The 60948-nt window shown below is 38.5% G+C and overlaps 2 protein-coding genes across 2 annotated transcripts; both read left to right on the top strand.

The window, feature by feature from the left end:
• Positions 1 to 20749: 20749 nt before the first annotated feature.
• Positions 20750 to 40422, top strand: LOC139716365 (indoleamine 2,3-dioxygenase 2-like). The gene is made up of 13 exons (XM_071627913.1): positions 20750 to 20840; positions 28341 to 28432; positions 29939 to 30058; positions 30787 to 30920; positions 33173 to 33293; positions 34320 to 34416; positions 35241 to 35292; positions 35689 to 35764; positions 36361 to 36442; positions 38258 to 38353; positions 39042 to 39138; positions 39744 to 39823; positions 40217 to 40422. The coding sequence occupies exons 1-13, from the start codon at positions 20750 to 20752 to the stop codon at positions 40420 to 40422; spliced, it is 1344 nt and encodes a 447-aa protein (XP_071484014.1).
• Positions 40423 to 47865: 7443 nt separating this feature from the next.
• LOC139716354 (indoleamine 2,3-dioxygenase 2-like) lies at positions 47866 to 58936 on the top strand. Its single transcript, XM_071627903.1, has 13 exons — positions 47866 to 47952; positions 49103 to 49198; positions 50605 to 50724; positions 51577 to 51710; positions 52638 to 52758; positions 53281 to 53377; positions 54399 to 54450; positions 54936 to 55011; positions 55629 to 55710; positions 56585 to 56677; positions 57184 to 57280; positions 57852 to 57931; positions 58731 to 58936. The coding sequence occupies exons 1-13, from the start codon at positions 47866 to 47868 to the stop codon at positions 58934 to 58936; spliced, it is 1341 nt and encodes a 446-aa protein (XP_071484004.1).
• Positions 58937 to 60948: the final 2012 nt, after the last annotated feature.

The raw sequence follows: 60948 nt of genomic DNA, 5'->3' as shown, positions 1-60948 counted from the left end.
AATGATAAATCCTAATTACCTTCAGAAGTGCCTGAAATGAATGAGTTAAATCTTATATGAATGTAAGAATGAAGGACTTGGGTCATTCTTACATTCATATTATAGCGCCCTCTCTTGTCCTCTCATCTCTATAGCAGAATATCACGTATATGATTCAAACAACGACCCAAGTCCATCACACAAAATGGCCTCTCCACAATTAATGTAAATGTTAATTGTCATAATAATGCTCGAATTTGTATATACAATGTTACCTTCTCATCACAGTTAAATAGAATATCATTGGACAAATAAAAAAGATATGAAGTTTTTTTTAAAGTTTACTCGAAATGGTCTTCCATGGACTTGGGTCATTCTTATATTCAGATACTCAATTATGTAGATTACCTCGCAATTAATTGACGCCGATTTTGGAGGCCATGAATTAGCTCTTGCAGCTCCAGAAACACCCTTGTAATATGGGGTGCACGTCACGAGTTCGACACCCAAGACTCAAACAGCTTACGATTGGCTACGAGTCCATGAGTTCCACACTAAGCAAACAAGGCCCACGAGACCGACACGTTGAACCCCGTGTTGTGATGTCGAACTCGTGGGCTGTTTTTATCTAGTGTCGAACTCATGGGCTTATGTTGCCTAATTTCGAACTCTTGAGCTGAGTGACTCATGGAACTTATTTCAGTGTCATATGTTGGAATCAATTACTAATCTATACACTTCTGAACGCGATAAAGCCAAGAAGTTAGATTCACAGTGATTTTGCCACAGATTAAATGAAACAAATAATAATCTACATACAATAAGTATGGAGAGGACTTTCATTACAGAGTTCAACAAAGGTCCGATAGCAATTAGGTCTCTATTCCCTTTTTATCTTTCCTTTTTTTCATTACCACCCATATGCATTTTAGGGATTTATGCAATGAATTTCCTTACATATGGACGCCAAAAACAAAAACAAAAAAAAAAACAAAAAAAAAAAAACCAAACAAACAAACATACGCTCACTCGCTCAAACGCACACACAATCCATTGTGATATACGAATCATCATGACGTCATTCATTGCAGGACCTCATACTTGTATTTCCTTTTTAATTACAGTTAACATAGCATAATTCCTAAAACGGTCACGTGTTTTTATAGTTTTGGTTATTGTAATTGTTGTGTTCGAGAAGAGAGTACAAGGCTTTAATGTAGAAGCAACCATATTTGTAGAGGATATCATCTTCACCTCAAAATATATCCACAAGAAAATTAGCGGAATAGTTCATTCCTTTATACTTCAATATCGACTTTCTTATCAACAACGTGCTCTAAAACTAGGTTTTAGAAGATTCCTTATTGATGTAGAATAGATAAGTACAGAACACCTCCCACCCCCCAAAAAAAGAAATAAAAGAAAAAAAAACCCTCAAATTTTCCCTCATTAGATGTTTAGATCAAAGTTAGATTTTTTTTTCTCTCTCTCTCTTTTCTTTTCTTATAGATTTGGTATACAGGTACACATATCAGATGAATTCGTGACGTAAGAAAAGCAAACAAACAAACAAACAAACACTTCGTCCGCAAAATAACATGCAATCGTAGAATGTGCCTCTATTTGACTTTGCACAATTTTGCTGTTTAGGATGAAATCTGTTTAGTGTAAAATCCATCTTCTTATCAATAATTACAAGAGCCCTGAAAGAACTGAATAAAAATATTATAATATTCTGTGACCTTGATATTTGAGAGGATGTGTCACAGTAACCATAACGTTTTATCGGATCTAATCTCAGTTTTCATATTATTTACACATCTCACCATAGTTTGTCTCTTTCTCAGTTCAAGGGTCGGAAAGAAATATTGATTCTGATGATAACATATACCATACAAGATTATGTCAAATCGTATTGCATTTCATGTGACATATAATACTCGGGGTATACTCTACATCAAATTATGTATACTACATCGATATGGCATCATTTGATCATTTCTGAACTATCTTCTTATAAAATATAATACGGGGGGGGGGGGGGCTTATCACCTTAACTACTATAAGTTACCAAAATAAGTTAGACATGAAAAAAAAAAAAGCTCACCATGCTGCAGAAGCTAGAAATCAGGCTTGTCCACAATTTTCCCGACTGAGTAATGATTTTTTTTTCTGTTGTTTCACGTTAACCCCTTTGAGTCTCAGGAACTCTCAGAATTAAAAGCAATCTTGACTCTGGATCCTGTACGACGCACTCATTACTTCTATCTTCAATAGGTCTCGACGTCAACTCAGCGACAGTGTATCTGAATTGTTTCAGTTTGGGCCAAAGATTAAATAGTATAATTTCTTTGGTCTGGGCGTTGGCTTGCGACTGGAACAATGTGGTGTATCACATGGACAGAATTCGTGCTAAGTGGCGTACCTTTATGCTGATTAGATGGATATGTAGCGACAAATAGTGTACAGGTGGGTGTCCCAATTTTTATGTCTATTCAATCAAAAATGATGAAGCAGATCCTAATCAAACGATTGGTTGAGAGCAAACACGTGACCAGGCTTTTTTCTTCCTTTTTTTTTGCCTAACGCGTGATTTTTTGCCTATAACCGCTCACAAGCATGCACTTTCACGTCGCTATGGTGACTAGACGAGATTTCACCGTTCCATTTTCTCGCGATGCTCAAGGATGATTTATATAAAAAAGACGATGATCTGCTTCATTATTTCATAAAACAGATAATGCACGTCCTTTTGCCAAGGCGATAGTATAGTTACCAACACTCGGTACCTTTGAAGCAATCAAAACACCCTCGATTTTCGCCTCGTGCTTGTTAGACTGTTCCAAAGGTACATGTACTTTGTGTTGGTATAATAATAATAGTCTGATATTACTGTTGCCCCCACTAATGTATTATTTCGTATAATATCTTTTTGCCAAGTTGTATTTGACTTGCCCCCCCCCCCCCGCTTTCGACATAATACACAGAACTCACGGGAAAGTTTGTTGTTTATTTCCTTCTTTTTTTTTGGGGGGGGGGGAGGGGTAGTTCTGACTAAGGCAGTGTCTTATTTTCTCCTTTTTCGAAGTGTGTGTGTGTGTGTGTGTGTGTGTGTGTGTGTGTGTTTTATTTCTTTTTTCTCTCATGAGCATTTGCAGTCCGCAAAATTAAAGGTCACAAAATTCTCAACTTTATCAAAACAATGTTGATATTTTCATTTGAGAAGGTGGTCTAACCCAGACAATTATGATAACATGACACAGATAAACATTAAGAAGATGGATGATTAACGAGCAGGTAGCTGACAGGCTGGCTACCTGTGTAAGTCGGCTGGTTTCATGTGAATGAATAAGTATGCGGTCAAGGTGCGACGAAAGAGTCCGTGCATTCATTGCCTCGTAACAACAATTGTATCGTTGCGTGGGGGTGATGTCGTGATGACTTTATGACCTTTGACTTATGAGCTTGAGTGTCTTCGAGCATCACAAGCTGGAGAGCATCGATGCTGGTGAAATCATGAAGAAATAGATTCGAACCTTCACTTTGTGATTACAAACTGCACAGTGTGCATGAGGAAGGAATGGTGCTGAGGCTAACGTTTTGAACGTCAATTTTGTTTTAATGTTGTTGTTGTTATTGTCTGTTTGTTTTTAAATCAGGGGTGGTAGAAAAAAAAAAGCTACCAGTATCGCATTCTGTATACCGGATCAGATAATAGCACCTGCACTTTATAGCTGATCATGATTGCAATGTATGTCATTGATTAGCTGCCTCAGATGCGGGGTATAAATGTACCATGTTAACTACCTCAAACAAAAATCATTATTGGGTTGGCATGACAACCAAGGTTAATGGAGTATTTTAACATAACGATCAGGCAAACTTTATACACATGTGCACATATTTTTTTATATTCACTCACACACAAACCACTCACATACCCACTTAAATATTAAATGGTAATGCGGAAATTTGAATTAATTTTGCACTGCTTTAAAAGTTAGGATGCTCCAAAGTCACGTTCAAAATCCATTTACATGTACTCCCGTTCAGCCCCTGAATAAGTCATGTTTACTGCTGGAGTTAATTCTATTGGTCCAGCATGCACTTACTGATAACAAAAGTGTTTGGGGCTTAGGGTGGGATTTCACGGAGCACGCGAACGATTTGCGAAGGACGCGAATGACAAAATCCAACATTCGGAAAAGTTTTTCTCCGAATGCGTTCCGACAATGAAGCCGAAAACTATTCTTGCGCAATTTGTGCGAAGTTTCCACGACGTATGTGCGAATGTCGTGTGTATCATTGCTAAAGTACAGGATGTTACCTACACGAAGAACATGCGACGGAAATGCGAACAACGAAAATTGTTCAATAATCATGGGATAAAATGTACCCAAGGAGAGGTGGAAGCTGTCTTGAGTTGATTTTTTTTTTCTTTCCTCTATTTCTCCTTTCTTTTTCTCTCATTTTTCTATCGAGTGCTTGCCTACATTTTTTTTTCCTAGGACCTATCTCCACTAGTAAAGCATTTGATTTTTTTTTTTGCAGTTCCTCCAACACATAATCTCTATAGTTCAAATGAAATTTTGCATACATCGTGTATTTTAGATAAATATTAAGTGTATTCTGCGATTTTTTTTTGTATATCAAACATTTCTTTCTCTTTGCTAGTCTTTAATTTCTTTTGTTACTGTAGTTGTTAATAATTGTTTGATGTTTAGATGTATGGTACGATTTTTATTTGTAGAATACGTATAGATCATACATCACCAATCGTGCGCCAAACGTTCACGAGAATGTCTCAAAAGGTTACGCGAACAGTTTGCGATTACGTCGTAAAATGATCGGAAAAACTTCGCAGATTTCGCGAAACATACGCGAGACATTCTCCAAAGTTTCGGAGTCTGTTTGGGGTTTCACGAACATTTTGCGAACATCGCGCGTGTCTTGCGAAGGTCTTGCGCATATGACGAGGTTTTAAAGACACTTTCAAGAACAATTCACGAGCAAATCACGACCAAATGTGCGGAAAAGGTTCGCAAAAAATTTTAAACTTTTTTGAAATTATCGCCGAAGTAAAAACGAGATTCGCGAACAATTGACGACGCTTCCGAACCCTCACGTTCTTTTGGCGATCTTTTGCAGACTAAAATACGAATGCTGGATTTTGCCATTCGCGTCCTTTGCAAATCGTTCGCGTGCTCCGTGAAATCCCACCCTTAGAATGAGATTCATGCGTAAATTGATTTTTTTTTTTACATTTCTGCTTGAGCAATTGAGACTATATGATTATATGGATACGAAAACTATTTTCAGTCTGCGAGATTAGTAAGTAGAGTTTAATCACAAAACGAGTCATCGCTAGATTCTTGTCAATATGAAATATTTACGATTAGAAGACGTATAGGATACGTTTAGTCATAACTTCAAAAATATTCTTTATATATGCAACAGGTGAGGCATCATCATTCGACAAATTATGTTATGGTGGACATCATGCCTTAAAAATGTTTAAAACATTATTTCATGATCAAACTCTTATCATTATCAAGAGAAGAGAAGAGGTCAGAGAGACAAGGATTAAAGATCTTGATGAACATCTATGGTTTATATATTATATATATATAGTGCATGAGGCTGAATGCACTATAACAATATAAGCACCGACAAATTCTGAATTTGCCCCGAAGGCCAGTTATATTCAATGAGGCCGCAGGCCGAATTGAATATAATTGCCTGAGGGCAAATTCAGAATTTGGAGGTGCTTGGTACTTGCTATAGTGCAATAAGATGTCATGCACTATGTGTTATATAAAATAGCATACATACCCAGGCAAGATAAATGGAAAAAATACGAAAGCCTAGATCATTTAAGACTCTACACGTGTCTAGACAAGCAATAATACCAGTTTCTTTGAACCTGTGTAGACAAAATCCTGACGTGTTAGGGTCTACGTGGTTATATCTAACGATTTCTAGGCCCTACGATAGATTAGGTCTAGGGGCCCTGGCCTAACGTTATACTACTAGATCTACGTCACTTACGAGCGACAGAGCTAACGTTAGTTAACACTTGACCCTACAATAGGTCTACCATGGATCTAACAGTAGCACGTTAGACGCCCTAAGTTAATACTTACTGCACTGTGGGTCCAGGACCAGGACTAGATGATGTTTTGTAGGATTAGGGATCTACTGGATTTAAACACAAGGCTCGTGCCAGGCATCATTGAAGTCACCATTGCTGCACAAGTGGATTCCGAGAGTGTGTTGTAAATGTCGTAGTAAAAGTTCATAGCGTAGCGTGATCAAAGAGCGCTTAGCGTATACCGTACACACGCTACCCATTTCCACGGCGCACCTCCGCGTAGAATGTACGGATAAAGCGGCACAATCTTGGGTTGACTTGCTCAATATCCGTCGGATTGATTCCTTTTCAGAACAGTAGGAGTCCAAAATTCGTAGGGCGTATTTGATGGCATCCTTTGTGTCCTTATTGTCTAAGATACTGTTTATATAGATCAGTCTCTGTAAAAGTAGCGAACCTGTTCATTTCAGCTTCCATGTTTAAATCTACCGCTGATAGTCTAGTCCCACACAGATAAGTTGCTGGCATAGCCAGCGAGAATCGAGAATAACGATAATATCGAGCAAAGCATATCGCGGTTGTGGCGCAATCGCGTCGATGAGGTGCGGGATTCAGTACTCGATGATTAAAATGAGGGAGTAAAAACCTATATTAAATCGATAGTGGATTATCGTCTGCAATCGTTATATTTTACGTGCACTATAACTTTTGTCATGCACTGCCGGCCTATATCATAAGTATGTATGCTATTTTATATATATATATATATAAATGTTAACAAGGAAAAACTGACCAGAAATATATATATATATATCTATATATATATATATGCATATATATATATATATATATATATATACATATATACATATATATATATATATATATATATATATATATATTTATTACGTTTAATATGTAGAGCAAAGCGTATCAACAATACAATGAATAATAAAGACGGATTACAGCTTTAGCGTAGCTTGATTTGCATGCATACCTCGTACATAATTCATATCCGAAATAAAATAGGAGGGAGTGTTGACTTGCGTAGAGATACAGGAAACAAGAAAGGAAAATGGAAAGTAGAGGTCTGTCAGCTTTCACTAAAGGCTTACATAAAGTAAGTTCACCTGGATCACTAATCAGCAAGGTATGTCAAAATATGTCTCACCGAGGTACAGGTGAACAGACAGGTCATGGTTGGTTACATGATCAGGTGATATAGATTAAGTGCGGCGATATTTTCACGAAGGAATTTGATGTGTAGTACGCTTACCTATGACAATGAAATCACTGATATCCAGAGTGCAATATTGTTTTTACAGCTTTCTTAAAAGAGTACATGGACTTTAAGCTTCGAATGTCAGAAGGGAGAGAGTTACACATATCTGGTCCTGTGTGTCTGATAGATTTTTAGAGCCATCACTTTTTTAGGATTATTTAAATGAAATTTGTCAGATTGTCTTGTGGGATAAGTTTATCTGAAACACTATAGAATAGTAAGAGTAATTATGGCTCTCAGGCCCCTTTTCCTATTCATAACTAAAAATCTATTTCCAGGGGCGTCACCAGCTTTTTTTCAAGGGGGGTGCGTTTGACACTAAATGTTTACGAGATTTTTTGGACAGACATTATTGGAATATAGAAAGCTCTAAATCCGTAGACTTTTACTGTTTTTTGAGGGAAACCAAGCGGGGAAAGGGCACCGGCGTAGCTAGGAATTCATCTGGGGGGGGGGGGGGGGAGTATGCGAGGGAGCGAGCAAGGGTGGGGGGAGGGTGTGGAAGTGCCGGAGGGGGTTGTACCCCCTATAAATGGATTATGGAATGACGGTGTGAAACGACAAATTACTAGCAGCGATATCAGGAGAATGGCATAACGATTACATGCGAGCGAGCGGAGCGAGCGAGCTTGAAAATTTTACAGTCCAAAAACTGCCATTTGTAGCCATATTTTTTTTTTTTGCTTTGTGAATTAAGGGGGGGGCACCGGGCGCAACTGCTGGCAATTACTGGCAGCAACATCAGGTGAATGGCATAATGATTAAATGCGAGCGAGATTGGAAATTTTGACATTTTACAGTCCAAAAACTGCCATTTGGAGCCATATTTTTTCGCTTTGGAAATAAAGGAGGGGTGGGGGTGCAACGGGCGCAACTGCTGGCAATTACTGGCAGCAACATCAGGTGAATGGCATAAAATGCAAGCGAGCGAAGAGAGCGAGCTTGAAAATTTTGACATTTTACAGTCCAAAAACTGCCATTTGGAGCCATATTTTTTCGCTTTGGAAATAAAGGAATGGAGGGGGCGCAACGGGCGGAACTGCTGGCAATTACTGGCAGCAACATCAGGTGAATGGCATAACAATTAAATGCAAGCGAGTGAAGAGAGCGAGCTTGAAAATTTTGACATTTTTTACAGTCCAAAAACTGCCATTTGGAGCAATATTTTTTAGCTTTGGAAATAAAGGAATGGTGGGGGCGCAACGGGCGGAACTGCTGGCAATTACTGGCAGCAACATCTGGAGAATTGCATAACAATAAATGCGAGCGAGCGAGCGAGCTTGAAAATTTTGACATTTTACAGTCCAAAAACTGCCGTTTGTAGCCATATTTTTTTGCTTTGTAAATTGGGGGGGGGGGGGGCGCACCGGGCGCAATTGCTGGCAATTACTGGCAGCAACATCAGGTGAATGGCATAAAATGCAAGCGAGCGAAGAGAGCGAGCTTGAAAATTTTGACATTTTACCGTCCAAAAACTACCATTTGGAGCAATATTTTTTCGCTTTGGAAACAAAGGAGGGGTGGGGGTGGAACGGGCGCAACTGCCGGTAATTACTGGCAGCAACATCAGGAGAATTGCATAACAATTAAATGCGAGCGAGCTTGAAAATTTTGACATTTTACAGTCCCAAAACTGCCGTTTGTAGCAATATTTTTTTGCTTTGGAAATTAAGGGGGGCGCACCGGGCGCAACTGCTGGCAATTACTGGCAGCAACATCAGGTGAATGGCATAACAACTTATAAATGCGAGCGAGCGAAGAGAGCGAGCTTGAAAATTTTACATTTTACAGTCCAAAAACTGCCGTTTGTAGCTATATTTTTTCGCTTTGGAAATTAAGGGGGGGGGGGGCGCACCAGGCGCAACTGCCGGCAATTACTGGCAGCAACTTCAGGAGACTGTCATTAGTACGACTAAATGCGAGCGAGAGGAGCGAGAGAGCTTGAAAATTTTGACATTTTACTGTCCAAAGACTGCCGTTTGAAGCTATATTATTTTTTTTTTTTTCGCTTTGGAAATTAAAAGGGGGGGGGGGGGGCGCCCGGTGCGAATTCTAACAAAAAAGCGAAAAAATCTTTTCATCGCGGGAATTGTGATTATGTGGGGTGGGGCAAATGGTGCGCTTGCCTTCCAATATTTTTATGGGGCAACATTTTTGTTTCTTTCAAAAGCAAGCAAATCTTCTCATTTCGGGAATTATTAATCATGGGGGGGGGGGCAAAATTAAGATATGCTTGCTCCTCCAATATTTTTATGAGGGTAACTTTTTGTTTTTATGTCAAAAAAAAAGATAAGAAAATCTTCTCGTCTCTGGAATTATGGGGGGGGGGGATGGGCAAAACGATATGCTTGCCCCTCCATTTTTTTTTTTTTTTTTAATGAGGCTAAGGCTCGCTCTTGGGCTGGCAATGGATTGGTCAGAAGTAACGTAATGTGTACATAGACCCTACATACTTGTACGTATAGCACACGTACATGCAAACGTGTTTTGAAGTGCTCCGTATCGTACGGATGTACAGTACGGTCGATATATAGTAAACACTGTAGAATACTAATAGATATGTATAAAATCAGTGCTGCCAAAACCAGGGGTGCGAATTGTTTTTGCCGACGATTTGTGTGTGTGTGTGTGTGTGTGTGTGTCCCTGGTGCAAAATATTTAAAAAAAATAGAAAAGAGTAATTATTTAGCGTCCGGCGTTGAGGTCGCTCGCAGACTGATTTTTTTTTTTTTTTTTTTTTTTTTTTTTTTTAAGGATCTGAAGGGGGGTGCGTTCGCACCCAACGCACCCCCCCTGGTGACGCCCATGATTTCTGATGACCTTTAGTTGGGTTTGTGACTTTCTTTTGTTTTATGATATTCTTTATTTGAGTTTCATTCAATATCGGGTCCATGTTGACAAAGAAATAAATATGAACAACAACAGCAACAAAAAGGAGCTGTATTCTTATTTCTTGTGCTGCTAAATCATTTTTTTCCAACATAAAGTACATTTTTTTTCAAATCATACCACGTTTATATAAAATCTTTATTAACCTAATCAAGCCAATCCATATCTGACCTTATTACACACACACACACACACACACAAATGTGCTGCTAAATCATCTTTTTTTTTTGCAGAGCACACGCTATATTTTACAAAAATTGTATCAAATATATAACATTTCCCAAAACTTGCCATAAACTGAAAAAAAAATCATGCTTAAATTGACCGAACGAAACTCATTATTTTTTTTTACCTATCAACAAACCCCCTGTACAAAACAAAATAATCATGTGTGCATATTACCAAAACAAGTTCCGTATTCCATCTTACCCCCCTGATGCAGGGTCTCTCTCTCTCTCTCTCTCTCTCTCTCTCTCTCTCTCATATTATACATATGATATAACTACTGGTTGAACCTGTGCCGCAGGATTCAGACAGCTGCAGTCAGCGGAAATACCAGGGACATGTACGACAGCATTAAAGCTGCAATCGGTCCCACCGCCATCAAGACTGCACCGTTGAAGACAAAGACTGGAGAAGTCATCACAGACCAATGTAAGCAGCTTGAACGCTGGGTAGAACATTACCTGGAACTTTATGCAGCCCAAAGTAAGGTAACAGATGCTGCCTTGGACACCTTACCTAGCCTTTCAATTATGGAGGAGCTGGATGCCCTGCCTACAAAAGAAGAACTCAGCAAAGCCATTGACCGTCTATCCTGCGGGAAGGCTCCTGGAAATGATGGTATCCCACCAGAAGTTCTAAAGAGCGGCAAGCCAGTACTACTGCAACACCTCCATGAGCTCTTGTGTCTTTGCTGGGAAAAAGGCCACGTACCCCAAGATATGCGTGATGCCAGTATCGTCACTGTCTACAAGAACAGGGGAGACCGCAGCGACTGCAACAACTATAGAGGCATCTCTCTCCTAAGTGTTGTGGGGAAAGTCTTCGCACGTGTAGTTCTGGCACGCCTGCAGAGTCTTGCCTCCCGGGTGTATCCAGAGTCACAGTGCGGCTTCAGGGCAGGCCGATCTACAGTAGACATGATCTTCTCACTACGCCAGCTGCAGGAGAAGTGCCGTGAGCAGCAAAAGCGGCTGTACATTGCCTTCATAGACCTGACGAAAGCCTTCGACCTGGTCAGCCGAAGTGGACTCTTTAGTCTCCTGCAGAAGATTGGATGCCCCCCCCCCCCCCGAGACTGCTCCAAATTATCATTTCCTTTCACGAGAACATGCAAAGTAGAGTCTGCTACAACGGGAGAACCTCTGATGCCTTCCCTGTGAACAGCGGTGTGAAGCAAGGCTGTGTCCTCGCACCGACACTTTTCGGAATCTTCTTCTCCATGCTCCTTCAGTACGCCTTCGTTGACTGCACAGAGGGCATCTACATCCGTACCAGAGCGGATGGGAAGCTATTCAACATCGCCCGACTGCATGCCAAAACCAAAGTTAGAGAGGTTCTTATCCAAGAAATGCTGTTCGCTGACGACGCTGCTCTGGTATCGCACACAGAAGCGGGATTGCAGAGGCTCGTTGATTGTCTGTCCCATGCCTGTAACGAATTTGGACTAACCATCAGCCTGAAAAAGACTAAGATCTTGACCCAAGGCACTGACTCTCCTCCAGACATCTCCATTTATGTCACACATCTGGAAGAAGTGGACTCTTTCACCTACCTTGGTTCAGCAATCTCCAGTTCCCTCTGCCTTGACAATGCGATAAGAAATAGGATAGGGAAAGCTACCGCAGTCATGGCCAAACTGAACAGGCGCGTATGGAACAACAGTCAGCTGACCAAGAACACCAAGCTCTGCGTTTACCAAGCCTGCGTCCTCAGCACCCTGCTATACGGCTCTGAGTCCTGGGCAACGTATGCTGGCCAGGAGAAGAGGCTCAACACCTTCCACCTCCGTTGCCTCAGACGACTCCTGCACATAAAATGGCAGGATAGGGTGACAAATGCAGAGGTCCTCCAGCGTGCCGGCATTCTCAGCATGCTTTCACTCCTCAGCCAGAGACGCCTGAAGTGGTTGGGTCATGTGCGTCGAATGGAACCAGGTCGCATCCCGAAGGACATGCTGTATGGAGAGCTAAGCGAGGGGTCTCGTCCTATGAGAAGGCCGCATCTTCGCTTCAAAGATGTGTGCAAACGTGACATGAAGACGATGGACATCAACACCAACACATGGGCAGGTGTAGCTGAAGATCGTCCCTTATAGAGAGGCACCGTCAGGGAGGGCGTTCAGAGAGCTGAAGCTGTAAGGCATGTACGGCAGACCGACAGGAGAGCTAAGAGAAAGGCACGGGCAGTCTTAGTATTGGTCCCAACAGACTTCATCTGCTGCAAGTGCTCTAAGGATTGCCACTCAAGAGTGGGGCTTTACAGCCACTCAAGGCAGTGCAAACTTCTTGCCTAGCTAGTGCTACGCCATCGTTTCTCGAGACGAATGGATGCCAACTCTATATATATGGGCCATTACGCAAGAAAAGGGCCCTTAGCGCCGCTGCGCGCAAACGCCAGAAAACGGCGCGGAAGTTTGACAAAGCAATACATTAGTACGCGCAAAAAAGATCAACTAGCTATACTGCGCGTACATGCATAGATGAATCAAAAAGTAACATGACTTGGACAAAACATGCTTTTTGAATGTCGTAATGGGGGCATTTAGGAGTGGAATTTCAGAAAAAGGTTTGCATATCTAAATACGTCAGAGTTCCTTCTACAATGTGGAGGTGAAAACTCATTTTCGGCATTTAATGTCCTAAGGGCCCTTTTCTCGCGTCACGGCCCATATATATATATATATACATACACACATATACATATATACATATATATCTATATTCGTATATCACTGATAAGTTCAATATTCGTCGTCGTCGTCGCAGCATACTCTTGTCAGAGCGTAGCTTCCCTCACGGCAGCATGATACAAACGTCTGTTTTGAGCCATTCTAGTTGCTTTCTCCATAGAACCAAATGTCTCCCTCACCGTTCTGTCCCATCTATATCTTGGTCTCCCTCTACTACGCTTTCCAGGAAATTGGGCCATAAGAACTCACTTTTCCATCCCATAAGTGTCTCATAATATGCCCAAAGTATCCCAGCTTCTGTTTCTTTACATACTTCAGTAGCCAGGCACTAGGTACATTGAGTACCTTTCTGATGTCTTCATTTTGTTCGTCGTTCCACCCACGGGACTCTCAAAATTCTGCGATAACATTTATTTTCAAATGCACATATTCTTTTCTTATCTGCGTTCCGTAGAACCCAAGCTTCGGATGCGTAGGTTGCAATTGCTCAATATTACTGTATTCAAATCATGGAATCTTCGTTTGGGCCAATACACAGACATTGCTAGACAAACTTATTCTCCTGCAAAACATGGCGCTTAAAACACGTGTTTTGTAACCTCCCTACCTGAGCACACACTGATGTTCTGGTTTCTAAATATGAAATTCTGGGAAAAATATATTTGTTTCTGTATGATATTCATATGTCGGTTTGTGCATGTGCATAGAGAGGGATATATAGAATATATTAGGATATTAGGAATGTAGATATTATGCATAGTGTTTGTGTGTAATTGCTGTTGATATGTGTGTATAGGGTTTTGTGTTTAATGTGTGATTGTGTGTATGTGTGCGACAGGTATGGACAGGTTCACCTCACTGCCATTGGCGACATTCAGCGACTTTTAGCGATGCTTAAGCGGGGTTTCCACTATCACGATTGGCGCCATGATTGAAATCGTGGTCTTAATCGTGGAGCAATCGTGGTGATCTTATTAGATAGCATCAGATCTTGAGTTCAATCGTGGCAATCGCGTTAATCGTAGAAAATTTTTGGACGGTTCAAAAATTTTCTACGATTAACACGATTAATTTTTGATCGTGATCATCGCATCGGATTGTCTTGGATCTTATCAAAACGCAGCAAATCTCATTTAATCGTGCTTGTTAATTATGTTGATCGGGATCGTCTTTTTCACTTTCTTTCTACTTATTTTATTTATTTTTTGCGCATTTGCCCGTATTGCTTCACTCGCAGGTCGTATATTTGTATTTGGTATTCCGCGAGGTTGTAACCTGCATCTTTAGATTACCATTTCCGAATGGTAAATTGTATGATTGTGTAGGCATTTCATTAACATTGTTTGTAACAATTCAGCTGTTTAAAATTTCATGAAGTGAAAGTTGTATCATAAATTTGTAGATATTTTCATATGTATCAATAATCCATATTACAATTACACAGACACACACAAAAGGAATAATCAATTTAGGGCAATTCATTTAACGAAAAAAAAAAACTGAGCAAAAATAAAATACCAATATGTCTGCACGTATTGACTGACGTCAGTACAAAAATTAGAATGATTTCCTGAATAGTGTATAAGTGAGCACCATCAAAGGCAAATTTGGTTACTTTTTAAAAGTATACTTCAGTATTTCTTGTTGTTGTTGTTGTGTGTGTGTGTGTCTTTTTTTTTGGGGGGGGGGGGTGAAGTATTCTGTTTCTTGTGTATTGTATACAATGATAAATCGCTTAAAATAGCTGTGTTAACTCTCATTAAACTGCAAAATCCGTTTAAGTTTGGATTGTTGTCAGATAATGCAGCCAAGATCTAGCAGTCCATGACGAGTGAGTATAAGAAAGAGAAGTTGTGTCTTCATTGGGTAAGCATGTACACTTTAAAGATGGAGCAAAAATTGCAAAATTTACTATACTCTTGATATTGAATAAGGGAGGGGTGGCACAATGAATTATAAAATAACAACATCACTGAAACATTCACCAGAAGCAGAATGTTTCACATCTATACCCCACAAAAATAACTTTTGTGACTTTTGAAAAATGATAATTGTCGTGGATCTAAAGTCACTCGTACACGACTATAAAGAGCAGTGTCATTATTTTTCACATAGAAGTTCGGCAATAAGTGTAGCAATACCCCTGCCGAATAATTTTGCTCAAAACTTTTGTGACTTTTGAAAAATGATAATTGTCGTGGATCTAAAGTCACTCGTACACGACTATAAAGAGCAGTGTCATTATTTTTCACATAGAAGTTCGGCAATAAGTGTAGCAATACCCCTGCCGAATAATTTTGCTCAAAACTTTTTTTTTTATTAAAGAGTGACATTATTTTACGGGAGTTACTTTTCTGTTGTTTGTTAAACACTGTTAGATAAAACAATAAATCAAGCCAAATCAACCAAACCAGTGGCAGATCCAGACGGCGGCGCAAGAGGCGCACGCCCCCCTTTATTTATCGGTAAAAACAAAAGAAATAAAAAGAAAAAATGAAATGAAACCCGGAAGTGGCACCAAAAATAATAGTTACGCCCCCCCCCCTTTACAGAATTCCTGGATCCGCCCCTGCAAATTTTCGCTACCCCATGAGATAACGACATTTTTAATTTTGTGGATAGTAGGCCATATCACTCTGCAGAAGTTAAAGAAACAATGAAATCCATTGTCAGCCGGACTATAATATTCCTAATCGGGTACAATCGCACCTTAAAGGACAAGTTCACCTTCATAGACATGTGGGTTGAGTGAATGCAGCAATATTAGTAGAACACATCAGTGAGACTTTGAGCAAAATCGGACAATCCGTTAAAAAGTTATGAATTTTTGAAGTTTCTGCTCAGTCACGGCTGGATGAAAAGACTACTATAGCTTGTGATGTCACATGAGTACAACGATATAAAGAAAGAATAAAGACAATTCAACATATATCCATTTTTCTCGCATAACAAAAGAACACTCTACTTCTCTCTTTCAGAAGGCAGGGGGAATGATATTACCCTTAACATACATCAGTAACAAGTCGAAGAAATGTGCACTTTATTCAAAAAGTAAAGTTTTGTGAAATTCTCTTTTTTATTTTCCTTACATAGTTGTACGCATGTGACATCACACACTGTAGTAGTCTTCTCTTCCAGCAGTGACTGCGCAGATACTTAAAATATTCGTAACTTTTGAACGGATTGTCCAATTTTCCTCAAACTTTCACTGATGTGTTCTACTAATATTGCTGCATTCTCTCAATCCTTACATATATGAAGGTGGACTTGTCCTTTAAATGGGGGTTGCTTTTGATCCCGATCGCGAAAGATATCGTACCTTATCTTAACAGCCCGCATTGGTTTGCGGTATGCGTATTGGAACGTATCAGAACGTAACTGCGCGCACCAGATTGGGGATCCCGATGGTAATGATCGTGTTAGATCGGAACCAATCGTGGACTCAATCCTATCGGATCGTATTTGAACGGGAGACTAGATCGTGACAGATCGTATTGTTTGAAATAAACCAATCGTGACCATATCGCATCCAAGCGTATCAACACGCACTGACTCACATAACGTCGTATCCAAACGTGAAATTTCAGACGAGTTCAACGAAACGTCCATGATCAGTTACGAATGTCCAATCGTGGCATTCGCAATGGATCGCACGTTAGTGGGAACCCCGCTTTAGCGACAGCTAGGGTTATTTGAGCGAATATTTGCGAAAGCGTTTGTGAATGGCAGTTGACGACTTTTAGAAACCTAAGCAAATGCTAGCAACTATTTAGTGGATGTTTGGGAACTTTTGCTTACTCCTAGGAAAGCACCATGCGAATATGTTGATCCAACCCAATAAAAAGGGTGAGCGAACCTTCCCGAGCATTCTGACTGCAATCGAAGAGTATATTCGAGATCGATTTCCAGAATATTGAAATGAATTTCTGCCATGAAGAGGCCCAACATGCTGCTTCCCTTGAAGAACTGCTTTTCCTGGCTGCTGCACAACTATCGTGCAAATTAAGAGAAAGCAAGAAGATGACGAGAAAGAAGAAAGGACGAAGAAAAGAAACGCTATTTGGGTCAGAGAGTGGTTGCTGCAGAGAACAGACTTCAGACAAAGTTAAAAAAAAAATCCTTATAGTACCTTGTTTCTTTGGCATGGCGACCTACATGGCAAATTTCTCTCAATGCGTCGATTTTATACATTATTATTCATATGGTCACATGTCGGAAGCATAGGCGAAGTAGGAAAAACTTCAGCGACACCGTCTTACAACCGTTTGCCAAGACTTACGACTGTTTTGCAAACGCTTGCAATTGTTTGCGAGAAAAAAAAAATCGAAAAGACATTTTGTACATGTTCAAAATTTATTTGCAACAAGAAGAACTGTTTGCGACAAGGAAAACTGTTTTTGAATTTTCTTGCAACCTTCAACGAATATTTTGCAACCTTATACGAACCCTGGCAAAATCCCATATTCGCTATCATGTTCGCAAGCATTTGTCGCTCAGTTTACGTGAGATACCCCTTTAAATAGTGTGAGTTAAAGGACAAGTTCACCTTCATAAACATAAGGATTGAGAGAATGTAGCAATATTAGTAGAACACATCATTGAAAGTTTGAGGAAAATCAGACAATCCGTTCAAAAGTTATGATTTTTTGAAGTTTTTGTGCAGTACCCGCTGGATGAGAAGACTACTGCAGTGTATGAATAACTTAGATGTTACATGCGTACAACAATATAAGGAAAATATAAAGAGAATTTCACAAAATTCCATCTTTTGAAAAAAGTGCACATTCCCCTGACTCGTTACCGATACATGTTATGGGTAATATTATTCCCCCTGCCCTTAGAAAGAGGCAAGTCAATTGCTCTTTTATTATGCGAAAAAAGTGAAAATATGTTGAATTTTCTTTTATATTTTCTTTATACTGTTGTACGCATATGACTCACAAGCTGTAGTAGTCTCCTCATCCAGCGGTTCCAACACAAAAATTTAAAAAATTCATAACTTTTGCATCGATTGTCCAATTTTCCTCAAACTTTCACTGATGTGTTCTACTAATATTGTTGCATTTTCTCAATCCTTATGTTTATGAAGGTGAACTTGTCCTTTAAAGGGAAGGTAAACCCAAAGAACAATGTGGAGTGAGTGAAAGCAGCAACATTAGTAGAACACATCAGTGAAAGTTTGAGGAAAATCGGACAATCGATGCAAAAGTTATGAATCTTTAAAGTTTTGGTGTTGGAACCGCTGGATGAGGAGACTACTAGAGGATATGACGTATGAGTGGACAACAATACAAAGAAAATATAAAGGAAATTCAACAAAAATTCACTTTTCTAGAATTATGAAAGAGCAATGGACCAACCGCTTTCAGAAAGCAGGAAGAATAATATTGCTACCCTTAACATATGTCAATATCAAGTTGATGGAATTTGTAATTTTCATGAAAAATTGATTTTTGCAGAATTTTCTTTATATTTTCTTGGTATTGTTGTCCACTCATACGTCATAACCTCTAGTAGTCTCCTCATCCAGCAGTTCCAACATAAAAACTTTAAAAATTCATAACTTTTGCATCGATTGTCCGATTTTCCTCAAACTTTCACTGATGTGTTCTACTAATGCTGCTGCTTTCACTCAATCCACATTGCTCTTGGGGTTTACCTTCCCTTTAATATGTTTAGGGGCAATTCCAGCGTTACGGACATTACATTTAGAGAATTTTTTTGTGACTTTGCGGGCCTATTTCAGCAATTCAGCATAATAATTTTTAATTCATTCATGGTTTATTCTAACCCAATCATCCTGAAATGTTAGCAGTCCGAGTTTTGATCAGGTACTATGAATCATTCGGTAGATATTTACACAAAATGCTTGCCGTTACGGACATTACATTTTTTGGACACGATTATTTACCACCATGTGGATATGTTGAGAAGTTTATGAATCAGGACATCAAGTAAAGGAATTTTCTTCTGAAATGAATGCTCAGGTCCTGTTTAAGTTGTAGCTTGATAATTGTGTACAATACATTCAGCATTTATTCTACATGTTCACAAATGAAGCGTTACGGACATTGCATTTTTAGCGTTACGGATATTACAACTTTGGCCACTTTTTAAAGTCCCAATATTCATATTTTAAGTTCGTATCTTCAATTTAATTCGTATCTCCGACAAGGCTAATATTAATGTTTTTTGGTTCATTCTTAATCATAAACCACCTTGAAACAAATGCTGAAGTGTTGCTGAAAATGGAATAGTGAGAGTCAAAGATGCGGCTTTTACAAAAATTATCAAAAATTTTGCCCAAAAATGTTTTTTTTTTAAAGAAAAGAATGCCTAAATGCACTTCAGTTGTATCGAAATACCACTCAAAGGAAAGAACTTGACAAGTTCTATCATTTGATACTAAATTTGTCCCTGTAGCTCATATATTTTTCAAATTATTGCAGATTAAGGATTTTTAGGAAAAGTAACATTTTTTTTTCTCGCAGAATTGCGCTTAGACAACTGTTAGAGGGGTAGGGGATTGGTGGTTAGGGTCGATGTAGGGACATGGGTTATGATTTTGATGCATGAAAAAAAAAAAGGATTTCGTTTGACATGTTTGATTTGTATCTGTATCGGTATGTTTTATGACATTTTAGTTCCCTGTTGACTTTCATGTCATGCTGTCCTTTCATTTTTTTTTTTTGGTTTATTTTGTACGATTAAGCAGAAGTTTTTCAGTTTGATCTCGTTGATTTAGTTGAATCATATTCGTTTCATTGTGAAAACGAATTCCAATAAAATTTTCATTTAAAAAAGTATGTGTGATGGTAACTTTTAGTCTGTGTATCAATAATATATGGGAATGAGGTGGGATCGATAGTGGAGAGCTGCTGCAGCTTGATGGAGAAGGACAGACTTGAATGTAATGACTGATTTTCCTTGTTCAAAATGTTTATGGCATCATAAGATTATGCAAAATGTCATGTAATTTATAGTCAAAAGGCTTGATGTCCGTACTTAGATTTTTATTTGCCTGTTTTATTCGCGTTCAAGTGAATGCTTATGATTTAAGCGTTAATTATGAATGAATGATATCAAATAAAGATTGCTCGATACTCGATATGCGCATGCTCGTTTGCGTGTGTATGTTCGTCTGTTGAATGCGGATACACGCACACACACGCAACTAACCGAGGAACGAACGGAACGTGACGAGAAGACTGCTCGGTAAGTCAAAGTTCGGGGGGGGGGGGGGGGAGGGGGACACATACCGCCAAGCTTAATAACTTCAGTGATAACAGAATAACCTCGTGTACTCGCATGTAAAACCGACCCCCCTTTCTGGCACTTAAATCTACTTCTCTCTCTCTTTACGAGGTAAACGCATGTTGTGTGTATCTGTGTGCATGCTGTGTTTGTGAGTACATAATAAGTGAATGCACGTGGATCCAGACTACGGCATATATAAGGTGGGCCATTTAACAGCGCTCGAACATTATGAGTGATAGTAGCCAGCGGAAAGCACATTGTAGACTACATAGTTCTCGCACATGCACTTGTCATTGATACATTCCTTTATCCCTTGATTTCATGTACAGAGACTGCAATGGCTCGAGCCAAGTACAACGGCGTTCCCCGGCTGGAGGACTACGGTGTTTCGCCAACGTTCGGATTTATGGACGCACATCCCACGGTGAGTAGCCCCTAAAAGTGCATTATCATTCTTTTACCTGCAAGTCTATGGCGTCTTTTTTTTTTCTTTACGCATCAAGGAGCTTTGCTCAATTGTTCAATTCTGAAGTCCTGCTCTATAGTAAACGACTAGAGTTGTCTGACACGATATGCCGGTGGTGTATAGTGCCTCTAATACGACCGTAACGTTGTAAACTACTACTATTCTGTGCGTGTTGAGATCCGAACGGCAGTGTTAAGACCGTAATAACAAACCTTCTATGCAAAGTACGATACCAGTGGTATAGTGAGATAATCATGCGTACATGGGGGAGGGGGGCTCCTGTACACTGGCGTAGCCAGGGGGGGGGGGGGGCGATGGGGGCGGTCGCCCCCCCCCCCTAAGATTTGGACCGGGGATTTGGGAGGCGGAAGAAAAAAATGCGTGTATACTGTATGCATGCACATGAAGCGGGTCTCCTTTGCAACCTTTCATCAAATAAGATATATTTTTTTGAATATTTCACTCAAAGTGTGCACCAGATCGTTGAATTTCAATTCAAAATATGCAAAATCTCTCGTGCTTGGGAGGGGTAATCCCCCTCCCAAACCCTCCCCCTCTGTGCCTCTTTCCCTAGCTAAGTACACTTTTTAGATTTACAAAAAATTCTGAATAATTCTGAGTGCACAAGACTTATCACTTATATTCCGAAAACTGAAGGTTCCCTCATGTATAAGGGGAATTTGCCCTTTTAATCGACCCTTTCCTCCCTCAGCCCCCCCCCATCAGTTTTTTTTTTTTTTGTGATTTCCCAAATGTTGATTCCATCAAATATGAGTATACGAGATATCTCAATTTCAACCTTAAAGAGATAAATGCTCCATCGGAAGGGAAGGATGGAGATAACACTCGCCCACGCCTTCTCCCTGCCCCCCCCCCCATCCCCGCCATGCAAAGAAGTAGACTGTGGCTATACCCAGATCGCTTTATTTCAATTCTAAAAACGCAAAAGCTCCGCGAGCGGGAGGGGGAATCCCCCTTCCCCTAAGCTCTACCTCACAAGACTTTATACATACGCACAGATGGTGCACATTCGGAATAAGAGCTAAATTCCGTGATTTTAACACTTCGATGAAAAAGTATTGCACCAAAAATCTGCACCAGATCGCTGAATTTCAGGTCTGAAAACGCAAAATCACCTTCGTGTGGGAGGGGATATGCCCCTATCTACACCCTCGTGTGCATGCTTTTTCTGTTTGATTGCTGAACAGACAGCGTTCATGATATTCAGTGAAAAGAATTAATACAAGAAGTGTATTTGAATTATACCATTTTATAGGCAAATTGTTCAATAATAATCTACACTAAGATATACTGCTACCTTAAACAAGTGGGACTGTTTCACGTCGATAAAACGCGCAAAAACATGCATCAAATTGCACCATTTGCAACATCAAAATGCAAAAAGTTCTTACCGTGGGAGGGGGGCCACCCCCCTCCCACACCCTCCCCTCCCCCCCTCGCTCGCTCCGCTCGCTCGGGTTCAGTCGCGTTCATGATATTCAGTGAAAAGAATTAATACAAGAAGTGTATCTGAATTATACCATTTTATAGGCAAATTGTTCAATGATAATCTATACTAAAATATACTGCTACCTTAAACAAGTGGGAATGTTTCACGTCGATAAAACGCGCAAAAACATGCATCAAATTGCACAATTTGCAAAATCAAAATGCAAAAAGTTCTTACCGTGGGATCCCACCCTCCCCTCCCCCCTCGCTCGCTCTGCTCGCTCGGGTTCAGTCGCGTTCATGATATTGAGTGAACAGAATTAATACAAGAAGTGTATTTAGATTATACCATTTTATAGGCAAATTGTTCAATAATAATCTACACTAAAATATACTGCTACCTTAAACAAGTGGGAATGTTTCACGTCGATAAAACGCGCAAAAACGTGCATCAAATTGCACTATTTGCAACATCAAAATGCAAAAAGTTCTTACTGTGGGAGGGGGACACCCCCCTCCCACACCCTCCCCTACCCCCTCGCTCGCTCCGCTCGCTCGGGTTCAGTCGCGTTCATAATATTCAGTGAAAAGAATTAATACAAGAAGTGTATCTAAATTATACCATTTTATAGGCAAATTGTTCAATAATAATCTACATCAAAATAAACTGCTACCATAAACAAGTTGGACTGTTTCACGTCGATAAAACGCGCAAAATCATGCATCAAATTGCACCATTTGCAACATCAAAATGCAAAAAGTTCTTACTGTGGGAGGGGGACACCCCCCCCCCCCTCCCACACTTTCTCCTACCCCTCGCTCACTCCGCTCGCTCGGGTTCAGTCGCGTTTATGATATTCAGTGAAAAGAATTGATACAAGAAGTGTATCTAAATTATACCATTTTATAGGCAAATTGTTCAATAATAACCTACATCAAAATAAACTGCTACCATAAACAAGTGGGACTGTTTCACGTCGATAAAACGCACAAAAACATGCATCAAATTGCACCATTTACAACATCCAAATGCAAAAAGTTCTTACCGTGGGACGGGGACACCCCCCTCCCACACCCTCCCCCCCCCCCCCCCTCGCTCGCTCCGCTCGCTCGGGCTCGGTCGCTTCGCTCCCACGCAGACTAATCGCCCCCCCCCCCCCTAAGATGAAATCCTGGCTACGCCGTTGCTCCTGTAATGGTGCGAGTCAGTTACATGCACTCTGGAGCTAAACACACTTGATTGTAAACTTAAGCATTTGATAAGGGGAATGTTGTTATCCTGACGTCGTTGCGTTGATACGATTGGAACTATGCTGGCAAGCGCGCCGGAACACTTCTGCTTTTTTTTTTTTTTTTGCTTTTTTTTTTTGCTTTTTTTTTGGGGGGGGGCAAAATCTCGACGGGGCACATTTATGTGACGATGTCAGATCCTCGGAAAGGGAGCGAAGCGAGCGAGCGGGGCGGGGGGGGGGGGGGTGGAAAGGGTGATACCCCCTCCCCCCACGGTACTCTCTAAAAAAAAATCGAGTGAAATATTCACTCCTAAAAGAGTGAATACAAAAAAGAGTGAAATTGGAGTGAATTTTGAGTGAAAATTTTCATTTTCGCTCGTTTTAGAGTGACCTCTGGGATCACTCCGAAATCATCGAGTGATCCCTGAGGTCACTCCAAAATGAGTGAAAATAAACATTTTCACTCATAAGTCACTCCAATTTCACTCTAAATTTACTCTTTTTTTTGTATTCACTCTTTTAAGAGTGAATATTTTCACTCGATTTTTTTTTTTTAGAGAGTAGGGAGCTTTTGTAAAACAGAGTACAAAAGTCGCGTTTATAGACCATTTAAAAGCAAATTTCACAGAAATTAAACATACTGAAAAATAATCAGTGCGAAGGACTATGATTATTACATATGGGGGTACATATGTGATGGTGTGAGAACCTCGGCGAGGGTGTGGGAGGGGGTAGGGACTTTTTGTAAAAACAGAGTACAAAAGTCGCGTTTATAGAGCATTTAAAAGCAAATTTCTAGGGAATTAACATATTGAAAAAAAAAATCAGTTGGAAGGACTATGATCATAACATACGGGGGTACATTATGTGACAGTGTGAGATCCTCGGCGAGGGAGCGAAGCGACCGAGCGGGGGAGGGTGTGGGAGGGGGATACCCCCTCCGACGCCGACGGCAGTAACTTTTCGTAAAAGCAGAGTATAAAAGTCGCGTTTATGGAGCATTTAAAAGCAAATTTATAGGGAATTAACATATTGAAAAAAAAATCATTTGGAAGGACTATGATCATAACATACGGGGGTACATTATGTGACGGTGTGAGATCCTCGGCGAGGGAGCGAAGCGACCGAGCGGGGGAGGGTGTGGGATGGGGATACCCCCTCTCACGGTTATAGGGGCTTTTTTGTTGTTGTAAAAACAGAGTATAAAAGTCGCGTTTATAGAGCATTTTAGATTAAATTTCTAAGGAATTAAGCATAGTAAAAGAAATCACTGCGAAGGACTATGATTATACTAAGTACGGGCAGAGCGAGCGAGCCACTTTCACTTTGCATTCATCTGAAATGTACTCATTAAAAGCGTAAACGTGATTGCATCGTTCGAGCAATAAAAAATATTCTTATACTGCTAGAAAGCAAAGAAGAATATGAAAAAATGTAAGGTTTACTGAAGGTATGTTTTAGCGGGCACACTCGAGGACACGAGGCTACCATCTATACACTAAATTTACTCATAAGTTCATATTAGTGTATAGATATAATAATGTATATTGTTAGTGTAAAATGTGTTAAACCGTAACACTGATTTGTAGAGATCTATATATTCTAGCTGGACGTTGTTGGTGTTCCTGAATAAATGCACCAGATAGCTTAATGTACGGTCATACTGGTGATCTGAAATCTAAAATCGTTCTTTGGACTATAAAGATCTTGCCTCGATTAGAAAATTAGATCGCCCTGAGCAGTGATTTTGTAATAAAAAACTAGTACAACAGGGAATATATGGGTAATTCCATAAAATGGGTAATTCCATAAAAATGAATAAATAAAAAAGGGTCACAACGGTTACGCCCCCTTTTATTAGGTAAGTATCCTCTTGTTTGAAGGCAAAAAAGTTTCCTGCTAAAAGTATCAGATACATTTGTTAAAAAATGCAAAATCATGACTTTGTTGGCGAAATTGCGCGCGTGTTGTGTGTGTGTGTGTGTGTGTGTGTGTGTGTGTGTGTGTTTTACTGTAATACCAGTTTAATAGATTTATGGCTTATTGATGAATAAAAATCTATATTAGTGGCTCAAAAATGATATAAGAATAGCAAATTTGAATACTATGACCAATAGTCATTCATGAAATGATGATTTTTTTTTTTTTTTTTTTTTTTACGAGTGGGTCTCAGGAATCAAGTTTCTCATGTATTCTTGGTGTCCCGAAAATTACTTACACGAGGAACCTTAATTTATGAGGGTAGAATTCATAATAAGCATCAATGTCGAACTATTGTTATCATTTTGATGGCACTCAAATAGTTCTAAAGATTTCAGAGAAAATTGGGCAAAAAAGCCCAACAAACATGACAAATATGTTCAATTGTAATTTTCACAAATAGCTGTGGTGTCCTGCGAAATAACGGGCCTACAAGTAGGACATAATTATGCGTTAATTTGAAAAAAGAAAATGAAGAATGAAAATTTGGTGAGCCGCTTACACGTAGAACCTTCGGGAATCTTTTTCTGGCCCAAAACTGGGGTTGTGTGGTTCTTTGAATAGTGTAGTAAATTGTTGATTACAAAATGACCACTTATATTATTGAAACAAAAATAAACATAGTGTTAAATAGGTATTGAGATGCCAGGATGGAAGGTTCCTCGTGTACGCGGACACGATGCACGGTATCCTGCTTGATACGAGGAACCGTGTTTTCCCCTAATGCTGTTTTGTATGCAGACTTGCTTCATTTTCAATGTAGAATGTTAGTTTTCACTCACTAATGAAGGGACTTGCTAAAAAACAAAAAGCTGATTTTCTGATTTTATTGCCAAAGTAAGCATGTCACCTTATTTACTTACACATTATTTATGGAATTCTTCATACCAGCATACAGTGCATTTTTTTTTCACTACTGAGATCTCTGATTACTGTAAATGCAACTTTGATAATACCTTGCAGGGCCTACGTCTTTAACGCATTGAGTTATCCAGTATACTCATGCAGAAATCAAATGGACTGCTACAAGGGGAAACGGTTATGTCTGGATTGTCTGTAATGACAATAACATTAACTTCGACGCCGCAAGAGGGTCCATGAACCTTAAAGAGATAGCATAGTTTTGCTTGAGACCTGGCTTTAGATTTTTAACCTTTTTAGTGAGATGATTAGAAACCTCCTGTGAAGTATGAAAGAACATGTAATTCCAAGAGGAATTCAACTTTTATCTTATGGAAATTGGTTTTGAAATGGTTGAGATATCCAAAACAAAGCAATACTAATCAAATGTGGGTTCTAACCTTTATTAGGATCGCTATGTTTTACTTTGTTTGAGGATATCTCAACCATTTCAAAACCAACTTTCATGAAATAAACTTGGAATTCCTCGTCGAATGGTATGCTCTGTGACATTATTTAGTAAGTGACTTCTTAAGTGATATCTCTCCAAAAGTTAAAAGCTCAATCCTCATCTTCACCAAAACTGTACCATCCCTTTAAAGGTTTATCAATCCTAGGTCTGTACTGGAATGAGGAAACGGGACTTCCCTATCAGAGCGATTGGGATTATTACTTGCATAACACGGTACTAGCTGTTCAATTATAGCGCACAATGATAGCATGACTGGACATCGAAGTGCTGACCTCAACCATCGGGAGACGAAATCGACAATTCTGACTTTTAGTGAAGAACAATTGAGTATATGAATATAAGAACGACCCAAGTCCATGGAAGATCATTTCGAGTAAACTAAAAAAAACTTAATATCTTTTTTATTTGTCCAATAATATTCTATTTAACTGTGATGGGAAGGCAACATTGTATATACAAATTAGAACATATATTATTATGACAATTAACATTTACATTAATTGTGGAGAGGCCATTTTGTGTGGTGGACTTGGGTCGTTCTTTGATTCATATACATGATATTCTGCCATAGAGATGGGAGAAGGATGAGAGAGGGCGCTATCATATGAATGTAAGAATGACCCAAGTCCTTCATTCTTACATTAATATAAGATTTAACTTATTCATTTCAGGCACTTCCGGGGGTAATTATGATTTATCATTTATACACAAGATGAGTCCATGCATAAGCTATAATTTCCCATGTCAAACTGAATTTGGCCAAAAATTGGACTTGGGTCGTTCTTATATTCATATACTCAATTAACAGATTGCTCAGCTTTCGTGCTCCATAAGTTTTTGATATCAAATCACATGTTATGTCTGTTTATTAACAAACACATTTTCTTTTTCATCATTATCCAAAAAGTCAGTTTATCTGTTTATTAGAATACGGGTTCTTTTCCTCTGAGGGCCTAGTAACAATTAATCTGATCAATACATGATTACTCAACGCATGCATGGAGCTAAAAATATTGAAGGGTATAGTAGTGGCATGTAAACCAAGCAGCTTATAACTAGGTCACAAGCAGAAACATTCAAATTTTGATGAGTGCACACTGATGTAAAGAGTAAGCCTACTGTGATTTTCACTAACGATTCAATCATAAAGCCGCATATACTCTGTGGTATCTATCGTTCAGAAATATTATATCTGTGATTATGTGTATCTAGATTGTGCTAAAAGTTTTAATTTTGATGTTTTTGTAGCTGTTGTTGTACATGATATCGCTGTGTATGATTTTGCTTCGGTAGACCTATCTCTCGTTTCCTCTTATTGAAATGGTCAAACTGTGATTTTCTTAGACGATGGATTTTCAACAGATCGTACTCGTTCGTTGACTATGATTATCTTCCTTTTGCCGTATGTCATACGCACGTATACAGACAGATCTGCCAGAGTACTTCAAACCATGGACGACACTTGCTACCAATACTGCGGACTTGGTTGATAGTGGCGAAGTCAGGGAAAGAATAGAAAAGGTGAGCTGAAAAAAAAACAAACAACCAACAACAATAACAATCATACAACGAATAAACAACATTCAAGATGTCGGCCAAGCGTGATTTATGCCACGCCGGTAAACACGCTGTATTTTTACTATGAAAGAATCGCCAGAAAAATAAAGACGTTTTGGATATTCAGAATGCAAAAATAATGGTTTAAAAAGGAGGAAAAAGTTAACAACAACAACATAGAAAATATATCTAAAGTTAACCTTAAAACGATTATAGTCCCTGGCAATCTGTAATATAGTATATGAATATGTTTGTACTTACCGTATGACTTTTTAAACTGAAATCAATTTCCGTTGTTGTAATATTTTATTTGCCAACGTGCTCTTTCTCGTGTTGGGAATGTTACCTTTTGTTCTGTATCAGATTATATGCTATAAACTCATATAAGCCACGGATTCACTGAAAAACAGCCCCGAGGCTGATAGTGTTTTTTAAAACCATATTGAAATAAAACAAACAAGCAATGCAAATGAGACCAGTTTAATACTCCCCATTACTTCTCGTCGTTGTTCATACATTATCGTTTTGCCTTTTATACATTTCCTGTCTTTATCAAGTATTGCACTTTTGTCCCCTCTTCTTGCCATTGTTTCATATCTACTGGCCCGTTGGAAGCCGATACTCTAACCGAACCCTGGCGCCCTTGAGTGTCTCTAATGCATAGAGCTGTGAGTGAATTTGAGTTTAATGGCAACCCTGTATGTTAACGTTGGGTGCACTCCATAACAATAAGATATTGCAACAAGTACGTGAATACCATTCCTTTGGTATTATTCTGCTTATTCCTGTCTTGATTATTGATAGTATGTGTAAGGCGAGTATAAGGAATTTTGAGGGGTGTGCAGCGCAGTGTGTGCAGAGAAAATTACAAATTGAACGACTAAAAGGTTTGAAACGTCTCATTTCAAATACTTATTCTGAAGGGGAAAAATACCCGACTATATATGTGGATTAAAGACAGAATGACAGGTATTGTGTATTGCATCAGATAAGTTGAGGAAAATCGGATACACTCTGGTCTAACCTAACGAATTTTTAAAGTTTCGATAAGGCCATCACTTTCGCTGGATACGAAGTCTCCAACACTTCGTGATGTCATCGTAGGACAGAGATAATGACAGTGAGAATTCTACAACGTCATTTGATTTATAACGAAGAGTACATATTCGTTCCCTTTGTTGCTGACATTATGATGAGGATGATATCATTTCCTCTGCCTTCGAAAAGACGTTAGCCAAGTGTTCCTCGATTATGTCAGAAATTGAAAATGTCTTGAATTGTCATTCAATCACACATATCTCGGATCCATATCCCTTTAATCTACAACTCCGGCTCTATGCCACATCAGCAGTAGTCATCCTACCCCCCTCCCGGCCACATGCACATCCGTTACATGAAATAGCCGCCCCCTGTTGTGACATCATTATTATGAGGTGGTTCATTTACCCCCTTTTTTTTTACCTGCCATAGATGCCTTTGCTGGATCACAATCGACTGGAAGGTCCCCGCCAATGGAAGGCAGCTCTGGTCTTGCTCACAGCACTGGCGAACGCTTATGTTTGGTGCAATGGGGAGGATGACATTCCAGAGGTAAAGCGGTCTAGACTATATTATTAAGTTGCCAACCCGTCTCCATCTTCTGAAAGTGTTGAATCCCGTCATTTCTGAATCAAAACATTTCCGTAAATTTGTACAGCAAAATGTCAGTGTTGTTTTAACGTTGAAAACACTGCAAGAATTAAAGCCGCTTTGAAGCAGTCGAGCATTGCATAAACGCTGTGGGTGCGTGTGTGTGTGTGTGTGTGTGTGTGTGTGTGTACGTGGGGAAGGGGGTATGGGAGATATTCACATCGGCCAGTGTTGGCCCACTTGTGTTTGAATGAGGTTCATTTGGATATCAACAGTTCGTTTTTGTCCACCCCCATCAAATCAGGTTTTGCCTCGATGCGTGGCTATACCTTTCGCAACAGTTGCAGAGAAGCTGCAGGTGACGCCATCACTGACTGCATGGGGTTTCTCCATGATTAACGCGCATTTTCAAAATTAAGGGTATGCATAAATAATTATTGACCCTACAAAATTTCATGACTCGTTTATCCAATGACTAATCTCATCATGCTTTGATATAAACTGATATAAGCTGCTTCAAAGCAAGCGATACTGCATTCATAAACGATATGTGTGTGTGTGTGTGTGTGCGTGTGTGTGTGTGTGTGTATGTGTCTGCCTATAAGGGATATGTTGCCCCACTTAATATCTCTATGAACAACTGAATTTGCACTAGATGCATTTTTCTTCATGCATACTCTTCGTATCAGGTTTTGCCTCGATGCGTGGCCATACCTTTCGCAACAGTTGCGGAGAGGCTACAGGTGACGCCATCACTGACTGCATGGGGTTTCTCCATGATTAACTGGAAGCTCAAGGACCCAAACGGACAAGTCGAGCTGGAGTAAGTTAAAGGTCCTGTTTACCTTTGGGAGTAGTGATTTTAGAAATGTTACAGATATGACATTTGATGCATATGAGTAGGTCAGCTGTACCACAAAACATCCTGCCATATAAAACTTTTGCGATAAAGCCTAAAATATAAGGAGATACAATGTATCACTATTTTTCTCATTAAACCATAACTATAGTTCACATTTTGAATATTTAACAATACTTTACATCTATTATACTGGTTCAAATTTTTACATTGGTTGTTTCTATCCCTAACTCACATTTTAGAAATATTTTGAAGCACTAATGCTCGGTTTTGTTTCATCTGCAAATGATAAATTATGCCTTTAAGCGATGTTATCGTTTAGAGTACCTACTACGCAATCATACTACGCAATCATTTCTTTGGAGTGTATTGCCTCCACCCTGTCTCAGACATTACCCGGACGTTCACCCGACATGCTCCGGAGGTGAAACACTCCACTGAAATAATCCATAGAAGGGGAGAACAATGTATGCCCCGTCCTCATAACGGGGTTGCTCGGAGACCTTCTCCGGGTATGTTACTATAGGAAAATTGGCTGTCCTTGGCCAGTTCGTTGCGTATACGCGGAACATGCGTCTCATCATGCATGTCTCATCATCGGCATTGCAGTAGCATTATCTGTTCTCTAGTGTTTTCGTCTACGAAATACGTTTACCGTGTAAACACACTTTCCCTCCTCATTTCTTAAGAATGTTCTTGGTAAATATATATATGACAAATGTATCAGTCATAAAATCAGCGACATTGTTGAAAACCAGCTTGTCCTGAACTTGACGGTGGATGCCGTTCGACTTGTAGCATACAGTGTGCTCTGTGGTTACATCAAGATTTCCGGCCAAGGTGATATCTTCTGGCTTCATTACCGGAATGTCTTCCGGACGTTACTTCTAGTCTACCCGGGACGGTCTTGAAAAAAGTTTATCCGAGTTCCTCGGGAGTGCGCTGGCGGGAGGCTGTCCACTTTGTTGCGTCTGAACAGGTTCACGTTGATCATGTTCTCCGGTGTGCTCAGGAGGCATGCTCCGAGTTATGTGGTCTGTTAAGATGGGGTATGTGGTTGTAACGCGTTTGTGGATGTGTGTTTCAGTGGAACAGACCACGGACTGTCAATCATAAGTCACGCTAAGTCTGCTGATCCAGGGGACATTTTTTTTTTTCTGTATTTTCCGAGCCATTGTATGCTATGGCAGGGACAACCACTACACAGACTCGCATTGTGATATATCATATCTGACGTCAAGAAAACGCAAAGGTTGTAACAAGCACGAAGCCATGCAGGGATACTATTATACTAAACCATGAAATGAAGGTAACATCCTCCCCGCTACGTCGAAACGTATAACGATTCATTTTCGATGTTTTAAACAACCGAATAAATCCAGTCATCCGTGATCAAATAAAAAGAAGAAAAACAAACGATGATTGCGAAAGATCGCTGATTATCGACAATTGGGTTGTGGCGGGATGAGATTTGCGCAGAGCAATATCGCTGCTACATGATAATGCTTTCAATGCTCTTAACTCGGATTTTATGATTTGCCTTAAGTCCCAGACTGCCTTGACTCTTAGCTATACTCAAACACCAGCTGGCAGACATGTTTTATATAGTGACCATGCTTAATGTTTGTTTTTTTTTTTTTAATATGAGATGCCCGCCGAGACTGTCAAAACTATCATCATGGGCACCATGATGTGTAGATACCGAGTAATCATAGTAATATCAACAGCTCACAGCAACCTAACAGACTACTAACACACATACATACAGACACACATTCACTCATTCACTCATTCACTCATTCATCGACATATACTCATTCATCGACAAAAAGGGGGAAAGGATGAGTACCAAATGAAAAATTTTACACGTTATGTCACAGTCTGATTACAACAAATGCATTTGCTGAGCAGATAAAGAAAAAGAATATTATATTCAGAAAGAAATGGGTATATGAAGCATGTAAAGTAAACACGTAAAGTAAACACACGCAAAACACACTTCTATGATTACTTTGCTTTGAATGAATGCAATCTCTACAATCTCGATTAATTCTTATTCGTCTACTTCGGTCAATTACAGCTTTCTTGTCCATCACGATTCAATACACTGAAATCTAGCAAATTTAAAACCTGGGATCCTTTTAATATCTTACAATACCTGATCACTCAATCTGTGATGGATCGTGTGTTTTTGGTATTTTTTCCTTTCCCGCCAGTAACATGGAAACAATTGTCCAAGTACGAGGCGGTGCCGATGAGTCTTGGTTCATGTGCGTGGCCAATCAGGTGGAACTCGACTTTGCTCCCGCGCTCTGCAGCATCGTAGAAGCACAAAAGGTGAAGATCTGGGGAGTATTTTGATAAGTAGGCATTTGCAAGTGGACATTCACAATGGTTTTGCTTTATACTCATTCCAAACCTCAGACCAGACAATCGTATTTTTGATACCTATTACAGGGCTCGACCTTGGCCATGGCTCAGTGGCGCGACGGACCGGTGGTCCCAAGACACTAAGAATTCATGCCTGGCGAACGAACTTCCCAAAAGCATATCTTGTCATGCCCCGGTTGGGCGACTCAAATTAAAATAGATTGGTCTGTTTCCTCTTATAACTGTGTAACTATTTTTTTTCTAACATTTCACATAAAGTTTTACCGATTGTAAAGTCCCAAACGGGCCAACAGAGAAAAATGTTTGAGTCGAGCCTTGCCTGTAACTATCTATTTCTCTATCTGTTTGTATCTATCTATTGATCTGTAATTATATCATTTTTATAGTAATTGGTTGAAATTGCTTGAAGTGATAATAATTCTTTTGCAACTTTTTCAGAATGTTTGACACTGTATGGCATACTATTTTGGAAATAATGTCACTTTTTATGACGACATCTTCAAAATAGTACACTATTTGTAAAATTATATTAAAGAGCAATTGTGACATTGCGCGCTGCCTCATTTGTTTATGAAAACTTTGTAAAATGTCATAAAGCAATTTGTCATCGCACCCTGTTTTGTAAGGTCACTGTAGGATCCCTCCATGACACCACACACTTCTCCCCTCATTCTTTCCTTCTTACCACAAATTCAGAGCAAATACATTCTGCCTAATTTCGAGTTTCTGGTTAGAACTGTGGAGTTCGGTACTTCCAATATTTCTATTCACTTCGGGGCTACACCCCGAAGGTACATTTCTATACAATGTATATATACATGTTTATAAATGTATCTGTTATGTATAATATATATATGTATATATATATATATATATATATATATATATATATATATATTATATATATATATATATATATATATATGTATATACATATTATATATGCTTTATTCATCTCACATATTTCTGAAGGCTGTCATTGACGGTGATGTGGAGAAATTTATTACAGAACTCCAAACTATCGAGAGGGCTATACGTACAATGACTCACACGCTAAGCAGAATGTCGGGTAAGCATCTTCATAAAGTACAGTGACCTGTTATTAGATCATTTCTTTAAACCTTTCTGTTCCAGAGATTTTTAGACATTGTGCTCGCTGCTACGTAGTTTTTTGCTCCAATCGGCACATAAAGCACACTAAAGGTGTAATGAAATTGTCTGGCGTATTTCCCCCCCCCCTTTTTTTTGGGGGGGGGGGAGGGGCGGGGGAGGTGATGTACCCTCCCAGTTAAAGGCATATATTTTATTTACCATCTGCAGATGAAATAAAAACCCAGCATGAGTGTTTTAAAATAGTTCTAAAATGTGCTTTAGGGATAGAAACAACCACTGTAAAAAATTGAATCGATAAAGTCAATGAAATCGATGTATTGTTAAATAAACAAAATGTAAACAATAGTTATGATAAAGATGCTTTAAGACTAAACCGTATACAGTATAGTTTACGGTTTAATGAGAAAAATACAGATATTTCCATATATTTTAGGCTTTATCGCGAAAATTTTATATGATAGGATGTTTTGTGGTACGAGACCTACACGTATGCGTTAAATGTCATATCTTGATTTTTTGTTTTAATAATCAAGGTTCCCAAAGGTAAACAGGACCTATAATGATTTCGGGTAAAAATCTGTGCTGAGGAATAGAAGATAGGAATACTGATGCACCAAGCTAATAGGAGAACTTACAGAATCTTCAAGTAAGTAATCGACATAAACAGTAAGCAGTTGCTTAAGATGATGGTCTTCTGCATTTTGGAATTTTTTGCGTAAACTCATAGTTTATTTTCCCTTTTTATTCTCCCTTACTGCATGTCTTACAACTCTTTGACAGAAAGATGCAGGCCTCATGTATTCTACAATGTCTTCAGACCGTTTCTGGCGGGGTAAGAACCATGTCGTTTTATGAGCTTCTCGTTGATGGCTTTTAAGTAATTTAAATGATGTACAGTTTCAGCAGACACAACGCATCACTGGAATTAAGCACACTTTGTCAAAACACCCACTAGTTATTGCAGAGCGAAGGGGGGAGGGGGTATTGGTTGTTAATTCGGCATTTGTGGACAATAATCCGGCAAAAAAAAAAAAACAAAAACAGGAAGGTCAAACCTGTATGCAGTTTTTCTAATAATAACGGGCATATTTTGCTTATTTGATAAAGTTGATACTCAAATATGTTTATATGTGTATGCATTAGTATGTATATAATTATTATGTATTAAATTATATCAAAGTGTATATACATGTCTGTTTATCAATATATTGGTGTCTCTATTCTGCAGATGGGACTCACCAGCATTTAAGAAAAAGAATCTGGACGGACTTATCTATGAAGGAGTTAGTGATCAGCCTTTCTCAGTAAGCACCCATTTCTTATGGTGTATTCTTGAATAAAGATGATAATGATAATGATAACAATAAGATTTTTGGTAGTGCAATCATTTCAATTCATAATCAGGTGAAACTATGAATCTCAGTGTCGTTTAAGCACCATTAATATGTGCATCTAATCATTGGACAGCTAGTGATCACAAATAAAATCCGTGATGAAGATAAAGCTCGTCAAAAGAGACAAAGTTTAAGTTTGTCTCTAAAATGCCTGGAGACTTTGACGTGCAAATGGGTTTTGGTTAAGAATGCTATAACAATACAATATAGCCGATTGGTCTTCAGTTTTGTATACATTCTCCACTTCCTTATTCTAAAATATTCAGCAGCAACACAAATCGTAGCTAATTTGCTGTAATTTTGCGCAACGGTCAGATAAAACCATTCATGCATATTAAAATCCATGCATATTAACCCACAAAGCACGTGCGGCAATTATTAGGGAAAAGTTCAGCTACATATTTGTCCGTGTGTGACTCTGTCACTACTGCAAATGTCATTTTATTTGATACATCCAAATTTGTATGTTTATTTTCATATTTATTTCATTTCATTCTTGTTTCCAGTACACTGGTGGTAGTGCTGCCCAAAGTTCTACGTTACCGTGCCTAGATGCTGCATTTGGGGTGGAGAAGACAGAGTCAGAAGGTGCAAATCACAAATTAACTTACGTTTACATGATAGAGATTAATCCTCTTTGATACAAATGGTTTACTGTAGTCTGCTGCCAAAGCTAGTGAGAATTTTAACTCACTATTGGCCTTATGCATCTTGAGGTATGTCTGTAAGGAGATAGATAAATGCCGATCTTACAGAAATGTTTACATAGAGACCAGTAAGTTTCATAGTAATCATTTGAGAAAAAAGAGAAGAAATAGGAGACCAAAGTCACATTCTGATTCCATTCAGTACGTGCTCGAAGCTAACTGAACAACGAGCACAAACAATTATAATCCATTTGTAATACACGGGCAATGCAAATTCCCGCAGACGAGCTGACAGTCAGTAAAATAATGATGCTATAACGCCCGGCATTGACCCGTGTATAGGTGAAGTTACGCCTGGAGGCAAAAATCAAACTCCGGTCACGTGAGAGCTCTCATCCAATCATTTCATCAGAATCCATATCATCAATTTGTCCTGGTTTTCATAGGACGGATTCTATTTCATAGCATACTCACGCTCATTTTTTATAAGAAGAGTAAGGATGAACAGAAAAATACGAATTTCATCAAGATTGACAAATCATGAAAGGATGGGGTTTTGAAATTTTACATATTCTCGTGCAATAATCGTTGCACTTAAGATCACGTGCACAGTTGATTTCAGGTCACCTCACAACTCTCCTCTCGATTTACGCATTAAACAGATATTGGGCAAACATTATGTGTATGTGTGTGTGTGTGTGTGTGTATCTGTCTGTCTGTCCGTCTGATGTATGTGTGTCAGTAATTAAGTTTACCAGCACCGAAAAAGAAGTCATCATACGCGTACACATATTATTACTGTTACCTAAATGGTATTGATCCTGACGATATAGTACATACCCCTTATTTTTATCGTAAAAATCTTAAAGTCTTAAAGTCGGAGGAAGAAGCGAAATCTTCTAAGACATTGGACTTGCTTTAATAGAAAATGGTCGACTGGCACGAGTAGCAATATCATTTTTACTGACATGTGATCATCGAGTATCTAAGAGCAAGTAAATTAGTACACATCAGCCAAGCTTGAGAGAAAGTGAACAATTTGTTGAAAAAAGATATAAATTTTACAGTTTTCATGGAATGATTGTCATCATTTTTAAGAAAAAAAAGAAGGCCACAATTCGTGAGGTCACACTAGGAAAATGACAGAAAAAAAAAAAACAGAGCATTTAGCAAAATGCCATTCCTTTGTAGAATTTAAAATACAGATAACCTGCAATGGTTTATTCCATATAAATAGATATGCAGGGCTCAACATTAGCGGGTTCCCGGAATGTGGAATGCCGTATGACAGACAGAAGTTCGATGAGTTAAATTGTTAGAAAGCCAGTCATGAATTCCAAAATGTCGACATTGAAATCGATTGCTCTCCAATGTATTTGATTTCATCATTGATTTGATAACAAAAATCCGAGAAAAAAATGATTTTTAATAAGGACCGATAAACATAATACCACTTACTAGCAATTGAAAAATAAGAATTGTAGCAGATGCGCACAACGTTTGCATTTATCTGGAAGTTAAGATGTATTCTCTGCCATTATAGTACATGTATTATATCATGTTAATAAATTCTCAATTTTAGATATGCAACTATATTTCTTTAAGAGAGAAAAAACACAACACAACAAAGAAGTAATTCTCCACTGCTTGCACGTCTCCCAGACTACTGACAAAGTTTTGCAAGCTGAAAAATCTTCAATGAAATAAGGGTACAACATTATTCTTTAGTATCAATTATTCTTTTCTGATCCTCCAGTAACCATCCTAAAGTCCTTCCAGCTGCAGTACATGCCTAAACCGCACCGAGATCTGATAGCTGCAATCTCAGAAGGGCCATCGATAAAATCATTCGGTAAGTGGTGATAATGACTGAGTGAAACGGAAGGAACAAAATTCCAAAGTTCCCCAGTTGGGTGACCTAAGAGAGACATAAACTAGATGATGTAAGATAATCGTGCATAACATAATTATTATGATATATGTCCTGCTTCTTATGTTTGCTTAACGCTATAAATTGTTGCCCTTTGACATGTCTGAAGCAAAAGGATATCAATGAGTCTGTCGTAAGTTCGGACACCTGAGACCACACCGTTGAGTACATCAATACATCAGAGCGTTGGTCGCGACTGTAAATATTAAATACACAGAAAAGAACAAACATAATTTCAACACTATGCAACTACTCATAAATAATCTTACTACCCCAACCCCAGAAAAAAAGAAAACGAAACATTGACAATGTATACTGTATATATATATATATATATATATATATATATATATATATATAATTGATCTTAGTTGTTAGTTTTGATTAGGGCTTAGTAGGACAAGTGAACAATTCTTATGCAACCATACTTTGATTAGACGCAACACTTTGGCTGTAGTGCGTATGTTGGAGAAAGGAAATGAGGGGAGGGGGTAGCGGAAACACAGCTTTTAACTCCTAAAACGTTTCTTGTCATGAAACTAATTTTGTAAACATCGTCAGAGTGTAAGAGTGCATTCTCTCTGATGACCACTCTTTCCCTACAACGCAGTTCACTCCTGTGGGTCACCAGAAGCCGTTCGGTGGTTCAACGCCTGTCTCAGTGGTATGAAGGACTTCAGGAACGGGCACTTAAAGTTGGTTGGAAGGTATCTGTTCTCCTGAATATACATTTTGTTCTCCTGGATAAACGATTCAAACCAAAGTGCAGGATTTCTGAAAAGCCTTTCAGATGACGTAATGCCCTATCGATGATATTATAATCATGTTGGAATTATCATCATAAGTGATGAAGGTCGTACCTTCTTGTTCAGAGGCGTCCTAAGCTAGACACAAGAAAAGCTTCGGCAAGATGGGCCTCTCAGAGGTATAGCCACACACGTCAAATCTAAATGTGATGGCTCTCAGAAATGGTCAAACCTACAGTGTCTACACTTTGCACATCTGGGTCCCGAAATACAATTCATATTGGGTAAATCTTTTGTTCATAAGTGACACATAATATCTCATTGGATAGAAGACTGAACGGTGCACCATATATTCTTTCTTGGGTATGTATGTAGCCCTGAGAAGGGCCTTTTCATGGCCACATACATACCCAAGAAAGAATACTAGTACGTGGTGCACCGTTAAGTCTTGTACCACCCAACATTCTACCGCCACCGAAGCCTTCAAAAATGTCAACATGTGTGATCATAATTCGTGGTTACCAAGGTCTTTAAATTTTCGCCTCTTTACGTTCTTTTACTTTCAGATATATACTAGCAATGTCACGAAGAGGCGATACAAACACCCAATTTTCCCAACAGGCAGAGGCAGGAACTGGCGGAACAGGTGAGAGATGGGAAAAAAGAAACATATTGAAAATGATGGACAACTAGGGGTCAATGAAAAAACAACTACAAATAAATCTCGACAAGCTAAATATTTCGCTCGGCTCTGAAGCGTGATGTTCGTAGTTTTGGTTTTTTTAAATATTTTGTTTGGTTTGTAATTCTTGATGGGGCGTCAAAAACATATTCAGACAGGAATACATCAATATTCTTTTATACAATTTCCATCAACGCCGGAATGTTTCTCAAACTAGGCAAGTAATATGCACCGCAATGCATCTACTAAAATTGCCCATTGCTTTAATGTCCAGAATTACGTATGTAACTTCTTTCTTCCCCGATGTGTTCGTCTCTGCGTTGAATTTACCTTGTCACCTGTTTGTTATTCTCACAGGTTTCCTAAGTTTTCTAACTCGATTGCGAGATGCTACGATCCAGACTATGCTGGGAGGGGCCCGTAAGTCGGAGGTGCAGGATGCCGTCTCCATGGCAACAGGGCAACAAGATAAACGAAACAAGCAGCTATGCAGTTGGTCTACATGGGTCAGGGGCCTTGCAATCTCCCTTCTGGTCGCCACTTTGGCTCTACTTGTAATTTAGTGCCACTAAATGCAAGGTTGAAATACAAGGTTATATGATTATCAAACTTTGTGTTGCAGTGAAATATTTATATACATATGTAATATGTATAATGCATATACATATATATGATGTATATATATGCATATATATATATATGTATATATATATATACATAAATACATTTTTATATTGTGTATATCTATGAAGAGTGTTATTGCAAAATGAGCTAAGCGCCATTTTTAAACATTTCAAAATAAGTCCATCATCAGATAGAGCAAAATAAAACCTTTCTAGTAATACCTCACTTGTGACATAACAAGGAGTATTCTTGAAGTTATGATTAGGAAAATCCTGTATTTTCTTATCATTTTCTTCGTGTTTTAGCAGCTTTAATCACAAATATTTCAACTTAGCTCTTTAGTTTGGAGTTAGATCGTTTTGCGATAAAATTCTTCATACATAGTTATGTATATAGATTCAGTATGTTTTGTCCGTAGATGAGAGGGAGAGAGAGCGTTCACTTTGGGGGATTTCATTGAAAAAAAAAATGCTTTGAGATTATAGATCTATACAGCAGATTTTATTATTAACTCTCGCGTATCTATATAGAATCCTCGATAAACTTGTAATCCAGTAGCTATTACGATTTATTACAATGTAGCAATTCTATAACACTGTGTAACCATGGTGCCTTAATACTGAAATTTAACTTACTGCCTATGCAGTGCATGTGAAGATTTTTGTCAGAGAGGTAATAATGGTTTGTATGGGTTTTATTATGGCTTTAGTTACCTGCAATCATGAAATATTTATTCATAAAGTACATTTTGACACTATAACATATCAACATTTATCAAAATTGTAAGTTATAGTAAATACCATTAAAACACCGTACTCAGATAACTGGGAACACCAATTTAATGATGGCACAATATTACATGTAATCTTTCTTAAGCTTGAGTATGTCGGTTTAACGGTTCAAGTTTTCATCCGATATCAATATAACAATATTCATATACAGTCTTTCCTTATAATTTATCTTAATGAAGGAGGAATACTTGCCATGTTCAACATGCCGCGGTCACACTGACAAAAGATCGAGATCTTATCGAAAGATCGTGATCTTAAAATTCGCAATCTCTTGTCAATGTGACAGCGGCTTTTGATGACTTTGCTGTTAGTTGTTTTTACATTTCTGCACATTAATCAAATGTTGCAAATAATTATAATAAAAAATATCTGCTATCAAGAAAAAAGTGATGTACGAGTAAATATTAATTTGTCAGCCGTGAATGCGAGTGAATGCATATTTACGTAGTCTGAAGGTGTTGGTTATAATTTATTCAAGACAGAGTGTGTGCAATTAATATTAGACCGGAAATTAATCGCAACAACCCCGGTACGGGCTCGTTGTTTTCAGCCCGGCCCAATAGCTAGACAGGGCCTGTCTAGCTACTGGGCCGGGCTAGAAACCACGTACGGTTTTCGATACCTACACGCCGGTCAAGACTATATATTATTGTTATGTGACCCTGCATCACAAAACCAACAAAAATTCGCCAGACATGGATTTTTATACAAGGGCGGATTCTTAAAGAGCAGACTCTAAGCTTTAAAATAATGTGTAACTCAATTCAAATGGACTCCCCTAACCTATCTAGAAAGAAAGCACACACTCTGGAAAAGTGTGAACTGAGAAAAGAGGCTATATAGTACAGGGTCTATTCAAGCACTTAATCTTTACCAAGCCGTGCTAATTGTGCAATGAAAGGGACAAAACACAAGATGTAAGCCACCGGAGCAACAACAATGAAGGGATTATCAGATTAAGCATGTTCTATCCACACATTCTGTCCATGATTAATGCCAACTTTCAAAGCAGTAGAGTTATCCTTTCAAAAGTTATTAGACTTGAAAGTGAAGAGTGTGTAAAGCATTTCAAGAAATGAAAAGGGAACTCTAAGACATACCCGATCTTTCTATTTTCCCCAATAAAAGGATTGTAGAAAAACTGCTGAAAACGCACTTTCAGCGTTATGATCCCAAACTAAAGGGTAATTAAGAAGAAGGATAGCTCTTTCAGAAAATATGGAAAAATTCAATACTGACTCGGTTGACCCATTTCACCTTTTTTGAGTCCTCGCGTAAAATCAAGGGGTGCGATTTTTTGTTCGTTTTGTGATGCACGGTCACATATGCTGTTATCACGACGACAGTTTTCCAATGTAAAAGTACATGCATTAAAAAAACGTGAAGATGAGATAACGTCATCTATTGTTTGATTTAAGTTCTCACATACATAGAATAGGTCAGGGGATCGAAAATTGTGTTCGTTACACCAGGTAATAGATATGATACATAGTAGTAGTAGTAGTAGTAGTAGTAGTAGTAATGATGAGGATAATGATAGTAATAATAATAGTAATAATGATAATAATAATAATAATAATAATGATAATGATAATAGTGATAATGATAATAATAATTATTATTATCATCGTCACCATTTATTATCATAGATATTCACAACGCGCAGCTATCCACTCGAGCTACTCATGGCGCTCACAATTAATGTTCATAAGAAGCACACAATCTCACAGTATATTACAACAGCAGCAACACGTTCATATTTAAAGGGGCATTCCAGCCGATTTTCCTAGTTGTACATCAAGGGTGTTGCGACACGGATTGTCGCCCCTACACAGATTGTCGCCCCCGGACGGATTGTCGCCCCCGTCACGGATTGTCGTCTGGCGACAATCCGTGACGAGGGCTGGCGGCACGGATTGTCGCCCGCCCTCGAAGCATATTTTGCTGGGTAATATCGTTCTGGACATAGTCACTGAAATACTAACACATAACTTACATGGCTACATCCATTGCAAACATGCCATGTAAAAAGTCATGGTGAGGTTTCAAGGAAGTGTGTATGTGCGCGCGCACATAGTGTCCGTTTGTGCGTGTGTGTGTGTGTGTGTGTGTGTGTATGATGGAAGAATGTGTTTATTATGTCAGCTTTTTGTGTATGTGTTTTTTTTTTAGCTGCGCGTGGGTAGGGATACCTAGTAAGCTGTTGCTGGCATAAACGTTGATATTGATTTTATCAGCAGCTTTAACTTTGATGAGTTTGTTTGGCGGATTTGTTTATGAATTCGGAGTGGTGCTCGCGTTCGGGCGTATGCTGCTTTTCTGCATACGGTCCATTATGTCTTATTTATCACATTGGGAAGTCGTTTCATCAGGAATGTGGTATCGGTTCGGGTGTGTGTGTGTATGTGGGGAGGGGGTTACATTTCGTTATTGCACCAAAAAAAAATGACTTATTTGGACGTAACGCCGGACGCAGAGCATTATGTCACTGGGGCCTTACGTAGACACACGAACGCTCACACACAGCACACATAGGTAGGGCCTACGTAGCCCACGAACACCAAACCCCTCAGATACTCATGCAGGCACAAAACTGCGCCCACAAACACGCACCATCACATACCCTTTCATATACACATACGCGACTATAGATACTACATACACACGTACGCATACAGGCACACGTATACACACAGACAAACAAACCACTGCCACTATGCAACCACCACACATGCACAGTTTCTACATATTGTATTATTATACTCCAAACACACACACACACACACACACACACACACACAACAATACGGAAACTCATACACAAGTCACCTATTGTACGCACCTACAAATCATACACAGCACATACCATGCAGCTCACAACAAACAAACACACACACACACACACACACACACACACATACGCATAACTTACCAGTCATACCGATCCCACCAAAGCTTAACACCGGAGCAACCACCCCGAGCCCGGGGCGACAATCCTTGACGGGGCGACAATCCGTGTCGCAACAAATTTTTTGTCATCATGGATTGTCGCCATCGAGGTCAAAAATTGGGAACTGCACAAGCGTCACGGATTGTCGCCAGACGACAATCCGTGACGGGGCGACAATCCGTGTAGGGGCGACAATCCGTGTCGCAACAAAGGGGCACATAGATAAACAGCGCCATGTACACATTCGTTGAATTTGTTGTGGTCCTTTGTTGTGAGCATAGAATTCAATATTCTGAAAAATCAAAATCAAATTACACTGAACAAGGTTGATGACATAGAGCCTCACATATTTCAGAAATGTAGCAAATGTAATTCCATTACAACACCACGTGCTTAACAAGTTCACCTGTGTAGAAGTTATGCATTCTTTCTTATTTTGTTTTGATTCCTTGAGCCCCGACTCATGCATTCTTACAGTGAGGCTGCCATGTCATCATCCTTGGTCATTACCATTTGTTATAATTTTCCAATCACTATACAATCTGAAATTCTGTACCCAGTATAACCAATTAAAGGTCCAATTTACCTTTGGGAGCAGTGATTTGAAAAATGTACAAGATATCACTTTCCATGCATATGTGTCGGTCTGTTTTACCACAAGACACCCTCCCATATAAAATGTTTGCAATAAAGCCTAAAATATAAGGAGATGTCAGTATTTTTCTTGATAAACCGTAACTGTCAACGGTTTAGTCTGGAAACATTATTATTATAATTATTGTTCACATTTTGCATATTTAACAATACTTAACATTGATTTTACTGATTTAAATTTTCACAGTGGTTGTTTATATCCCTTAAGACTATTTCAAAGCACTAATGCTGCGTTTCCGTTTCATCTGCAAATGGTAGATTATGCCTTTAATAGTTGTTCATAATTATGTAAAAGTTTGAAAATCATAAATAATATAAATAATAAATAAAACATAAATAATCTATCTCCCTGCGGATCTTTTAGCTAGCGGAATGAGAAGATAAGGGCTGAAGAGGAGAGCAGTCCAGATCGAGATGGTTTCTGGAGGCTGAGCAGAGATGAGATGTATCGTGATAAAGAGAGTAGCATTTTGAACACGTTGGAGTTTTTGTCCTTAGCACTTGGGGAGGTCATTCAGGAGAGAGTTGCAACAGTCTACGCGGGATGCGATGAATGCATGGCCAGGTTGGTCAGGTTGTAGTGCATGCAGTTTGTTGACGAACAGATATCTCCTCATTTAGTCTGGGCGCAGATTGCAAGAATTTAGAGCTGCGGGCCTTCAAAGTGGACCCCCTTCATCAGCTGTGCGCTGTATCGCCCAGAAAGCCCGGACGCCTGCGGTGTTAGATCCTGCTGTCTTCTGGTAGTGTAGAGCAACGCCCTAGTGGACCGTTTGCACAGGAGCTCGGTGGTGGCTAGGAAGTACCACGAGGACGATGCGGTCCTTCACCGACATCCCCAGCTCGTCGGCCTCGGCGTCGAGGTTGAGCAGGGCGCCCACCTATGCGGATAGGAACATTGACAATCTGCTTACCGGCAAGTGGTTTCTGCGATCATGGAAACAGGTCTTTCATTCAAAGATCTTTCTTCAGCACGGATATGACACAGTGTGGAACCATGGTCTCCTCCAAAAATGTCCGTGTTTATGAATTGCTAGACAACTTTGTGCTGTTTGTCTTCAATCCTCAACAATCATAGATTCAGGGCCACTCTGGGTATCCAGATAGGCTCTGTTAGGACTCTGAACGGGTGAACGTCACGAGACCGACACCCACGAGTCATACAGCTCACAAGTCATACAGCCCATGAGTTATACAGCTCACGAGTCATACAGCCCATGAGTTCGACACTAAGGTAACAAGGCCCATGAGACCGACACATTAAGCCCCGTGTTGTATCTGTCGAACTCATGGGCTGTTTTTACGTAGTGTCGAACTCATGGGCTATTATGACTCGTGATCTTTGTCTCATGGACCTGTTTCCCATGTCGACCTCGTGGGTTGTATGACTCGTGGGTGTCGGTCTAGTGGGATGAACCCCTCTGAACAATGGCCTCCCATACAGAGTTCTGTGTTTAACTACGAGCTCCACTACTTTTTTTTTTTAGGATGTAACATGCCTACTACCACTTCATCCAGGGAGTTCACTCAGTTCATCCAAACATATGCAGATCATCTCGCCATTACATCTCAATCAAGTTCGTTGCCTGACATCACCCAAGTCGTGACCACAAAAATTACGACAATTGACAGATTGAGGGTTCAGGGCCCCGTTTTATCAAAAGATGAAATCGATTTTAAATTTTCTTACCACACAGGCTGCCATAGACTTACAGTTGAAATCAACTAGAAAATCAATTTTAATTCTTCATAAAACAGGGCCCAGGAGTATTTTACTTTCTGCTGACTGATCGGCTCAACCCTTCAAAGACCACTGTTAGCGCCTTCAATCCCTGTATTAGACCGTATTGAAAGTAAACGCTAAACTAATGACAGCCTTCTGCGGCAAGACTGTCAAACATCTGCAGGGGGTTCCCCGTACCTTGGGATTACGTCGAACTGCAACTAAACGTACCGAGAATATCTGAGGAAAGTTTCAGACAAACTTAAATCAAGGGTCAACATGATCAGGAAACTCGCAGGCAACAATTGGGGCTCAAAAGTCACTACTCTCTGTACTGCTATCCTACCGCCTCCATTTCTATCACGAAGATCGGCGATGAAAATCAGTTCACTGCTAATTAGTGTAGAACTGGCGCGTATTGAACTCTTTTGCGAAGGTTCCATATTCGTTCACGTTTTGCTGTACGTAGCGTAAGTGCAAGACAAAGATGTATGACCGAACTGAACACATCAATCTTAATCTTATGTAGATGGAGATCGAGTCTTACAAGAGTCCGGTATGTGGTGAAGAAAGAATCAGGCTCTACTTGTATAAATAACGGCCAATTCAAGAGACGAATCAGGATTGACATTGTTTCTACAATTTATTTTTCTACATAATCACCATTCGATCCAGTTTCATTTGGACGCCCGACACATGGTAGATACACAAGCGTAGATCAATCGATCACATCGATCACTTCAATCTTAATCTTATGTAGATCGAGATCTAGTCTTACAATAGTCCAGTTTGTGGTATAAGAGGAGTCAGCTAGAAATATCATCCAAATCAAGAGACGAATTAAGATTGACATTGTTTCTACCAAATTCTGCATAATTTTAGGGATAAAACAAAGAGGTAAGACAAATAATCAAATTTCTAACCAACTCAGCAACAATAGAATACACCGGCTGTATTTCCAAGTCAAACCAAGGCATTTTATTGCACTGAGGTCGATGCCTCTATCTACTAACGCGATCGAAGCATGTGCGTATGTGGGTGTGTGGTGTGTGTGTGCGTGTGTGCGTACGTTCGTACGTTTAGAATACTTTGTGAGTGTGGAGTGTGGAGTGTGGAAGTGAATGTTTTGTAGCCAGATTATTTAATGTGAGTCCTTTAACACCTGAATGACCATAACCCCTCTATAAGCCACGTTGTTGTTCCTCGTAAACGTACACTCGTTACCTGACGTTTCTGTCTTGTGATGCAAAGTAAGGAGACAGCAATGGCTGGAGCCAAATACAGCGATGTACCCTGCTTGGAGGACTACGGTGTTTCGCCAACATTTGGGTTCTTGGATGCAAACCCGACGGTAAGTAACCCCTAAGTTCAAACAGTTCCTTTTTGACAGTCCGTCAAAACAAAGAAGTGTAATGTCTTATATGCAATCATTTTATTTGCCAATTGTATCATCATAATATAATGTACGTAAACAACAGTATATAGATAGTATATATTCATGTTGATATAATATATATTCTAATGTATTTCAGTTAAAGGCGTAATTTACCATTTGCAGATGAAACAAAAACCCGGCATTACTGATTTAAAATAATGGTAAAATGTGAGTTAGAGATAGAAACAACCAATGAAAGAATATGAACCAGTATAATCGATGTTAAGTATTGTTAAATATACAAAATATGAGCAATAGTAATAATAAAAATGTTTGCAGATTAAACCGTCTACAGTTATGGTTTAATGAGGAAAATAGTGATATCTCCTTATATTATAGACTTTATTGCTAGAATTTAATAGTGAACCTAACATGCAATTAATCTTATCCACCTGTACACATCAAAGGGATAATACAGTCTTGGTTGAGATGGGGGATTCAGATTTGAACTTTGACTATTAAAAATCACTTATGAAATATCAAAAAGGCATGCAATTCTAAGATGAATTCGCAGAATTTGATGAAACTGTCTTGAAACAGCTGAGATATAAAACAACAATTAAAACAAAGAATCCAAGCGAAATGGTCCTAATAAAAGGTGGGTCTCACCTTTTATAAGGACCTCTTAAGGTTTGGATTTCTCAGCCATTTCAAAAGCAATTTTCATCAAGCAAACTTTGAATTCCTCTTAAAATATGCTCTTTCATAATTCATAAGAGGTTTTTATAAAAGGTTTCTCATTATCTCGTGATCATGCAGTGACCAGCTCTAGTAAAAAATAAATCTCCATGTAATCTGACTACATAAGTAAAATTGATCCATCAACGTAGAATGCAAACCTACGCTTCTTTTCAAATGACCTAAAACACATGTCAGTGCTTTGCTATGGCATCATAGCTCTTTGTTAATGTTGATGTGCTGGGCTACGTGCGTCGGTATTTTCGTTGACCCTTTTTGTTATACGTCACATTGATGTGGTTTTAGTTTGTTACTTTGTTTCCTTTTCTTGACGATTGCTCATTTTTCATTGTTTCACCGTTCATTGATCACCGTATGTCTTTTCCAGATTGATCTGCCAGATTACTTCAAACCATGGACGACACTTGCTTCCATTACTGCGGACTTGGTTGAGAGTGGCAAAGCCAGGGAGAGAATAGAAAAGGTGACCTGAAAACTACATAAATCATCAAAGAGCTTAGCCAAGCGAAGCTTGTATCACGTAAATAGATATAAAATGATCTCCTGCCAGCTATACTGCCGTTTCTTATAATTCTTGTTTTTCATATATTTTCACCGGTATGGAATGACGAGACATCGACAAGAAAAGACGAGTACAAAATAGACGTTCACAATGAACTGTTATTTGATACGAAATGGTAAACAGAAGAAATTCGCACTCTTTGTATATTGAAAAGAAAATGCCAAAACTGGTCACGGACCGTTGACACACAACAAAACAATAATACATCTCTGAAATACCAAACCTGCTTCACTTGTATACCTCGTCCTCTTGTAAATTCAACGACGTTTTTCCAAGAAGGAATAATAGAAGGAGAATGAATCTCTTTTGTGCCCATATGCTCCGTGCAGGGGATAATTTATGCCCTCTCAAATCTGACATCAGAGTGCACTTCTGTTTTCTAAGTATGCATCATTCCTAAATCATGACAAACCTAGCGAGCAGCAGGTCGCTGTCCCTTTCAACAGTTTCGGCAAAAATCATTTAGTGTGGAAAGAACAGGACTATAAGGTATTTTGGTCAACCCTATACATACATGCTCTATACATAACTTGACATCCAGCTTTTTGTGTCTGCTATCTATTCTAGGGAGATAATGTTTCGAGAGCAAGACAACAACTACAATAAGCCGGTTTGGAGTTAGCTCATTAGCTCATTTCTTTTTTTTTTCTCAGTCGATAAGGGGTACTTCCCTCGTTTTCATAAGCTTAACGTAACAATTTATTGGATTCATCAATCTTATTCAAACAAAGAATGAACTTTCGTAGACCAGATGGCCAGAGTGATCTGTCAATTGACACTTGGGAAAGCATCCATGTCATGATTTTGCATTGAATTTATTTACAATCTTTTTCTAGTGATATTGCCAAATACCACACCGCTGGCAGATAGATGTGGTGGCAATCAGCATTTATAAGGAATACATGAACAATCACCTCATCACAGATGCTTATTCCAGTGAATTAAAAAATCAACATGCCTGTTGGTACGAAAGACCTTTTTTTTCTGCTCATGCGCCAAATAGAACTGCGAACCGGCTAGTAGAACGGCCCGAATATGAGGTGGTAATTAAGCCCTCCACTGGATTTGCTGAATTTTAGCTTTTGATTCTCCGTCATGCTCGGGTGCCAAACTGGAGCATAGGCAAGGATGATATCTGGTTAAATGACCTCTATACAGGTATACCACTGTGGCCTTTTAAAAATTTGAATAGGACTGAAATGACCTCTAATCTCAAACTGTCATGACGTTATCATGACTTTATGGCGATGAGGGTTAACTTATAATCATTATTTTTTTAGATTATTCTATTATTTACGTGCTTACAGATGCCTTTGCTGGATCATAATCGGCTGGAAGGTCCCCGCCAATGGAAGGCAGCGCTAGTCTTGCTCACAGCACTTGCGAACACTTATGTCTGGTGCAATGGGGAGGATGATATTCCAGAGGTATGCTTACCATGGACTTACTAACTGAGACTCTAGCATAATTACGTTGCCCACTCATCTCCATCTTTTCAAAATTAGACGTCCTTTGAAATTCCGTCATTTTCCAATCAAAATATTCATGTGCATTTTAATGACGATAGGTTAGTGTTTTCGGATGATATTCGTTTTTCCGAAGAATGAAAAAAGGTGCCTTGATCCGAGTATCCATTAACATTTTTTTTTTTTTGTGCCAGGGACATTGGACAGTTTACAAGGCTTTGAGTTTTCTGTGTCAGATTACCTCTAAGCACACAGAGGGTTAATCTAAAAATTAACTAAGAACAGTGGGTGTTCCGAAGGTTCTTTAACTCGAAATTAAAAAAAAAAAGGAAAAAGGGGGTCCGTACGTAGTAGCTAATCATCGGAATAACGAACAATAATTGCGTTTTGTCGGTACGATTATTATTAGTCTTCAAGGCACTTTTATGGCGGTGTCACCAAAACACTAACTGAGGATAACAATAGGCCCTATACAATAATATTGCTGAACAAAATGTAATAATTTCATCTTTTTAACAATTGCTATAAAACTTGTGCGTTCCATGAGCATTTCCAAAAGTAAGAGTATGCATTATCATTATCCCCATAAAATTACATGACTCATTTATCCAACGACTAATCTCATCATGCTTTGAGAGATAAAAAATCTGCAGCAGGAAACTGGTATAAGCTGCTTCAAAGCAAGCGAATCTTGCCTATATTATAAACAATGTGTATGTGTAGTTATAGGTGATATGTTGCCCCACTTAAAGTCACTAGGAAGAACTGAATTTGCACTAGATGCATTTTCTTCATGCATACTCTTCATATCAGGTTTTGCCTCGATGCGTGGCCATACCTTTCGCAACAGTTGCAGAGAAGCTGCAGGTGACGCCATCACTGACTGCATGGGGTTTTTCCATGATTAACTGGAAGCTCAAGGACCCAAATGGACAAGTCGAGCTGGAGTAAGTTAAGCGATATAACACTTCGGATAGAAAACTTATCCTTCTGTGATTGCTTGAAAGACATTCACGTGATTGTAATGTATTTTGAACTATACTAAGTTGGCATGTTTGACACCCCACGGTGTACTGTTTTGGAAATGACATCAGGTTTACATTTAAAAACCCCACAATATTGTTAAAATGACTTCACACAACAATCGTGACATCATCTTGCAATGCTTCGTACGGTTACGGTAGGATCCCCTCATGGTTTCTTAGTACGTGAAGTACCAGTATTTTCAAATTTGATATACGCCCGCGTCACCTTGAAAACCCGTCAGACGTCAGATAATGTCCCCGTAATTCTCACACCCATGAATTTGGGGGTACGACAGTTTTCCAAGCTAATTTTTGAATAGACCCTGTCACACATTATTTATACGGCTTCCTTTAGACACCTGCATACTATAACATGATCATCGAAATTAAAGTATGTTCAGTGCATTCTTTATTTTGTAATGTGCAATCCAAAGACATGGTTGTATACATTTTGTATTCTTTGTTTTACCAATATCAAATAATTTGTTGTTCCTTAGTTTGGTAAAAAGGGAAATGTGAAAATAAATTGAACTGGGCTGAATAATAATCTAGCGCCGTGATAACACCAAGGTAGTTAGAAAGTTACATCCATAGCAGCTATTACATAAACCACAACCAAATTGAATATTTAGGCCTATAACTTTCAAAGCTTCTAAATGTAGAAACTTTCTTTCTTTCGATGTTTCGAACAACCTAAGAAGTTTAAATAAATTATGCTTCATGTTTTCCAGTTAAAAAGAATGTGAAGATCGATCAACAACATCGGACCCCTTTAATATCTTTTTCGAAACTGATCACCTAGCCGGTGATGGGTCTTGTGTTTTTGGTTTATTTTTCCTTTCCCGCCAGTAACATGGAAACGCTTGTCCAGATACGAGGCGGCGCCGATGAGTCTTGGTTCATGTGCGTGGCCAATCAGGTGGAACTCGACTTTGCCCCCGCACTCTGCAGCATCGTAGAGGCGCAAAAGGTAATCGTTTGTTATGTACATGCATTCAGGAGATGAAGCATTAATCTGTTTCTACAAACCTTCTAAATCTACGAGCATAGACATCGATTTGATAAACCAACATTATGTTTGATTTTGATTGAATTTATTTCTGCATTTTTCACAAATTATATACAACGTAACAAACAATGTTCAAATACTAATCACATTCTATCCAACTAAAAATGAATATAGGCCTAAATATAATCATATATAATGTATTAGTAATTAAATATTCTGATATGGGTGAATAGGTGAAAACAATTGAAAAATCAATGCTTATTCAATCGAATGAATAGGCCTACATGAAAAATGCAGGAGACCGTCATTTTAAATTGAAGCTTGAGTTTGATGGTGGCCTCTCGAATACCTGTATGACATTGTGTAAATACATGTATATATGTATCATACAGAGTGTATACGTTATATGTATATGTTTATGTATGTATATAACATTTTTATGTAATGTGCGCTATTTATCTCACATAATAATTACCCCTGAAGGCTGTCATTGATGGTGATGTGGAGACGTTAATTACAGAACTCCAAACTATCGAGAGGGCTATACGTACAATGACCAACACATTACGCAGAATGTCAGGTAAGTCTCTCCACAAAACAGTGTGTGATCTGTAATGAGATTTTTTTGCATATATAATTAACTGGTATGGTGTTCGTTCCTTTCTTTTTGCTAAACTGTGTATAAAGGAGGCTATACTGAACCAAAAAAAAAAATGATATAGGAACACTTATGCACCATGCTGATAGGACGAAGAGAATTTTCCAGCGTGCAAGCCATATAAAGCACCTGCTTGGTACAATTATGGTCTCCTGCATTTTAAACTTTGAGAATACATAGTTGCTATTTTCTTTTATCAGAGTTTACCGAATAGCTTCCCCAGTCCTTGTAATGTGTCAACTGATTCTTTAAATTGCAGTCACATGATACAGCCATCTTTTTAAAAAAAGATCACTTTCCAAGCACACCTATCTCATGCTATTTGAAATTAACAAATAAGATCGTTTGCCATCTCTTGACAGGTTTTGAGGATAGACCGCGGTCTGAAATCCATATCTCACAATCAAAAGTAATGACTCAGATCTATAAAGTTCGCCTGAAAGAGGAAAGCGCTATAAAGGTGATAACTTTTAGTAACGCAATACAATGAAAAATAATGAAATTGTGTTTACTGATCATTCTTGCCATCTGATCGAGGCAAATTCATTATTTGTTTGAACAGGATTGATGAATTGAATAAATTGTTATATAAAGCTTATGCATTGATGTAGCTTTGAAAACGAGTGAAGCGCTCCTAACCGATTGAAAAAAAGAAGGGTAAATCGTACCAATGCGAACATGAGCTAACTCTGAAGTGGCTTATGATTAACGGAAGGCTTTAAAATGTACAAAGCATAACGCCGTTCGTATGACATTTTAGTGATATGGAGACAAGCAAGTTTTAGTAATCTGTAGTACGTGTGAGCTTGAAATAGAAAAAAAAGAATGTCCAATTTCATCAAGAGTGAATATTGACCTATCACATAAAATTGTCAATTCGATTTCTTTCGGAGCATCTCCTCTTTATTTTTACTTTTATTTCTGTCTTCCACGTGATGGACAGAAAGATGCAGACCACATGTCTTCTACAATGTCTTCAGACCGTTTCTGGCAGGGTGAGAACAATACCATAATCATAATATTATGTACGAGTACAAATTTAATTACGTAAGTAATCGAAGTTCCTCAAGAGTTATAGTGTGATAATCCTAGGCAACAAGATGGAAAAGGGGGATGGGGGCTTGAGTTTGTGATCATAGGGCGTTTTTCCCCTGGCCTGTTATCCGAGAGTTGCAGTGTGCAGCAAACCTAAATACATGAATGAAATTAGACGCATTCGGTCAACACCGCTGTGTCTATACGCCCAGAGGATTCAGTGTGGTCTCAAATTGTCAATTCGGCACCTGCTTATGAAAATAAGCCGGCAAAAAACCCCACAAAACAACAACAACAACAACAAAACCCCTCTCAAAAAACTGTCACAGGTAGTGGAAAGGTAATGTAAACAATTGTATTAATATACGTTTTAATGCTACGCTTTTGTATAAATGTTTGATCTTAAAGCATCTATTTTATTAATTGATGTCTCTTTCTCTCACAGATGGGACTCACCAGCATTTAAGAAAAAGCATCTGGACGGACTTATCTATGAAGGAGTTAGTGATCAACCTTTCTCAGTAAGCGCTCATTTTCTCTTTCTTTCTGGTAATTTTAGTAATGGTGATGAAACTATTGAATCATCAATCCATACAGACAGTAAGACACATACGAAGATGAACAACGTGATATTGTTCACTAAATGTCAGTCAACACCATGCATGCGTGCATTTTGGACAGTGATAACAAACAAAATTCGTTATAAAGATGAAATTTGCTACAATAGACGGCCTGACTGAGGGTTGAGTTTGTCTCTAAAAACGGAAAACTTGATGTGCAAATGGGCATTACTTGGCAATGCCATAATGATCTCATATAGGTGATGAGTGTTCCTGTTTAGCATAATGATATTCTTCCATTGCGTTTTTCATATAACTCAACTCAGATTCCTTTATCACAAATATGAAAAAGATATCATCATTTTGGGACACAAAGCTCTCTTTCGAGAATACTGGAGTTGCACGCTGCGGTGCAAGTGGTAAGCCCGTGAGCTTGGTGCATATCCACCAACAGGGTAAGCATGACATCACAATTATTGGAAATAAAATAATTTTAGCTATGTTCATTTTGTATTTGTCTGTACCTGACTTTTCGCTAAATCTGACTCATTCGAATGCTTATATTTTTATGTTTCTAGTACACTGGTGGTAGTACTGCGCAGAGTTCTACGTTACCGTGCCTAGATGCTGCATTTGAGGTCAAGAAGACACAGACGGAAGGTGTAAATTGCAAATTCTAACTTTCATAGGAATCCATTGTTATACAAATACGACTCTAGCCTTCAACCACTTTACGAAATTCAATGACACTTAACTCGTATTTAGCCTTGTGTATATGTTTAAAGGGCAGGCTGAATTTACAGACTTAGGCCTAATTGAAATGAAATTTACGGTTGACATTATTTTAGTCCATGGACAAAAACAGAACCTGTCTACCATGTCTACCATACGCATGGACGTTTCAGTCTGCGATTTTTATTGGACGTCTGTTGGTGTAGATGACGCATCATGCTCATTTACACAGTTTAAATTTACATAATCTATTGACTAGATGCAATCTAGTATACTTTTGTGACGTCCTGACAAGTTAATAGAAATGCAGATGAATGTAAATGAGCAATTTGTAAGATGCATTCAAATCAAATTTTATCCGAAAATAAAAATTGTATGTGAATTAAATAAAAATATTTAATTCAACGCATTATTAAAGTTAAGGAAAATTTGACAACAATCTGCATTCAAGCATGTTTCCAGTAAATTTTCCTTTTACAAATGGCAACGCACCATGAGCATGACAGACGGATTGAATTCGAAAACGCTAATTATTGAATCAATTTCCCTGAAATATTGTAATAAAAAACGCAAAGGATTTTAAACGTGATCCTACAATTGAAAATTGCATAAAATAACATGAGAATTAAGAATTATTTTAAGTAATACGCAATGTTGTGACCAAGTACACATGCATCATGGTCTTTTTGACTCCAACTATAGGTGTCCCGCAGTATGGAAACATTTTCGTAGACAAGAATGTTTTAGTGAAATAATAAATTCAAATTAATACCAAATTGATCCTTTGTTTCTAATCCATCAGTAACAATCCTGAAGTCCTTTGAGCAGTATATGCCTAAACCACACCGAGATTTGATTGCTGCAATCTCAAAAGGGCCGTCTATTAAATCGTTCGGTAAGTGGTGATAACGACTGGTTGAAACTCAAGAAATAAATCCTTAATTTAGTTTCCTAATTCAATGACCTAAGAAAAAATTAACTTAACTGAGATGTTGGTGATCATGTGCTGGGCCTGATGATTGATTGCTTCATACGACTCAAACATTTGCACCTTGCAGCAGAGGAATCTGAAGGAGTCAGAAATTTGGATTACTTGGCATCTCCTTAATCACTGTTGATAACTTGGGGGAAAGGGCTTAGAAAGACTTACATGGGAAAACATTCATCGTATGTAGGCCTTTTAGTTATCAGTGAGGGTAATTCTCTGCTTAGACATAACAACCTGCTGGCAGTGCGTTGATTGAATGTGTGGTGTGTTGGAGAAAGGGAGGGGATAGGCTGGGGGAGTGATGAGACACAGGAGACTCTTGTCTCGAAATGTTATTGAAATGAACTTTTGTTATCATCATGAGATTATAAGAATGCATTCACTCTGGCGCCCACTCTTTTCCTACCACGCAGTTCACTCCTGTGAATCACCTGATGCCGTTCGGTGGTTCAACGCCTGTCTCAGTGGTATGAGGGACTTCCGGAACGGGCACTTAAAGTTGGTTGGAAGGTATTTGTTCTCCTATTACCTCACATTGTCATTAATGATTGGGGGGGGGGGGGAGGTAACTTTACTCTAGAACTTTAGAACAGTCTTTAGGGTACAGGACCAGTGCTCTATTAAGTACCAAAGTACTTCATCACCATCGAAACTGATTCTGAACAATCTCACCTGCCGCGAATATGTGTGAACATCATTGTTGTTAACAATGCTAGCGCCTGGTTTCAAACGAAGCTTTTTAACTGTGAAATCATCACTTTGATCATGGACCCGAGGGTCCATGCTATGATGCTTTATACATAAAAAGTTGGAAAATTTTGAATGATCATAATGAATTCGTGAGTTCGTCTCCTCACAGGTGACGTACCCCTTGTTTACGAAAGACACAAGAGAAGTTTTGGCAAAATGGACCTTTTAGAGCTCACCACAAACGTCGAGTCTTGCGTGCACAGTTTGCAATTCTCAGCGGAGTTATTATGAAGAATAGATAAACGTTGTCCATATTTCTCATAATTCTAATAAGCATTCGTAGACACCAGAGCGTTTGCATGCAAGCACATTCACCTTCTTTTGCTTTCAGATATATACTAGCAATGTCACGAAGAGGCGATACAAACAGCCAATTTTCCCAACAGGCAGAGGCAGGAACTGGCGGAACAGGTGAGAAAGGGACTGAAAAAAAAAGAAGAATATTAGAACATGACTAATTGGAAAGCAATAAAAAACAAACAAACAAACAAACAAACTGCTTCAAAACATGATTTATTCGCTTTTGAAAACGTGATGCTTTTAATTTAGTGTCGTATTTTGATTTAACTGTATTTCATATTTTGGGAGCTGTAAAAAAAAACACATTAAGGACTGTGATTCGCCTATGATTTAAGCACTTCATGAACGCCAAAATGGTCCTCCATCATGCCTAACTAGGCATTACATGTACTGTTATATAATTGCCTTTTCACGTCGAATGTTGTGTATGCAATTATTTGATTTTCTCCGAGGTGTTTGTCTCCGCGATGGAATTCAGTTCAGTTTTTTTTTCCATCCAGCAAGGAGTGAAATAATGTATGATATTATATCAGACATGCTTAACATAATCTTATAGTTTGATTAATTTCGGACAAGGAAAAAAGGAGTACAAAACGAAAAGTGAATCGCATAGTATATCATAAGATATTATATAAGTAGTATTACTTAGAACACCTAGGCATGGTTTGAAGGATAACTATAAAGTAGGTATGAAAAAGAGTGGTCCACTAAAAAGCAAAGGCTTGTACTATATACATGGATCACTCAAATCATAATGTATTTAGTATACGTCATCGTTGTTCGAAGCTTTCTATTAAAAAAAAAATACTTGAGAAGAAGTTTACTTTTGAATTTCAAAACAGTGTGATATTCATAGTATGAAAGTTTATCTTTTATGTATCTGTTCTTTATCTGTATGCAATTCTGGCAGGATTCCTAGATTTCCTGACTGGCCTACGAAATGCTACAATCCAGACTATGCTAGGAGGTGACCATGGGCTGATGGGGAAGGATGCGGTCTCCATGGAAACGGTAGAGCAAGATGTACGAAACAAACATCTTAGCAGTTCATCTACATGGATCACGGGCCTTGCAATTTCCCTCTTGGTAGTCGCTTTGGCTCTTCTTGTGCTTTAGTGGCAGTTTCAGCTGAAACAAACTTTAGATATATTATATCATTACAGTAATTACACAGTTAATTTCTACGTCTTTTTTTTCTTGAAAAATTCACTTCGTCTGTGTCAATTACAGTATATGTCAGTCTCGTATCTTTTCACGTGTGTATTGTTTTGTGTATGTGTATTATATGTGTGTGACTTTTATGAAGTCTATTGTACTGCAGTGTTTTATGATTTTTTTTTTTTTTGTACACAGGGCTACCCTGGAAAGCAGTTGAGAAACTGAGGGGACTACCCTGTTTAAATATGACTCGATAAATAACTAGAATATGAAGAATATGAATAAATGAATAAATAATTGCACTGACATTATTGCAAGTGCCGGGCTACATCTTTATTACTTTTTATATTCAATTAAGATCATAAATCAAAACGTGCAAAGAACATGGGACTCCTCTTGGATTCAAGCACAGAGGTTCGACTCCCTTTAGAATCTCATTTTCATCGTTTATTTTCATTCATGCTATTTTTTATGGTCAGTTTCCGTACATATATTGGAATCAATTATCATATTATTGCGTAAAGTACTGAAGGGAGGAATATCAAACGCCCGCTAATATACTTTGTACTTTGCTTGTTCCACAATCCAATCCGTTGCATTAATTACCACAGTAATAACAGTATAACAGTATGTTTGTTTCTGGATGTCTGTGTCCATTGTGATTTTGTTTTGTTTTGTTATTTTTTTTTGTCACCACGTCAATATTAGATGTTATTGCCTCCGATCTATCGGTACAGTATGATAATGCTTATGTTAATGATTCAACTTCTATATTTTTTTTTCGTAGCTTATCCTCTGCCTGTATAGAACAGAGTTGACTCAATATGCATATATCTGCATTTATTTTTGCAATGGAGAAGAACGGAAACTGTATACATGAAGAGTTTGTTTGCAAAAACCGATAAGTCCATATTTGCCAAATGGAGATATTTGCGATTAAAGGTCAAGAAAAATAAAGAGAATGATAAGAAAATTGTTGCTTCTTTTGACCATAACTTCACAAATATACCTTTGTAGTGACCAATGTATCATTTAAAAGGTATTATTTTTGTACTTTATGACAGAGACCGTACTTTAAAATCTTCAAAAATGGACTAATCGGTTTTTGCGAACAAACTCTTCATTGCTTTTCCATTGGATTCCATGGTTTCTTTTTTAGTTCAGATACAGTACAGAGTTACATAATTGTCTCTTACCCAATGTTTGAGTTAGGTAGTGTATGCACAGTTCCAGGTACAGAGTAGTCTAATCATTTATTTCTGTCAATATGTAAATGCAAATAATTTCAAAGCAACGTTATATATGTATATATATATATATATATATGTTCGCAAAAACCGATAAGTTCATATTTGCCAAATTGAGATATTTGCGATTAAAGGTCAAGAAAAATAAAGAGAATAATAAGAAAATTTTTGCTTCTTTTGACCACAACTTAAAAAAGTACCTTTATATGTAGTGACCAATAAATCATTTAAAAGGTATTATTTTGTACTTTATGACAGAGACCGTACTTCAAAATCTTCAAAAATGGACTTATCGGTTTTTGCGAACAAAGTCTTCATATATATGTATACATATGATAAAGGAATAGTACATAGTTTTAGTCGTATATCGTATAGTCACGTGCTTGTTTGATGAGGCTCTAAGCTTGAAGTGTCAAATAATTAATGTTAACGAGTTTTCTTGTTTATGAAGTAAAAAGTACAGACATGAAGAAAAGTGGTCTTGTTTGCATGGGCGTCACCAGGGGGGGTGCGCTGGGTGCGAACGCACCCCCCTTCAGAACCTTAAAAAAAAAAAAAAAAAAAAAAAAAAAACGCTTCAGTCTGCGAGCGACCTCAACGCCGGACGCTAAATAATTATTCTTTTTTATTTTTATTTTTTTTTTTATTTTGCACCAGGAGGAAAAAAAACAAAAACAAAAAAAAAACAAAACAAAACAAAACAAAACAAAACAAAAAAACAAA

This window comes from Diadema antillarum, unplaced genomic scaffold, assembly GCF_040938485.1.
Source record: "Diadema antillarum isolate AM-2024a unplaced genomic scaffold, OU_Dant_1.0 scf00000007, whole genome shotgun sequence".
Classification (NCBI taxonomy): Eukaryota; Metazoa; Echinodermata; class Echinoidea; order Diadematoida; family Diadematidae; genus Diadema; species Diadema antillarum.
The sequence above is the reverse complement of the archived record's forward strand: the minus strand, read 5'-3'. Positions and strand labels throughout refer to the sequence as shown.

Coding starts and splice junctions, on each gene's coding strand:
- LOC139716365 (XM_071627913.1), top strand. CDS start 20,750: ATGGCTCGAGCCAAGTACAACGGCGTTCCCCGGCTGGAGGACTACGGT. Junction 30,921..33,172: donor AACGGACAAGTCGAGCTGGA/GTAAGTTAAAGG, acceptor CTTTCCCGCCAG/TAACATGGAAACAATTGTCC. Junction 39,824..40,216: donor GGCAGGAACTGGCGGAACAG/GTGAGAGATGGG, acceptor TTATTCTCACAG/GTTTCCTAAGTTTTCTAACT.
- LOC139716354 (XM_071627903.1), top strand. CDS start 47,866: ATGGCTGGAGCCAAATACAGCGATGTACCCTGCTTGGAGGACTACGGT. Junction 54,451..54,935: donor TTCAGACCGTTTCTGGCAGG/GTGAGAACAATA, acceptor TTTCTCTCACAG/ATGGGACTCACCAGCATTTA. Junction 56,678..57,183: donor GCCGTCTATTAAATCGTTCG/GTAAGTGGTGAT, acceptor CCTACCACGCAG/TTCACTCCTGTGAATCACCT.